The sequence below is a fragment of the Arvicola amphibius genome, chromosome X, assembly GCF_903992535.2.
Source record: "Arvicola amphibius chromosome X, mArvAmp1.2, whole genome shotgun sequence".
Lineage (NCBI taxonomy): Eukaryota > Metazoa > Chordata > Mammalia > Rodentia > Cricetidae > Arvicola > Arvicola amphibius.
In genome coordinates this window covers 104,889,116-104,961,204 of record NC_052065.1, presented here as the reverse complement: position 1 = coordinate 104,961,204, position 72,089 = coordinate 104,889,116, and positions in this window count along the sequence as shown.

Here is a 72,089-nt window from a genome sequence, read left to right as displayed (position 1 = left end):
TAAATACAGAGAGACATTTCATTATATGGGCTGCCAGGCTAGACCAGAATGGACATCTTAATGGTATGACTTCAGAATTTGGATCTAAGAACATGATGCTTTGGAAAAGAGTTTCTTCTTTTGTTTTCACAGAGGACGAGACTCTGTCGATTGCTTCTATCCCAATGTGGTGTGATAGACCACGCCCTCCTGAAGGGTTGCTGTGAACATCTTTAAAAGATTACTTCACTCAACTGTCAACTGAGACGAACCTAGCACACAGGTTACACCATGAAAGACCTAAATAACAGCGCCCCCATTCAGCAGGAAGCAGTTTGGAGAGAAATAACTGTGCCCATATTCCCAAATATTGTTGATAAATGTTCTTTTGCATGTAAAGGGGGATATGATATAGATATGAATAATTTGCATTGGTATGGATTTTAAGGTCAATTTGTTATATGTATATGTATTTCTGCTTTTGATAACGTATTATGATTGTGTAGTTCATTTAAGAATGTAATGTATAATTAGGAAATATAGGTTGTTAATGGATAATCATTGATAATAGTTAAGCTTGTAGTCATGTTATTAGATTTTCTAGATATGTAGAGATATATTTCAGTTAGATAGACATTCTTCATATCTTTCAAAGACTACAGAACATGGCATTTAATGTTTTAATAACTTAGGGTTTTTCATGATAATGAGACACGTCTGCTCCTGGCAGCACCAATCTACTTCGAGAGGAAGATGGGCATCGAAGAGGCTACTTATGGAGTTTGTTAGCCATTTGGGCAAGAAACTGCTCTTGCCTGGACTGTTGCATAAACTGGACACAAGGAACCCACAGAAAGAGGACTGATAAACTTGCCTAAAGGTGAGATGGTCTTTTGGGGTTCCTGATTCATTAAAGAGTCTGCGAGACGTTCTGCAGGACACAGCAGAAAGTGACTGAACTGTCTTTGGAATTTCCTGCTTCATGGAAATGTCTGCTGGATACTTATGGGCCTGTAGGCTGAAGATGGATGCCCCAACGGTTACAGAGGAACTTTGGGTGACTGTCCAGGCAGCAAGTTGTCTCTGTCATTTCTAGAGTTTGAAAGTTGCATATGATTTGTTTACTTAGGTAGCATTATATCCTTCTGGAGTCTTTAATGGAGTTGAAGAATAAATAGGTAGTTATAGTTTTCCTTAGTTATGATAAAAGATAAAATAGATATAAATTTTGTAACTGTAATTCTTCCTTGATAACTCTTGTTACATGTAATTTTACTATGTTACAGTTAAAGCCTTTCTTTTTTGTTTAAACAGAAAAAGGGGGAAATGATGGAGGAGAGTTATCTATGTTACTTTCATTGGTTAATTAATAAGGAAAACTGCCTTGGCCCTTTAAGAGACAGAAAATTAGGTAGGTGGAGTAGACAGAACAGAATTCTGGGAAAGAGAGGGGAGATGCTTCAGGCAGTCACCATGATTCTCCTCTCTGAGATGGACACAGGTTAAGATTTCTCCTGGTAAGCCACACCTCGTGGTGCTACACGGATTACTAAATATGGGTTAAAGAAAGATTGTGAAAATTAACCAATAAGAGGCTACAGATAATGGGCCAGGCAGTGTTTAAAAGAATACAGTTTCCGTGTAATTATTTCGGGTGTAAAGCTAGCCGGTGGCCGGGTGGCGGGACGCAGCCCTCCATTCCTTCTACATATCTCTAAAATTCTCAGTACTACTCCTTTAAGCATATCAGTCAGAAAAAATGATTAAAAGTCATCAGTTACATATATTATTGGTTATTTCCTCATAGTGGCTTCAGCAGCAAGAACAATGATTGGCTGACTGCTGAAATATATTGCTGGCTGACTAGAGATCATAGTCTATGATAACCTTGGAGGTTTCTCTAAGCTAGGCAGTAGGGAAACTCCCTTCCTCCCCAGCAAAACTTCTTGCTCTCTGCTTAGCCTTATCTGGAGGATTCCCTGGGCCTGAAAGTTTGACCTTATCTGAACCCTGTTTTCTAAACAAGTTTCATCTTTAGAATTGACCCTTGGCATAGATTCCTGTTAAGAAGACTTGTTCTAGGAGCTCTGCTATAAGAACTTACTGCCACTTACAAATCACATAAGACAATGCTACTTAATGTAAATTAGGGTTCCCAACCCTATATATTCCTTATACTCTGGAATAAAGTTGAGCTTATTCAACAAAGTTTATCTCCCAGAGGTCTTCTTCCATTTGTGCTTATGTGCTGAATACATAAGCATTTCTTTCATTCCCTTGGCCTCTTTTCCCTCTTGGACTGATGGCCAACAGACTGAGAGAGAAAAAGGACCCCAACAACTGATGAGTATTTTCATGGGAGACTATCACTGACATGTATATCAATACACATGTATATCAATATATACAAGTGCACAATATGTACACTTGTCAGTCAGTCAGGAAGAAGGCAAAAATAATTTGGCATAGTGACTCAGTAACCACGGGTCTCTATCTTTCTCCCTCTTTCTCTTTCCCTTGCTCTCATTAGCACTCTCATGCTTTTATGGGTCTCAAAGTCCAACTGTCCTCCAACTTATTATATAAAAGATGATAACCTTAAACTTCTGATCATACTGCCTCTATTCTCACATAAAAATGTCAGAATTACATTCATGTTACCACAATTTTTATGCATTGTTGGAGACAAAAAATCAGAATTTTCTGAAGTTTTCAGAAGTACTCTACAAACTCAGTCACTCATGTAGTTCATCCTTATTTTAAGAATATTTATCCAGTCTCTATATACAATTATTATTCTACCCTCTCATATGCAAATATTTTTGATATTTTTAAATAATGCACTGAAAATATTAATTCCCATCCTGGACAAGTCAGTCCCACTAAAAGGTCTCTTTTTAATTTTCCTTTACTTAACGTAAAAATGTTCTAATCTTATAAGCATTCCAGGTAATAAATCATTAAAATAAAGTTATATAAAGATCAGGTCAGCTAGTAGCAGATAGAAAGAAATTACTTCTAAAGTTTTAACATTTAGCCACAAGTAATATTAATGTTTTTCTATTTTGAACTTGTACTTCATGAAATAAAAATTAATTCTTAAAATTACATGGAAATTGTTTGACAACTTAAAAATATAAACTAAAGAACCCTTAGAAGTAGAAGTGAACTATTGACCTGAAGTGAAGACATGAGAATTGTGACTCTATCATACTATGATCATAATTAATAGTTACTTAAATAATATTTCCCATCCAAATAAATTAAATCTTTTAGAGTGCTTCTCTCATTAAACTAATCTTTTGTTAAAAATAAAGTACTAAGTTTATCACAGCTCGCACTGATTAAAGTTGGTTACATTTGTTTCTCTTTTCAATGTGTCAGTGAAGATTTCAAATATGATTTGAAATAATTGGAAATGATAACACTTTCCCTACATTTCTTATAAAATCCTCGTTTAAAAAGTTACACACATTTGTGCCTATCATGACTATTGAATAGCCAAGATTGTCCCACTTTTATATATTCTTACTAATTCATCCCATGTGAATTTTATACTTACATGCAAAGATGGCAGTACCTCAGAAACTGAGATTTTACTATAAACTTGAGCTCCAACTTTAGAGCTTTATCTAAGATATGTTTTATCTATTTCAATTTCCATAATCAACATCAAACTATTTTTAAAAATATTTTTAACCTAAACTAATTTACTAATTCAAAAACTGAGGTTTCTTTAAATTTTTCTAGAAAACTCAGAGGAAAACTAGTTACCATCATAAAGGATTATATTTTGAGAAATATTGAACTAGACAATGTACTGATCAAGAGCAGTAAGCATGATTTATTGTTCTATGCTATTTCTCCAGCATCTACATTACTATTATTTTTTTTAAATAAAGGGTGAATCAATTAATAAACAGGTAGATGAGGAGGAGTATGTATAGATAGCTAAGTAGATGAATGAATATATAATTAACAAATAATAACTTTAGATCAACAGTTGAAATTTTTTACAAGCTTCTCTTGATGAGATCAAATTGCTCTGCCCCAAGAGAAATTTCTTTCTGTACTCCATTAAATGGCCTTTTTTAAGATTTGAACTTGACATTATCATCAAATCAGTAGACACATTTCAAGAAATAATGCATGATTTTGACCTTTTTATTGTAGGCACCAACCATCAGTCTCCTTGATTAACTTGTCAGCTTTTCCTCTTCAGACAGTGAGCCATGCACTATGCATCACAAGCTTTGAAAATGGATAAAGAATCCATGAGAAGGTCAGGATATAATCATAGGAAAAGCAAATCAGGATCCTTTATTTTATTTTTTTATCAGAGAAAATGTCTGAAAATTGATTAGCACCTGTCTCTTGACACTGCTCTAAAATTATAAAATCTTGGTTATTTCTTACTTTAATGTAATGACATTTGACCTTTATCTAGCAAAAATGATAGCAGAAAACATAAACAATATTCACTTTTCCAGAGTATGATATAAGATTATTTAATATCACATGACCATTTTAAGTTTTCAAAGAAGATAATCATTAGCAGGTAAAATGAATATTATATATTATAACATTTTATCATTTATTTAATTTAGTCATAATTATACATCCCCTCTCCTCAACCCAATGCTACCCATGTCCATTACATGTTTATGGCCTCTTCTCATTTTATATTTTACATATGATTATGTAATTATTCACACAAAATATATTAATGCCATTTGTTGAGTCTGTTTAGTATTTCTTATATATATTTGCTTTTTAGGGTTGACCTTTGAATAATCCTATGAACTGTGTTAGAGGGCCTGATCCTAAAGAAGAAAAGCTCCTTCTGTCTCAGACATGATTAGATTTCTATAACTCATCAGTGATGACATTACCATAATTTTTCTCCATCATCATTGTTATTATTGCCTGATATCTTCAATTTTCAAGTATTGTTTAGGAAGCCATAATGTTGAGATATCCATGTATAGTTTTCCTGTCACATCTAGCATGTGCATTCTCCCAGGAGTCTCAATACAACTGAAGCTCTTACATAACTAACCACCTAAGTGACATTCTGTGAACTTCCAGTGTAGTGGTTGTGTTGTAGATATATCAAATGGGAATGGGCACCACATAGTCAATTGTGTGTTTTAATGATATTTTATTTGTATTTTAATAAATTAAGCTGCCTGAAGATAAGCTGCAAAGCTAAACCACTAGAGGCCAGGGAGTGGTGGCACACACCTTTATTCCCAGGACTCAGGAGACAGAGGCAGACAGATCTCTGTGAATTCAAAGCTACATTGGACTATGCAAGGTTGATCCAGAAACAGATCCAGGTGTTGGTGGTTAATTCCTTTAGTTACCCAGTGTTTGGGAGTTATGCACCTTTAATCCCAGCACTAGGGAGGTGGAAACCAGGAGCCATTTGACTGGGTCGAAAGAGAAATATAAGGGGAAGAGACAGGAACTCACTGGTTTGTGGAATCTGAAATGTGGAGATCACAGTGCAGTCTAGGCAGTCTGAGGATTGCACTTTAGTCTGAGTACTTGTTGAGGTAAAAGGTCTCTCTATTGGCTTACTGCTCTGCTTCTCTAATCTTCAGCTTTTTTTTGAGACAAGGTTTCTTTGTAGCTTTGGTGCCTATCCTGGAACTAGCTCTTGTAGACCAGGCTGGTCTCAAACTCATAGAGATCCACATGCCTCTGCCTCCCGAGTGCTGGGATTAGAGGCATGTGCCACCACCACCCAGCCTGATGTTCAGCTTTAACCCATATATCTGTCTCTGGGTTTTTATTATCCATGCTACAGTTTGCATTTTATAAGTTGCTATATAAAGTTAAGGGCTACCAGGCCACAAGGAGCCAACAAGAAATATGCTTGGCACTGTCAGAGGTCCTGATCCTGCCTAGCCAATGAGGGATAACCAAGCAATGTTTCTTGAGCTCCAAGCAAACAGGCACTGTCAGAGGTCATGACTGTGCCTAGCCAATGAACAGTGACCATGCAATTGTCAACTATCAATGGATCAGAACACCTGGGTGCTTAAGATTATATAAGTTTTTCCCCATTGTTAAATAAACGACTCTGCTATATGCCTTCTGTCTGACTCCCAGTGTCTGAGACTTGACACTGCACCTTCTCACCTCCTCCCCTGAGGAAGATGTTAGGGCCCAGCAACAGTTCTGGACTTCTTCAATATGCTGCAAGGGGAAGCATTTTTGGTGAAATAATAAGAACTATACTTAATTGCAGGCATAAGCATTAGCTTTATAATGCAGCTGAAGATTATACTGGTTTAGGGAAGTAACTATTTCATTCTCCTTTAAGTGTTATGACCTCACAATTCAAAGGTGGTTGGCTGAGTTTCCAGTACCAGACATGTTCCTTACTGTTAAAGTGTCCAATAAGGATATCTATTGGGTATCCCCAAATATGAGCCTTCCTATTGTATGTTAGGGATATCATGTCATGATGGTCATTGCTGTGGTTCAGGCATCTAGGATTGGTAGGATTATTGGTTTTTTCCCTCTTTTGGAAACTTTGAATATAACCTACTGGCACAATGAAAGATAGACTCAAGTAGGACGCTTTCAGGTAAATCAAGCATCAGTGTGTTCATAAATAGGGATTTAAATCTGTTATACAGGAAGAACTGAAAACAACAGTAATCTCATGTAGTTTGGAGGTAATCTCAGACTCCCTTGACCAACCACTCAAAGGAATGTTTCACATAGCTGGTGTTGAAGGTTTTGTTAGTCAGTCAACATTGCCATCCTAAGTGGTTATAACTTTGTTTTTAAAATGTTGGTTGTAAGTTTAATTGATTATAAAATGATTTAAAATAATTTCATTCCTGCAGCTATTATAAGCATCATTAATGAATTTATACCCCTACCTCCCTCTCTATATTGATCCCTCCCACTAAAACCTACTGACAAGTTATTTTCTTTCCCCCGTCATATCAATCATTTTCTGCTGTTTCCCTTATAGTTATACCCCATTGACCTATTTACTTGTAAACTATAATTGTTTAACAGATGGAATATATTTGCCAAACACACACACACACATATATATACATATATACTATATATACATATATATATGTATATATGTATATATATATATGTTCCAAAGCTATATTTTGAATAAAAGAGCAATGGCTTTGCTGAACCAATGTCTGAGCAATTGCGGAATAAGAATCAAATTCCTTTAAGCATATACCAAGGAAAGGTTATATCTGGGTGTCTTGGGAACTTTCTTTAGCCAATATCCTTTAGATATTGGCCCATTTGGGGCATTTTCTCAGGTACTAAAAGTGCAGATGAAAAGCCTGTGTTGCCCTCACCGCATATAGAGGAGAATCCCAAATCATCTGGCTTATATAGGAATTTGCAGAGTGTCTATACCAGTTTGGATTTCCACCAACAGTCAATGAGAACTCCTTTCCCCCCACATACTCACCAGAACTTGTGGCCATGTTGATCTAGGACATATCAAATAGTGTAGGACGAAATGTCACCATGCTTTAATTTGCATTTCCCTAATAGATAAGGATGTTAAATATTCTCAGAGGAATTTCTTAGTCACTTTAATTTTTACTTTTGTATTCAAAACACTCTGTTCATATCTGTAGTTCAATTCTTACTGGTTAGTTTGTTTTCTTGGCCCTTTGGTTTTAGAGTTATTTTTATATTCTGGATATTAATACTTTGCCAGACCTACAGTTGGAAAAGATTCTTTCCCACTTTTTTAGTTTCTTTTTCATCTAGTTATTTCCTTAGCTATATTGAAGATTTTTGGTTTTACAGGGATCCCATTATCAATAATTCATTTGTGTTAATGCCTGGTCAAATGGAGATATAGTCAGAAAGTCCATTCCTATACATATATTTTGTAGGTTACTGAAACAATTTCTTCAAGAAATTTTAGCATTTCAGGTTTAATTGAGATAACTGATCATCTTGAAGTTAATTTTATGTAGGCTTATGGATATGACACTATTATTCTGAAGGGGCGTGGTCGATTGGCAGTTATGATTAACCAGACTAGCTTTAATATATTTTAATAAAGGAAAGAAAAGGGAACTTACAAAAGCCAGGAGCACAAGAAAACAAAGAGATGGCGGGCGGCACACCCGCCAGATTTTATAAGTAAATTTAGCCTAAGGGGGACACACCTTACAAAAGGTGATTGGCTGGGCTTCCCCTTCATCTCCCACTTTTGTCTAAATAAGACAGAACAAATCAAATACAAACTATATACAATAGGAACAAATAATAAATATAAAATTACAAACAAAAAACAATATTAAGCAAGAAACATATGACAAAAGTTTTAATAAAGTCTATTTCAAGGAGTCTAAATAATGTAGAGGGTAACTACAATTATCTAATTTTCACTGCCATCAAAGATCTGAGAAGGGAAATAGTATTACTTAAGCAACCAGGAAGTACAAATGAGAAACTTCCAAAATGTGCAACAAATGACAGAGACAACTGACTACCTGGGCAATCACCAAAGTTTCGTTTTGCAATGTTGAGGCAACCAACTTTGGCTAAGGCCTAACACAACTGACATGACATTTTTCAAAAGCAAGGAACTTTTTAAAGAACTATCCTACCCTGTCTTGGCAAGATAAGACAATCCTGTTTTATCCACTTATGGATATTCTGTATCTTTGTCAGTAGTCGAGGTATGGGCTTTTCTTTTTCCAAAGGCCAGTTCTGCCAAGAAGAAGACAAAGCTCCCAGTGGAGTGTCTTTGGTGCTCAATGTTTCTCTCTGGAGTAGAGCGGTGTTGCCAGGAGTAGATTGTGTCTCATAAGTATAAAACTCTAGGTTAGACTAAAGGCCATTTTTCTATAGCTCTTCAAAGAGGTTGAAGATTATACTATCTATACTAAATATAATCTCTATGTATCTAAAATACTGAATATCCTAAATATAAATATGATAAACATATATGACTATTGATATATAATTCTCAATACCTATCTAACTTGGAGACTAAGAGAATAAACAACTGTGCAATAAATGAGGACAATGATCTCCAAATGTAAACAATGTCATTACATAAATAATATCAGAAGTAGAAATGTACATTGCAATATGGTAAATATCTCAATATAACAATTGTTTTAAACAGAGGTAGAAGCATACTCTCATACCATAAATAGAGGTAGGAGCATACTTACATACAATGTTCAGTATACAAGAATCAACACCAATGCAATTTTCTAAAAACAATAATTCACAAATACCAATCACCCCATCAAACCAGTTAATCCCCCCTTTTTATTCAATAAAAACCCCTGAGTCCATATAAACCCCATCCCTTCAATCCTATACCAACTACTAATGATGTCCCTAAACCTGAGGGCAAACTCTGTTGGGAGAGGGGGCGTCATCCTCTAAGATTGCTTCCAGCTGACATGGGGGCGATGTTCTTCTCAGGTGGTCCTGTGAAAGCAAATATGGTAAATTCCCTGATTAACATTTGGTCAAGAAAATTGTAACTAGCTTCTGAGTGTTTTGAGGAGGTCAGGCCAGAGTGTTGTCAAAATTATGCACCATTCGAAACTGTCTTGTGCAGTTGGTACCAAAAAAAGGTCTAAAATTTAGCACTATTAAAAACATGACATCATAGTAACCAGGTGAAGTTGATGTTGTGGGTCCCCATCTTCATCCTGGAAACTTAAAAGATTACTGAAGGAAAATTTGTTGTTTGTTACAAAAAATGTAAACATTATCTACAAAGACATATATAGGTATATATATATATATATATTCAATGAAAGGTGTAATAAAGACAGACACAGATACGAGGAAAGGCAAATAAAGTTTATCAAGTATCATCATCATCATCATCATTATTATTATTATTATTATTATTATTATTATTATTAATATTAATATTCTGTCTCATATCATGGCTCCTGACCTGAGACAGAAACTCTGAGATATCTCTTATCAACAGGCTTGGGAATGAAGAGGGACTGAGCCATAGTCTAACTCCAAAGCCAGCTCTACATACATATAAATAAAACAGTAATGTATATATATATATATAATGTTTTATACTTACTAAACCTATTCGGGTTCCGTGTTGATTTATATTGGGTTGTAACTAGTGTCCATCCATCACTATTTAAATATCCAGGGTTCCTTAAATTCTTTAAAGATGAGTGGTTTCCTGTGGAGATAAGAAAAGAACCCTGCCCCCAACCTATATGTTTTTCTTACCATCAGTATGATTGCCATCCTGTGAATGAATTATTTTTCTTTTCCAAGAAGCTTCTCCTCTTCAAACCGAACCTTTATTAATTTTGACAGTATCCACAATTTTTCCTCTCCTGTGGAGATAAGAGCAAAACCCCTTCCCCAACGCAGCACATCTCCTGGCTTCCATTGCGAGGTCAGCACATCCTTGAAATAAACTGGTTGATTTAAATCAGCAGACTTTTCCATTATCCAATGTCTTTCTGCCGCTGTTGTTTCCTTCTCATTAGCATTGAGAAAATTCAAGGTTAATAAAGCATTATGGTACCTATTCTAGAGGTATTTTCCACCCCTTTCTGTTGTTTACATATCCTTTATAGTTCAATTTGCTCTTTCTATGAATGCTTGACATGTAGGATTGTATGGTATACGTGTAACATGCTTAATATTGTAATAAACAAAAAACCATTTCATTTTCCTAGAGACATAAGCTGGACCATTATTCATCTTTATTTGTGTAGGTATACCCATGATGGCCATAACTTCTAATAAATGAGGATTCCTGAATCAGCTTTTTCTGAACTTAAAGCAGTTGCCCATTGAAAAACCTGAATAAGTGTCAATGGTGTGGTGTACATATTTTAATTTGCCAATTCTGCCAAAGTATAACACATCCATGTGCCAGATTTTCCTTTGAGTGCCCTTTGGATTAGCCCCTGCAAGAAGTGGTATTTGGTTATAGAAAGAGCAAGTACGGCTTTTCTTTACACTCTCCTTAGCTTGTTGCCATGTAATAGAAAACTCTTTCTTCAAGCCTTTGCTATTGACATGATGTGTTTGTTTTTATGAAATTCAGAGGCCTGCAGCACACTACCAATCAACAATTGATCAATTTCTGCATTACCTTGTGCTAGGGGACCTGGCAGACCCGTACGGGATTGGATGTGTGTTATATACATAGGGCAAAGACTGTTTCCTGATCATGTCTTGTACCTGGATAAACAATGAGGTGAGTTCTGTATCATCAGGTATAAATTCAGCAGTTTCAATATGTAAGATAACTCTTTCTGCATATTGTGAGTCAGTAACTATATTAAGAGGTTCTTTAAAATCCCTTACCACCATAAGAATGGCATATACTTCTGCCTTCTAGACAGAATCATAAGGAGTTTGTTCCACCTTACTCAAATCTTCTGATTTGTAACCTGCCTTTCCTGATTTATTAGCATCAGTATAAAATGTACAGGCTCCAGTTATCAGAGCATCACGGATGATTCGGAGGAAGAATCCAAGAAGTTCTCTTATAAAGTTAAGCCTCTTGCTTTTTGGATAATTGTTATTGATTTCTCCCAAAAAATTAGCATAAGCACTTTGACATCATTCATTATCTTCCCACAACTTTTTTAGTTCATCAGCAGTGAAAGGCACTATAATTTCTGCTGGGTCTATGCCTGCAAGTTGACTAAGTCTCAATTTGCCTTTTATAATTAATTCAGAGACGTTTTCATACAAGTTTTTATTTTCTTACTTGGTTTATATGGTAAAAAAAGATCCATTCTAAGATAATATCATCTGCATCAAAATTCCTGTAGGAGAAATTTTGGAAGGCAATATGAGGAGAATACAACTGAGCTCTGGATTCACCCTATCTACATGTGCCTCCTGTAATTTTTGTTAAACCATTGTCAGTTCTTTTTCTGCTTCAGCTGTTAATTCTCTGGGACTGTTTAAGTCTTTTTCATCGTCCAAGTTTTTATTTGAATGAATTATCATATCAGGTGTTATCCCAACAGCTGGTCGAAGGCTGGAAATGTCTCCTAACAACCTTAGAAAGTAATTAAGATTCGGTAGCTGATCTCTCCTAATTTGTGCCTTTTGTGTCTTAATTTTTTGCAAACCTATTTTATAACCTAGATAATCAACAGAATCTCCTTTCTGAATTTTTTCAGGAGCAATCTGCCATCCCCATTTAGGTAAAACTATTTTTACTTCTTCAAACAGTTTTTTCTAAGGTATCCATGTTTGAATCAGACAACAGAATGTCATCCATGTAATGATAAAATCGTAGACTGGGAAATTGCTTGCATATTATTTTCAATGGTTGATTTACAGAGTATTGGCACAGGGAGGGACTGTTCAATATGCCCTGCTGGGAGGATGTCCACTGGTATCTCCTTGTAGGTTTAGAGTTATTATAAGTAGACACTGTGAAGGCAAACTTTTTCTGTCTTTTTCTCGTAAATATATAGTGAAGAAAATTCCTTTTTAAATCAATAACTATGAGAGGCCATCCTTTTGGTAATAAGAGGGCAGAGGAATTCCAGATTGCAGAGAGCCCATAGGTTGAATAATCTTGTTGATAGCCCTGAGATCTGTCACCATTCTCCATTTACCAGATTTTTTCTTAACTACAAATACAGGAGAATTCCAAGGGCTGGTAGATGATGGGAGATTTTCATTGTTTAGGTTAATAAAGAAACTGCTTGGCCCAATAGGTCAGAACATAGGTGGGTGGAGTAGACAGAACAGGATGCTGGGAGTGAGGCAGATGCTTCAAGCAGTCACCATAAGCAGGCACCATGTTTCTCCTCTCCAAGACAGAAACAGGTTAAGATCCCTCCTGGTAAGCAACCACCTCATGGTACTATACAGATTACTATATACGGGTTAAAGGAAGATGTGAGAATTAACCAATAAGAGGCTGAAACTAATGGGCCAACCAGTATTTTTAAAAATACAGTTTCCGTGTAATTATTTCAGATGTAAAGCTAGCCAGGTGGTGGGACTCAGCCTCACCACTCCATCTACAGGTAGATTCTTCTATATGTCGAGCATCTAATTGCTCTGTACAGCTGTTCTAAAGCCTGCAAACTTTTCCTCAGCTAAAGGCCATTGCTTTGTCCATATTGGTTTTTCAGTCAACCATTTTAGAGGCAGGGCTGTTGGTATCTCTGAAGGGTCATCAATTGCTTTGCGTTCTTGTACAGCCCGAGCAGCCAGTTTCTGCTCTGTGATATCTTTTAATATTTTCCTCAGCAATATAGGCCTCTAGAAGCAGCAGGAATGTTAATTTGGGTATTCCATTACTGTAATAGGTCACAGCCCCATAAATTCACTGCAAATATTGGCTAACATATGGCCTTAATTTTCCCTATTTGCCCTTCTGTCCCTATGCATTCAAACCCATCTCATGCTCTGCCTTACTCGAGATAGGGTTCCAATTTCCAGGAACTGAACATTTACATCCTGAAGAGGCCAATACGGATGCCAAGATTCTGGAAGTAATGATACACATCTGCACCTGTGTCCAGCAGGCCAGAATGAAAACACCATTTACACACACTCTTAACTTTGGTCTTTGTTCATTTATAGAAGTCTGCCAAAATACACATAGCTCATCTTTTAGGCCTTTCATCTTTTTGCTTTTAACAGCAGGCATGGGGCTTTTCTAATTTTCCTGACGAGGCCATGTTCTCTGCAGTAACGGACAACATTCACCATGGGGGCCTGCGAGAGGCCCCCACTGCATTTCCCCAATGGCAACGGGGTGCCTTATCTATCTCTTGTTGACCTACACTCATTCGTCCAGTGTCTGCCTTTTCCACATCTCCTACATAAACCTGAAGCCTGCGTTCTCCTACGTCTGTTATTTCTTAGAAGAGGCATTATTATTATTTTTTTTCTAGAAATTCATTGTCTGTAATTCCTTTTCTTATGACCCATTTTGCCACAATTAAACATTTGGTAACTTGATGCATCCTTTTTGCATTAGAAATTGCTTCTTCTACCCATGCTTCAGTGCCATAGTCAAATGTATCAACATTCATTGTATGCAAGACCCATTCATCCAAGGGCACTGATCTGATATTTAAAGGCCCCAAAATCCTTTTTGCACACTCCACATTGGCATTCTCATAAGCCAAAAAACTCCAATTAATATACATCTTGCTTCTGGGTCAGATATCCCTATTTGTACAACTTTAGTTAGTCTTTGTAAAAAAAATCACTAAAGGGTTCTCTCTGACCCCTGTTTAACTCTGATATATTGATTCCATTATATGTCCTGTGTCTTGTAATCCTGTCCCAAGCCTTTAAGGTTGCTGTAGTACATATGGATAAGGTGTGTTAGCTTGTTCTAGAGAATCGGAGAACAGTCCTTCAACTAGAATTTGATCTAGGGAAATCTCAATTTCCTTCGCTCTTTCCTGCTGTTCTAAAGTCTAGCCTCTTGTCTGAACATGCATTTCCAATTTAATTGCGATCTGCTCTCTAGAACAGCTGATACTAATTGTACCCAATCATGGGGCCCTTTCTTATTGTTTATAGACAAAGTTTTGAGCATCTCTTTAACAAAGGAACGAATGTAGCCCCAAATTCATAACGGCTTGTTTAATTTCTTTGAGATTATTCATATAGAGGGTTCCCATGTATATTCCTTGATGACCATAAGGCCTTTTTTTCTCATTTTTTTATTAAAAAATTCCATCTCCTCCCCCTCCTCCCCCTACCCTCCCCTCCCTTCCACCCCATACCCCCACGCTGCCCCTCTCCAAGCCAAAGAGCCATCAGGGTTCCCTTCACTATGTTAAGTCCAAGGTCCTCCCAGCTCCCCCTAAGTCCAGTAAGGTGAGCAACCAAACTGACAAGGCTCACAGTGAGCCCGTCCATGCCTGTAGAGTTCATGCTCATCACTGTTGTCCTTGGTTCTTTGGGCAGCTGAGGAGAGGGTGCCAGAAATGTTCAGATCCTATTGCCATACTCATGAATATCTTGCATATCACCATAGAACCTTCACCTGGCATTGGATGGAGGAAAATGACAGAGCCCCACATAGAAGCACTGGATTGAGATACCAAGGTCCTGATGAGAAGCAAAAGGAGGGAGATCATGAGCAAGGAAGTCAAGACCCGTGAGGAGTGTGTTTACTCATTGAGACGGTGGGACAGATCTAACGGGAGACCACCAAGTCCAGTTGGAATGGGACTGATGGAACAGGGGAACCAAACCGGACTCTCTGAATGTGGCTGACGGTGGAGGAGGACTGAGAGACCATAGGGTTTTTGGAACCAGTCCACCTTTTCTCATGTTATTATTGGAAAGGCAGGTAGAAACTTTATGGAAATTATCCTGGAGAGTTTTACTCGTTGATGGAGTTAAATTTTGCCTTTCTACCATTTGTTCCTGTTCATCAGAGTCTATAATTTCCTCAATCTTTTCAAATCTGCTACCATTGCCTTCTGTAAGGCCTGGATCTCCTGTCCAAAATTATGCTCTAAGGACTTCATGGAGGATTCTAAAGTATGAAGTTTATCCAGTAGAGTTAATATCTCATCCTTGGATAGAATTTTCCATGGCATGAATTGTGCCTTTTGTATTGACAATCTGTCAGCCAATCTGTCCATATCCTTTAGACAAAATCTGATTGTCACATTCAGCAGTTTTAATTCTCTCAGATAATTGTTTCAGTTTCCCACAGACAGGGACTGAAAGCTATGATCCAAACAGCCGTTCCCTCCTCCACAGCAATGATCTCTCCTTATTATCAGACTGTACCTTTTCTAAATTTTGCTCAATTGACAGAGTCATATCAGACAAAGACCTATTCCCTTCCTTGAGAACTTCAAATTCTGTCTTGAGGAGGGTTGGTTTCAGTCTGAATTGTTTTTACAATACCTCAACCAACTTAAAGTTGTCACTCAAAACACGTTGTGCCCTTTCTTAAGCATTCACCCTCTGCTCTTAGGCATTCACCCTCTTCCCTAAGAATCCTGGATTCATTCTGTAAGGACTTTATCATTTCTCTATATCAAACCATGTAAGGAAGAAACCAAAAATGAGAAAAACTTGCAAGCCCTATAAATATCCAAGTTCTGGAAATATCATATGTATCCTTTCATATCTCAGCCATGGTATAATTAAATAAGCTGCAGAAGCCTTCAACGGTGATATGGTCAGACATTTTTTTTTAATCAAAAGAAATTTTACCTGTACTGACCATTGCCTGCCAGTAGGTGGTGGGGTGCACCTGGATCGACGTGTTTGAAAAAGTCAGACCTGGAACGGAAATTCTAAAAAACAGAAGCTCACAGACCATGCACTGTGTGGTTATAGCTGGGTGGGGAGGGTGCCGCCTGAGGGGACAGAGTGGCAGCGGGAGCACTAGGTTGAGACCCGTGCCCCTGAGGTCCGTTTGTTGGCTGGCTCCCTGGCTTGGTTGCTCATGACTTACTCAGCAATCATGGCACACGGGCAGTACACCGCTCGGCAGGAGTGCCAAACTGAGTCCCCAGTAATGGTGGAGGAAGCTGGAAGCTGGTCAGGCGTGTGCTGTAAAGGCAGCGGGGTCGCGCTCCTTCAGCGGCAGCTGCACCAGCTCCAACACCGGGAAGCAGGGCAGTAACTGCTTATCTCCAGCAGGTCAGGGCCGAGGCCGAACTCAGCCGGTAACTGTGCCACCCTGAGGGGTTAGCGCACTCAGGCTGAAGTCAGGTGCACACGGCCTGTGCTCTGTACAAGCAGGGCTGGGGCGGGCTAGTCTGGGAAACTGCGCTGAGATCGAGTGCAGGAGTGTGCAGGCGGCTTCGGGGGCAAAATTGGGTGCAGGGCAACCCGCTGAATCAATCAAAAGCCCAAACGCAGAATCCCTGCCACGCTGTGCAGGAACCAGAGCTAAAGGCTCCCAAATGCCCTGAGTTGGACACCAAAATGAAGGAGCGTGGTCGATCGGCAGTTATGATTAACCAGACTAACTTTAATATATAATATTCAGCTTTAATGAAGGAAAGAAAAAGGAACTTACAAAAGCCAAGGCTCCAGCGAGGAGTGCAGGAAAACAAAGAGAGGGTGGGCCGCACAGCTGCAAGATTTTATAAGTAAATTTAAGCCTAAGGGGGACACGCCTTACAAACAAGGTGATTGGCTGGGCTTCCCCTTCATTATTCTTCTATTTGTGGACATTCAGTTTTCCCAGGACCATTTGCTGAAGATGATATTTTCACTCCAGTGTATGTTACTGACATTTATCAAATATTGGATGGCTGAAGGTATGTATACTCATATCGATGTCTCTCTTCAGTTTCATTGGCCTACGTAGGCAGAGGGCCCATTTGGTTTGTCCCAGCTACCCCGGCTAGCTTAGCCCAGAATATACCACACAGAAACTGCATTAATTAATTAAATCACTGCTTGGTCCATTAGCTCTAGCTTCTTACTAGCTAACTCTATATCTATTAATCTGTGTATTGCCATATGGATATATATGTATATGTACATATATATATATGTATATATATATTTCATGTTGTATTTCAAAATATATTTTAGATTATCCAGATAAAGATAAACTCAGAAAATGATGGAAACCTAAATTATCAAGAAAATTTTCCTCAAATTATGAAAGAAGTAGCTATAATCAGAAATAATTACAAATAATACATGATGAATAATTCTGAAAAATGGGAATAAATCAAAAATCATGTTTTAAGTCAATATTTTTGTTAAATTGCCACGGATATACTTTTTTAAACTTTAAGCTGTATTTGGTATTATAAAATAATACGTGTGATTATGAACATAGTCATCTATCCATTTAATAACATTTGTGAGAAAACAACTCTGGAAAACTATTTATTTATTTATTTACTTGGATTACAGAACAATACATTTAGTTTTCCACATATTATATACTTTGCATTCGAGTTACATTTTAATGTTTCATAAATACAGCACTAATATTTTAAGAAATCCACTGTGTTAAAAAAAAATTGTATGGATTCCCAAACTCTAATTTTCCTCTTAAGATAACATTTGTAAAGTTTACTCATGTGATGATGTTCAGTGGCAATTCACTTAATTTGATGTTAGCACCCACTGAGTGTATACACCATTTTTTTTATTTATTCTTTTATGGTTCATAGACATTTAGCTTTCTAGCAATGGAGCATTATAAACATAGTCCTATAGATATTTGTATCTATGTGCTTTGACATATATCTTTTTGCCTTTTTAATGACAGGAAAAGTAGTTGAAATGTCATCAGTACTGAACAGTTTTACTCTTACTTATTTTGCCTTGACTCATATACTCCTGATTTTGCTTTACAATAAAATATGGTAATGCTAATATTATGAGTATAGGAAAAGCACTGCTATCTAGCTTCAGAATAAATTACTTTTCAGTAGCCTCATATTTGGTGCATCAAGTGAAATTTGTTTATAAGTTAAGGTAAACTTAATTTTATGCCTTTGTGGCCAGATCGCTTTTGAACCATATTTACTTATGCATAACCTCTATCATTCACTTTATAGCTGAGGTTATATACATACAGTTTAAGGCTTCTATTTATGTGCTGTAATTATATCTCTGCCAATCCTTCAATTTATATGTCTTCTTTGTGAAATGAGAATAATATAATCCAACATATAGTGTTGGCATGGGTATTGATAAATATGTTAATTTGAAGACACCTGCTACATAATTTTACGTGAATTTCATTGACCCCTATCATTGTTACGCCATGATGGACATATCATATATCTCTATTTCTGATAAAACTATATCTTTACATTTATATGTCTGCATTTACATAAAAATTCTTCACCCTTTGAAAGGGAGATTGCTCAGGTATGAAGTGTGTGTCTTCTTAAAATTCTTAGGTTAAAATCCTAATTCCTTGGGGCCTACAACATGGCTCCTTGCATAAAGATGCTTGTTTGGAAAGGTTAGGGTCCTGTTTTTTATCATCAGAACCTACAGTTGAAAAAGAAAACTAAATCCTAGAAGTGTTTCTTCAGTCCTCCATACATGTGTAGTGTCGCACTTATCGACACACACACTTGTACACTAATATAATAATAATAATAATAATAATAATAATAATAATAATAATAACAACAATAATAATAATACATTGCAGTAAAGTGAAAAAGAAACCCAACTCCCAAATTATAGCATTAAGAGGGAGTAGAATTCAGTGGTGATTATTTCATGAGTATTATGCATTGGGTGAACGTGATTAGTGCCAGTATATAATCGAGTCAAAATACTCTTTTCATCTTTCTATTCTACTATGAAATGTCAAAAATATACTATCTCTTGGAGAATTTGTAAAAGATGCCCATTAGCCTGAAATTCACTGTAACATTCATTTGGGATTTCTCAGTTGCTAGGTGTGAAAAAATAAATTCCGTGTTGTTAAGTTTCCTCAGTTTACAACATTTTGTTATAGTAGCCAAATGAACAAAGATGTAGAATATGATGTGCTTGTTAAGAATGTAGACTATAGATGCTAAATCATTTCACATTACATTTGTTCTATACCTACCCATAATTTGATGTTTGACCAGTATCAATTATTTTTTCTATAGTGTCTTGCTTTGGAAATAGATATAATAGGGTAGCACCTATGTCATTTGATTGTGTAAGTATTGAATGATATATGCAAAGAAATTGAAAGAACACCTGATTGCATTTGAGAAACATGACAAAATTGGATGCTTTATCTCACATTATGAACAAGATCATTGAAAAATGGATTATATTGCATAAATATAAAATAGAACTAAAACTTTATAACAAAACAAGACAAGAATATCCTGTCATTGATCTTCACAATGCTTGCTGTCAGTAAACTAAAAGTGTAGGGAGGGAAACCCATCAGCACTGAACTAATAGAATTATATTAAACTAAAAATTCCTCAGCACAGGACATTAAACTATGAGTTGTGAAAAGTTTGCCCTACGAATGAAGCCCAACTTGATCCTGGTGAATATTCTTTCTGATGTGCTTTGGGATTTCAGTTTGCAAGTATTTTTTTGAGTGTTTTTGCATTTAAATTCATAGGGGGATTGGTCAGTAATTCTCTGTGTGGTTTATGTGGTTTGAGTGTCAGGGCAACTATAACCTAATAAAACAGTGTTTCTTCTGTTTCTAGTTTGGGATTGATTTAGGGGAGTTGTCTTTAAATATTCTTTGAAAGTCTTGTAGAATTATGCTCTAAAATTATCTGTTCCTGGTTGTCTTTTGGTCCTTTTTAATTAATTAAAAGTCCTTAAAAAAAAAAGAATTCCAAATAAGTTATGTGATGAAGAATTTATATCTAAAGTATAGATAGACAACAACAACTGAATGGATTTTAGTTACAGACTATGAAAGAATACATATGAAATAATTGTGCTTTTATGAAAAGATGCTCAACATCATTAATCATCAGGTAAACAGAAATTAAATTATTTAGAGGATGGGTATTATTTGAAAACAACCATAACTGTAAGAATTTAAAGAAGTTGGTGACATCGTAAATTGTTGTAGAAATGTGCATTGGTGTAGCTACTATGAAAAAGATTATTGAGATTCTTAAAAAATTAAAAATAAACTACAATCTGAATGATAAATATATTAGTAATATATTTGATATAAGTAAAATGTAATATAATTCTTTTTTATTTAAAAAATTTTTAAAACAAAACAAACTATCTTTTCTCATTATACATACCAATCCATGTTTTCTACACCCTTCCTCCTTCCATTTCCTCCACATAACCTGCATCCCACCCCTATCCGCTTCCTCTCAGAGTGGAAAAGGCGCATTGTTTGGAGAAGGTCCAAGGCCCTTCCTACAATATCCAGGCTGAGCAAGGTATCCCTCCAAAGATTAATAGGTTCCCAAAAAGCCAGTACAAGCAGTAGGGATAATCCTCAGTTTGCCCCAGTCCATGAAACTGTCAACCACATTCAGAGGGACTAGTTAGGTCCTGTGGCTTGTTCCTACTCAGTCCAGCTGGTGTTGGTGAGCTCCCCATTAGATCACCTAGACTATTTCAGATGAGTGTACCCATCATGGTCTTGACCTCTTGCTCATATTCTCATTCCTCCCACTCTTAATCTGGACTTTGGGTGCTCAGTCCAGTGCTCCGATGCAGGTCTCTGCCTCTGTTTCCATGAGCTAATGGATGAAGGTTCAGTGGTGATATTTAAGATATTCTTCAGTCTCACTACAGGGCAAGGCTAGTTCAGGCACCCTCTCCTCTATTGCTTACATTTTTATCTGGCTCATCCTTATAGATTCTTGGGAATTCTCTAGAGCCAAGTTTCTTGCTCATCCCATAATGGCTCCATCAATCAAGATACCTCTTTCCTTGCTCTCATCTCTGTCCTTCCTCCATCTAGGCCATCCCATTCCCTTATGTTGGTCTTTGCCCTGCCCCTTTTCTCATCCTCTTCTCCTTCCACTCTTCCTTCTCCCACCACTCCTACATTCCCAATTTATCAGTGGTCCTGTCTATTTTGACATTCCAGGTGGATCTATGTATGTTTTTCTTAGGAATCACCCTGTTTACTTAGCTTTTTGTAGGACTCATGAACTATATAGCTCACTATCATTTGTTTGTGGCTAGTATCCACTTATGAGTGAGTACATACCATATTCCTCATTTTTGTCTGGGTTACTTTACTCAGAGTAGTGTTTTCTAGTTCCATTCTATTTGAATGCAAAATTGCAAAATGTCACTGATTTTTACCACTGAGTAGTACTCTAATATGTAAATGTACCCACATTTTCTTTATCCACTCTTCTGTTTAAGAGCATCTAGGTTGTTTCCAAATTCTAGCTATTACAAATAATGCTGCTATGGACATAATTGAACAAATGTCTTTATAGTATGATTGGGCATGTTTTGGGAATATGCCCAAGAGTGGTATGGCTAGCTCCTGAGATAGGTTGATTCCAAATTTTCTGAGAAACTGCCATACTGATTTACACAGTAGTTGTACAAGTTTGCATTCCCTCCAACGATGGAGGGAGTATTCCCCTTACTCCACATCCTCTCCAGCATAAGCTATCATTGGTGTTTTTTGATCTTAGCCATTCTGACAGGTGTAAGATGGTGTTTTGGGAGTTGTTTTGATTTGCATTTCCCTGATGGCTAAGGATGTTGAGCATTTCCTTAAGTGCCTTTTGGCCATTTGAGATTCTTCTGTTGAGAATTATCTGCTTAGTTCTGTACCCCATTTTAATTGGGTTATTTAGAATTTTAATGTCTAATTTCTTGGGCTTTTTTATATTTTGGAGATCAGTGCTTTATCTACTGTGAGGTTGGTGAAGATCTTTTCCCATTCAGTAGGCTACTTTTTGACTTATTTACTATGTCTTTTGCTTTACAGAAGCTTCTCAATTTCAAGAGGTCCAATTTATTTATTGTTGCTTTTAGTGTTTGTGCTTCTGGATTATATTTAGGAAGTGGTCTCCTGTATCCATGCATTGAACACTACTTTCCACTGTCTCTTCTATTAGGTTCAGTGTGGTCATATTTATATTGTAGTCTTTAATCCATTTGAACTTGAGTTTTGTGCATGGCGATAGATACGGATCTATTTTCATTCTTCTACATGTTGACATCCAGTTATGCCAGCACCATTTATTGAAGAAAGTTTCCTTTTTCAATTGTATAATTTTAGCTTCGTGTGTAAAAAATCAGGTTTTCATAGGTGTGTGGATGACTATCTGGTTCTTTGATTTGATTCCATTGGTCAAGCTCTCTGTTTTATGCAATGCCAAGATTTTAATGTTTTCTTTGACAAATAAATATATTTCTTCTATAGTAGCTTCAATACCTAAGATTGTTTCTTCTATGTCTTATATTCTGTTGGTTAAACTTGCCTCTGTAGGTTCCTGTTTGTTTACCCAGATTTTCCATATCCAAATTTCCTCAGTTTATGTTTTCTTTATTGCATCTTTTTCAGTCTTCAAGTCTTGACCTGTTTGCTTCACCTGTTTGTTTTTTCTTGGGTTTTCGTTGAGAGATTTAATAATTTATTCCAATTTTTGATTGTACTTTTCCTCCATTTCTTTAAGGGAGTTTTCATTTCCTCTTTAAAGGTCCTCCATCTTTTTTATACAGTTCTGTTTAAAGCTTTTTTTTTATTCTGTTTCTATGTGTTAGGATAATCAAATTTCCTGTTGCTGGTGATCACTGGATTCTGGGTTACCATGTTTCTTTTTTTTCTTTTTTTTTTTTTTTGGTTTTTTTTTTTTTTTTGGTTTTCAAGACAGGGTTTTCTCTGCAGCTTTTTGAGAGCCTGTCCTGTACCTAGCTCTTGTAGACCAGGCTGGCCTCGAACTCACAGAGATCCGCCTGCCTCTGCCTCCCGAGTGCTGGGATTAAAGGCGTGCGCCACCACTGCCCGGCACCATGTTTCTTTTTAGGGTGTTGGATGAATTATTGCATTGGCACCTACCCATCTCTTCCTTCATGTGAGATGGGCAGTGTCTTTGTGTCTCATTCCAATCCTTGAAGTAGCTGTCTAAGTCTTTGGGAATTGTTCTTTGTCTGCTCTGTACAGTCAATGTTCGTGTCTCAGGGAGCCACTGAGATCTCTCTAAGCTTTCTGTCTTGTTGTTTTCCTCCTGATTCACTCTCTTGATCCTCTCTCCTTGTCCGCTCAATGTTGTAGCAAGCTCTTGGTACCCTCAGCATTGTAGCAAGCTGTGTTTCAGAGTTCCACTGAGGTTGCAAGTAGATAGGTAAGTTTGGGGGCTGGATGGGGTTAGAAGCTTGTGGTGTCTGATGGAGAGGTGGGTATTGGGGCTGTCTACCTGGAGGAAACTCTCTTGTTGGCTGGCTAGAGTAGTATAGGATGCTGGGGGAGGGGCCTGGGGTTTTGTCCCACTATGGAGGTCCTAAAGTGTGGGGTGTCCAACAACAGGTTCTGGTTCACTCACTTCTTGTTCGTCTCAGTAGTATAGTAAGCTGTTTCAAAATTCCATTGATTTTGCAGGAGGATAGGCAAGTTTGGGGGGTAGGAAAGGTGTAATATGATTGTTAAAGATATGGCTATACTCATATGTTATATGAATCATTATTTGTAATAGCAAAGCATACCAAAACAAGCAATTTACCCTACTAAAAAAGAATGGATGAGTGAAACGTTGGTATGTGTTATATACAGAAAAATACTATGTATATATAACATGAAAATACTGGCATATAAGACAACAGGGGTGATTGTAGAGGTCATAATGCTCTAAGTGACCAGGAACTGAGACTAGTTAGTCTGGCGACCTATGATAAACCAAAGACTTCTTTTCTTTAAAAAAAAAAAGTAGTGATAAAATGGCTCCAAATAACATTCTGCTATCTCTTAAATCAGTGCCTTGTTCAACCTCATTAGAGAAACTTTCTCCTGACACCCCCAAAAGATTAAACAAATATAGAAATCCACAGCAAACATTTTTACAGCAAGTGACAGAAATCAAATACTCAGCCCTCAGTGGAATGTCTTCATCAATCCTTCCTCTCAGAGCTCAGGGAACCCTTTTTAAAGAGAAAGAAGAAATAGTGAAAGATGGCTCAGAGGTTAAGAATGCTGACTGCTCTCCAGAGGTCCTGAGTTCAGTTTCCCAGCAACCACATGAGGGCTCACAACCATCTTACAATGATATCTGGCACCCTCTTCTGGCCTGCAGGCATACATGGAGGCAGAACACTGTGTACATAATAAGTAAAATCTTTTTTTTTTTAAAAAAAGAGTGTAATATCCTAAGGGGATGGAAGATTCCAAGAAAAACACGGCACTTAAATTAGCATGAGTAAAGCTCATATGAACTCCCAAAGATTAAGACAGCTTGTACAGGGATGTACATCTCTGCATCAGGTCCTCTTCATAACATATCTGTCTTTCAGTTTACTGTTTTTATGGGATTCCTGAGTATGTGAACCAATGGATCTATGATTCTAAGGCATTTACTTGGGCTCTTGCTTTCTGTTGCCTTGTCCAACTACAATGTGATAGTTTTTGTTTTATCTTATCATTTTTAATTTGTTATATTTTACTGAAAAGTAAAAATAATTCTCAAAAAAAATAATTAAACTCTACATATACATGGAAATTTTAAGTAAACAAAACATTTTGATTCCATAAATCTAAATTTATGAATTTATTGACCTACTTTTAAATTAATTTCAAATATAAACCAGGAAATTGTAACAGTTAAACAAGGAAGGTTTAATACTTCCCATGTTTCAAATCATTTTATGAGTTAGAGGACCTGTACTTTTAAAATTTATTATGTATTCAGTATTCTGCTTGCATATATGCTTTCAGGAGGCACCAGATCTCACTAGGATGCTTGTAAATAACCATGTGGGTACTGGGAATGAAATCAGGACCTCTGGAAGAGTAGTTAGTGATCTTAACTTCTGAGCCATTTCTGCAAGCCCTCAAAAGCTTTATTCAATAGAATAAAATGTATTGTTCTATAATGTATATTGCTTGGATGAGAGGAACTACATTTGCAAAACAATTCAACCAACTTTACAGAAAGAAACTGTAATTTCAAAGAGTTCATACCTTTTCAGTTTTTATAGCAACCATAGGTAGTAATATATATATAATTGCTAAGTATAGTGATTATTAACAGAAGTTAAATATTTAATAATACATTTGCCATTGAAATTAAAGATGATAATTTATGTTCTTAATGAGTAGCATAGTAAGATTTTCTCACTTAAAAACTGAGTCTATGTCCTGAAGTACATTTGAGCATCCTTTGGATATATACCAAAAAAGTGGTATTTCTGGGTCTTGAGGAAGGTTGTTTTCTAATTTTCTGAGAATCACCATAGAGATATCCAAGTAAGCTGTACCAGTTTTCACTCCCACCAGCAATGCAGGAGTGTTTCCTTAACCTACATCCTTTCCAGCATAAATTGTCATCAGTGTTTTTGATCTTGGCCATTCTTCTAGGTGTGAGATAGAATCCCAGAGTTTGTTTTGATTTGCATTTCTTCTCTGATGGCTAAGGATGATAAACATTTCCTTAAGTGTCTTTCAGTCATTTTAGATTCCTCTGTTGAGGTTCTTTGTTTAGGTATGTACTCCCCTTTTTACTGGATTATTTGTTCTTTGATGACCATTTTCTTGAGTTCTTTGTATATTATGGAGATTAGCTCTCTGTTTCAATTTGTTGTTTTTCATAGCCAGAACCTGAAAACAACCTAAATTACCCATTGAATGAAGAATGGATAAAGAAAATGTGGTACATTTACACAATGGAGTACTACACAGTAGAAAAAAATAATGACATCTTGAGATTACAGGCAAATGGATGGATCTAGAAAACATCATATTGAGTGAGGGTAACTCAGATACAGAAAGACAATAACATATGTACTCACTCATAAGTGGCTTTCAGACATAAAGCAAAAGGAAAACCAGCCTACAATCACAATCCCAGAGAAACCTAGGCAGCAGTGAGACCCTAAGAGAGACATATATAGATCTAATATACATGGAAAGTAGAAAAAGGCAAGATCTCCTGAGTAAATTGGGACCAGGCAGACCATAGAAAAAGGTAGAAGGGGAGGAGAGAGGAAGGGAGTGGAGCAGAGAAAAATGTATAGCTCAATAAAATCAATGAAAGGAATTTTTTTTAAAAAAGCCTATTAAAAATATATTTTTTCTCCAGCAAACTGAAAGCTTTGTAGTCTGCCTGTAGTGTAAATGCTAATTTCATGATGATGATGATAACAATAATAATTGAATAATGAATTTTATACTGTTTGAAATCTAAAAAACATTCAAGTAATTTTTTATCTAAATAATCACAGTGGTTTCTTTTACACTGAATGAATAGTTTATAATCTCATAGAAAATTAATTTTATGGTCAATTAAAAACATTTGGCTATATAAAACTTAAGAAAAATCTAGAAATATTCATACTATGAATTGTATAAAGAGTGGTGATATTTTCCTCTTATGTTATATAATCAAAAAGTGTTTTAGGAGTATTATGTTGCTTTTTACAACCACATTAAGTTATAAATGTGTATCATGAGTGTCATACTCATATAAACCTTAAAAAATTAGGTAGTTCAGATTTCAGTTTCTTTTCTCTTTTCTCAAGTATTAAGAAGGAAGGGTGTGTAGTATATAATTTTCCATATAGTAGAAAAATATTATTTTCCAATTAGTTTAATTCTCTTGTTCTCTGCACCTTGCCATACTGATCCTCTATGTTAATCACCATTTATGGCAAATGGCAAATAGACAGTTTCTCTAATAAGCACATATAACATATTCAAGCAATATAAGACCACATCTAATAGGGCTGAAACTTGCAAGTAGTATCAGTTTTGTTTCTCCCAGTCCTGTGATTCAATTATGTGCTACTTAGTGATATAATATACTATCCAGTTCTGGGGGGAAATCAAGAACATTGACACTAGTTTATAATGTTCAGAGTAAGGCAATGGACCTCAATGGCCAAAAAATCCAAAAGAAGTAAACCTATTGATGATATTGGGTTTTTTCATATATTAGCCATTCGTGTTTAATGGTGGTAGTTGCTGGCACAAATAGATTGAATTCATTTAAAAACTTTTTTTATACTTGTGAAATAGGTAATTTAGGGATGCTTCTATAATAGCAGAATAAAGTAATGAATAGTAATTAAAATCTTTTTAAAGAAGTCTTAAGTGTTATCCATTCCACTTAATTTTCCTTCATATATCCTGTCCTCCTATTCCCAACCAATTTAACTCTTCCTTTCAATAATTAACAATTGTAAATATTATACCAGGATATTCTACCCTCCCCTCCTTTGAAATCACCTCCAAAGCTCACTCAGTAATTTTCTGAACACTATGGGTATTCCAAGGAATACCGGATTATCAGGAGTATCAAAGCTAATAGACACAAGCAAAAAGAAATCATGTGACATTTGTCTTCCTGGTCCTGGGTTAATTCACTCAAATGATTGTTTCCATTTATACCTGTTACCTGCAGATTTCATTTTTCTTTACTAGGGGAGTAATATTGCATTGTGTAAATATACCATATATTCATTATCCATTTATCAATTGAGGCTCATCAAGATATTATCAACATCCTGTTTTTTTGTGAACATAAATGAGCAAATACTAATATCTCTGTTGCAGAATATAGAAGCTTTGGGTGTATGCTTAAAGAATGAATATATTGCTGGGCAGTGGTGGCGCATGCCTTTAATCCCAGCACTCGGGAGGCAGAGGCAGGTGGATCTCTGAGTTCGAGGGCCAGCCTGGTCTACAAGAGCTAGTTCCCAGGACATGCTCTAGAAACTACAGGGAAACCCTGTCTCAAAAAACAAAACAAAAAAAAAAACCAAAACAACAAAAAAAAGAATGAATATAGCTGATCCTGTGGTAGATGAATTTTTCGTTTTTTGAAGAAGTTCCACAGTAACTTCCATAATATATGTGCCAATGTCACAACACCAGCAGTGAATAAATGTTCCCCCTTGCTCTGCATTCACACCAACATTTTTCTTCATTTGTTCTTGTTTGATCTTAGCCATTCTAACTGTAGGAAATATAAAATTTCAAAACAGTTTTAATGTGCATTTTCCCTGATGACTAAAGATGTCCTGTTAAGTTTAATTCAATTTTCTTTTGTTAAAATGGATACGTAGTTTGGCAAACTGAAAGATTAAGAGGAGATAAATTAATAAGTCTAGATTTCACAAGACATTAGCAGTACAATAAGTATGTCTCTTTCCAAGTACTCCTGCACATATGAAACTATGCATTGACTAAATATTGCATTTTCCCTTTGACTACAAACAAAAATAGTTGAATACATATCCATATTTATTAGAATGTACCCACATAGTAGATAGTAATTAATCATTCTTAAATATTTTTCTAGGCTTCTATAATTATGTAAATATATACATTGTAATTTGATTGGCATATACCCATGCACACACACAAACATATATATATATATATATATTATATATATATAATATGCTTCACCTTCAACTTTTCCCATTACCTGAATCATGTCTCAGTTAAAGCTACATGTCCTCTTATTTATTTGTTTGATTATTTAACAGTTCATTTTTTGAAGTACTCTATTTACAACCATTTATCCTTTGTCTTTGACCCTTGACCTCTTCCCTTGGCTCCCATTCCTTTTCAAACTCATGGACTATTATTTCTTTGTTACTAGTGCTGTACACACTTACACACCCCCCAACACATGTGCATAAACACACACAATTTTTAGGAGTTTATTTATTATTGCTCATATCTATACATTAGTATTAGTTGTTTGGGACTGCATAGCCTATTAAGATAGCTGATCACTAAATAAAATAGATCATCCCCTCTCTCAAAAGTCATTATATGCTTGTCCCATTTCATCTAGGAATGGGAGCTCGCATACCACTTCATGCTATCATTTTCCAGTCTTGTTCAAGCATCCACATTTATGAGATTTACTGGATTCACTTTTCTGTCATATGAAGAAGACAGTCTTGGAGCAGATTTCTCTGGTCAGTCATTTAGAATTTACAGTGTTTCTGTTTCCCTTTTCAAGATGTTCCATGAGTTTTTGTATAGGCGATTGTGCTGTTAAATGTATCATCTGAGCCTGAGTGCTCCACGGTTTCTTTTTTCCTTGACGGATGTGTCTTTCTGTAATGGTTGTCAGTATGCTCTTAAAAGAAGTGTAGTTAGTGGGTATTTTTTTCCTTTTGGGGCCCACAACCAAGCTCCCAAATAAATACATGGAGACTTATTCTTACTTATAATGCCTGGCTTTCGCTTGACTTGTTCTAGCCAGCTTTTCTTAACTTAAATTATCCCATGTCCTCTCCTTTTAAAAAGATATTTCTTTTTTTAAAAAGTATATTTTCTCATTTTACATATCAAACCCCAGTTCCTAGTCCCTCTCCTCCTCCTCTTCCCTCCACTGGCAGTACCAACTTCTGTTAAACAGTTCCAATCAACTGACTGATTCTGCCACAGTGACACACCATTTCTCTTTCACTACATTTTGCCTCTGGGCATTTCACCTTTTTATATTCTATATATATTTCCTTCCTTCTTACTTCTTGGATGGTGGGTGTGGCTCTGCGGTTGGGGCCTGGCATCCTCTTCTCCTCATTTTCACACTTAACTGTCCTTGTTCTTCTTCTGAGCCTATATTTTGCCTATATATTCTCTCTGCATGCCAGCCTGGTGTGGGACAGCCATATGTCTATGTGTTGCTTTTATTGGTTAATGAATAAAGATGTTTCAGGCCAGTGGTTTAGCAGAATAGGGCTAGGTGGGAGTTCCAAGCAGATAGGAAGGAGACAGGTAGGCAGAGTCAATGAGAAGCGTTGCTATCAGAGCAGACAGATGCTGGAATTTTGCCCAGATAAACCACAGACACGTGGCAATACACAGATTAATAGAAATGTGTTATTTAAGATAAAAGAGCTAGCTAGGCATACACTTAAGCAATAGGACAGCAGTGATTGTAACAATAAAGTTTTCTGAGTGATTGTTTCAGGTCTGGGCAGCTGGAAAATGAAACATGCAGACACCGACAACACCAACTCCACCTATTTCTCTCTTCTGCCTAGCTATTAACTGTTAAGCTCTTTATTAGACCCATCAGGTGTTTTAGGCAGGCAAAGTAGCCACAGCTTTAAAGAGTTAAAATGCAACATGGGGAATACAACATAGTTTTTGTGTGTATTAAACCAGTATCCCGCATCATAAAAAATGTAGTACTTCTTAAATTAATATCCACAAAAGAAGTTTCTTTCATGCAGAGTGGAACTAACTAACCTGTAGCCCTAGGATAAATATTTAGATGAAGTTAGATATTAAACTGGTTTTGGGAATGGAAGGAGTTGATTATCTTTGTCTCCTCACTCATGGTCATTGCATAGGTTTAATTGTTTACTATGAATTTTATCCTACTTAGTAGCCCTTAAGTTAAATTTTACAGATGTTTTTTACCACAGGAGTATTGTGCCACTATTGTACCTTATATCTTGCCATTCTGGTCATTGATAATTGCTTATCTATTAATAGGTTGAGTAGAACTATTGGTTTTGCCCATAACAAATAAAACAAATCAATCAATGAAGTAAGTAGCTCCCAAAGTAGTAGAGAATTTTACCAGCTATACATTTATAGAGTATAGTGAAATATTATTTGAACTAGGCAAAAGGTGTTACATTTATTTATGCGGCAGTTGTTAAATATGCAAAGAGTGTTACAAATGTACATTTATATTGCATTTGTTTAGTAATGTAAAGATGTGTTACATTTGTTTATACTGCATTTGTCTAAGGATGTTGAAGTGTGTTGCCTGCCTGAGGTGTCTAGTTTGTCTAATAAAAAGCTGAATGGCCAATAGCTAGGCAGGAGATTGGGGCTGGTAAGCAGAGAGAATAAGTAGGGGAAGGAACCTAGACTCAGGAGAGAGGAGAGAATGAGGGAAAAAGAGAGGCAGACACCTGGTGCTAGCCAGCCAGGCAGTCACCAGTCAGTGAGATAAATAAGATGAGGGAAAAATTGGACATACAGAATGAAAGAAAGGTAAAACCCCTAAGGCAAAATGTAGATGAGGTTAAACATGTTAAATTAAATAAAAGCTAATGGGACAAGTATAAGATAAGGCTGGGCATTCATAACTAATAATAAATCTCTGCATCATCATTTGTGAGTTGATTCACAGCCCACGCAAAAGCCTGTCTGCTACAATAGAAGATTGCTACCCAGAATTCATAAGCAGAGTCAAGAAATCAAGTGACCCTATTACAAATGGTCTATGAATTTTAAGTGTTCTCAAAGAAGAACACAGTGGCAAAGAATATTTTTAAAAGTTTTCTACATCTTTACTAGTCAGAGAAATGCAAAAATTAAACAGATTTAAAAATTTCATCTCACCCTAGTCAGAATAGCTAATGTACAAAAAAGCAAATGAAAAACAAAAACTCGCCGGGTGGTGGTGGCGCACACCTTTAATCCCAGCACTCGGGAGGCAGAGGGCAGGCGGATCTCTGTGAGTTCGAGACCAGCCTGGTCTAACTAGAGCTAGTTCCAGGACAGGCTCCAAGCCACAGAGAAACCCTGTCTCGAAAAACCAAAAAAAAAAAAAAAAAAAAAAAAAAGCTTATGTAGATATGGTAGATATGAAGAAAGGGATCATATTTACTGTTGGTGGTGATGTAAACTGGTGCAAACCACCCTAGGAAATTGGTGTGGAGGAACATTCACAAACTGAAACATGTAGCTATATGATCCATTTATACCACTCTTCCCTATATGAACAAGGGACTTGAATTTTACTTGACAGATATTTAAGCAGTCATGCTCATTGATGCTCTATTCTTTTTAAAAATAACTCAATGAATCCAGTTCATGATGTTCATAAGGGACATGTGGATATGCCATCTACTGGAGGATGAACTACCTATGACAGGCCCACACATCTCCCTTGTAGAAACCACTAAACTGCCAATAGCTGTGAGTTGGATATGGTAACTTGTGAGTACCAATCCCATATATGATAGGATGTTGAGTGGATTATCCTTTTCATGTCTTTTGAAGGGCAAAACACAACCATGAGTTTTATAAATGCAGTAGCCTTGTTAACTTCAGAAGAACATAATTTGGAAATAGTCCTCACCTATCTTTGGCTTTTAAATCTTTCTTCCACTTTTCACAATTTTCCCAGAGCCTTTGAGAGATGTGATGGTTTAATTTGATGTTAATCAATTTAGTAAAATAAACAGTATTAGGCTATGGCATATAACTTCCTTAACCATTGATTATTTGTTAGATTTGTAATACCAGTTGATGTGAGAGAGTCTTCTGTTTGTGTTGATTTCATTCGTTAATAAAGAACTGCCTTGGCCCATTTTAAATAGGCCAGCCCTTAGGTGGGTGGAGTAGACAGAACAGGAAGAAGGAAGTGAGGTAGATGTCTCAGACAGATGCCGTGCTCTCCTCAGGGGAGACCGATGCCATGAAGCCAGCCACCAGGTCAGACATGCTTGAATCTTTCCCATAAGACACCACTCGTGGTGTTACATAGATTATTAGATATAGGTTAAAGCAAGAGATGTGAGAATTAGCTAATAAGAAGAGGAACTAACGGGCCAGGCAGTGTTTAAATGAATACACTTTGTGTGTTGTTATTTTGGGTGTAATCCTAAGCCATGTGGGAATCCGGGTGGATGAAAAGCAGGCCTGCTCACCTCCACACTACAGAAACCAGTATGATTTCCCTCCAGTGGAGTGATCTTAAATTTAATAAGAATCTATGGGTAATGCACTGTAACATGAATACTATTATTTAATCATCAGTCAGTACTGTATTTTGCCAGAACTTGTGAGATAAGAAAGACTATTGATGAATTTCATCACTGCCAGAAGCCTATATCTCACGTGGTGTAAGCTAGATATCAAGAGAGCAGCTTCAGTTCAGTACTAGCTTGGTTTTTTGGTGTTCAGTGACCAAATTCTGTAGCATCTTTAGCAATTAACATTGATAACCAAATACTGATGGTTACTGATGGTGAATTACTTTGCATTTATTTAGGTGATCATACCACCATTGGGAAACTCGAATTTTTTATTTGATAACATATAACATCAAGAAGAAACATTATCTTTCAATGAAGGAAAAAGGTCCAATTGCACTTCTAAAAAATATAATTTTTCAGAAGCATATTAAATAGTAGGTTTGCTATGGCTTTTTCAAGCATAGTTGATGTTAATATTTCATCTCTTCCCCCTCCCTGAACCATACCCTTAAATTGCTCTCACAATTTGTACCTCTATCTATCCCAATTATTCTTTTTTTAGTTTTGAGTGACAGAATGCAGATATTGGTGGACTTGTATAATTAATGCTTAATTAATTAGGACAAGTGTGTTGCTGGTTCCCCACTCTAATTTAATCACTAATCATCATTTACTATTTTGAGGGAGATGAAAGATATAGTTTTCCACATAATTCCTGATGAAATCAGTTAAAGGTTCCTGAATATTATGCTGACAGTAATATAGAATAATCTGAAAAATATAGTAGAATCATGACTGATTAGGACCTGAAAACCTAATGAAAGTTTTTGTTCAGCCTTGTATGTGGTGCACAGACAAAACAAAGTAGGCAACGTAATCATGCATATAAGGTAAAAGCACTTGAAAGCCTTTACTTTTTTCTTCTTATTCATCTTAGGAGTTTGAAGTTTCCTGACTTATTTAAGTATGTTTCTAAAAGAAATTGGTTCATCAGTTACCTTAATGAAATGGGCATTTTCCTAAGCTTAATATATTTGCAATGATTTTCTTTCTCATTGTGTAAATTTTTTTTAACTATCTTCTACTTGCCTCGGCTGACTGTCTTCTATAGCATTGACTTACTGATCATGGTTTTTCTTAGTTTTTGCTTATTTTTTTTTTTTTTGGTTTTTTGAGACAGGGTTTCTGTGTGGCTTTGGAGCCTGTCCTGGAACTAGCTCTTGTAGACCAGGCTGGTCTCGAACTCACAGAGATACTCCGCCTGCCTCTGCCTCCGAGGTGCTGGGATTAAAGGCGTGCGCCACCACCGGCCTGGCTTTTGCTTATTTTTGAGTGTATAAAATTCCCCATATTTTTTATTGGCATAATTGCTGAATATACTGATCATGATTGTACCAATTTACTCTAGGACTTGGAATATATCTCTCCATATTTTGTTTGTATTTAGTTTTTGTTTGTTGTTTGTTGCTTAGAAGAGTTACGTATTTCTCATGAGTTTGCTTTGTGAGTTAACACTTTCTATTGGAGACTTTAATATTCCTTCTTTGTTCTGTAGTCTTAAGAATTAAGGCACAATAGTATTGGAAGGCTTCATGAGGGTTTTAGAATCATATTAATTTGGAATTCTAACTGCCTTCTTATCATGGCTGTGGTTATCTTTATCTAGATGTTGGAAGATTTCTGCTATATTTTTTTTTTAATATTTATCATTTTTAATCTTGTTTTTTTTTCTCTTTTGTCTCATGGTGTCTTATGATCAAAAGTCTTCATCAGGTTCCATAACTTTGTAAGCTATCATTATGCTCACGTTTGTTTTAATTATTGTTGAATATAGTTGTTCAGTTTCTCATTATTTTTCTTTTGTATGATCCTGGCTACTTGTCTTGTTTTTTATTGTTCGATTTAGTTTATTGAACTTTAATTTCAATATTTTTTTTTTAACATTTGATGAATTTCCCAATCAAGGTTGCTTACTTTCTTACCCAGGTCTTTTAAAAAATTCCTTATTTTCTTCTCTAAGTTTGAGAAATCTTTAGGGTTCTAAATATTTTTAACTAAACCTTTGAATCAGTTATTTAACACTTCACTAATTCCTTATCTTCAGTTTTGATTATTGAAGAATTATGAACTTTTAGTATTTATATCTACCTATATTCTAGTTTGGCATGTTAATATAACTTCTGCTCTTCTTGTGTTTTTCTAAGGAGTCTTCCTAGTGTAAAACCATCTGTTTTAGGTTAATATCATTATTAATAATTGTCAAACAGAATGTAATGACACCAATAATATTCAAAAGAAATAGTGTATTTATGTGTACTAAAATGGAAACATCAAACTATAATACAAATGTTTAGAAAAAAATAAGGATGAATACATGGGAAAATAACCTAATAGCTTAAAAGGTGAAAAGTAAAGATATTAATAGCAAAACAGTATCATGAAGGAGCATGAGAAATGTCAAAAGTCAATAAAAACAAACTAGGAAACACAGAAAATTATATTGGATTAAACCATAAAAATTATAGTCCAGAAGAGTTAATTCAAACAAAATTAACCATAAAAAAAAACAATCAAACAAAAGAAAACAGTAATTTTCTTCCTTGTTTAGAAGGTCGATTTCTTTTCCCCACAGTTTTCTTTACATTTTAGTTTGTGTGTGAGACAGCTGTTTTATTTTTCTCTCTGAGTCCAAGCAGGTTAGAACAGAAAGAGCTATTTTCAGGTTGAACTCCTTCCAAGCAGTGAGCTTCTATTATTCTCTCTGGCCATCTGGCAGTATACAAAGCTGTTAAAGCAAACAGTCTCCACTGGCTAGGCATGAGGCTATGATTGGTACCATGTTCCCTGAACTCACAGATGTCGTTCCTATCACTCCTATTCATATTCACACACGTCTCATCTCTCTGTCTTTACCAGAGTTGAAACTGAGACACATTTGTTGTTGGCTTCTCTGTGTGACTGGATTCTGGCCTATACTTTTAGAGCTTGCAGGTCTGTGTTTATTTTTCTTCAGCATTGCATGGCTTGGGTTGTGGGTTGCTAGCATGTCTGTAAACATGAGTTCAAATAATAAGCAATTTCATGTTTCCTATATCTTCCCTAATTCTCAGTGTGACCATGTCATCAAACAAAAAGATAAAGACATTTATTAACTAGAAATATAAAAATATGGTGTTTTGCTATTGTTATGTCAATTCCATAACTCTAATTCATCTCCTAACATAGTTAATTTCTACAAAATCATTGGGTAAAACTATGAATTGGTGAGGATTACTTCTTTAATAATTACTTCTCATGCTGCATGAGATGATGTTCTACAGTCTTAATTAGTATATTTGCATAATGCTGGTTGATGTAACTGAAGATAATTCTGCCCCCTTCCCTTTTGGCTTGAATCACATAGACTCTGTTTATTTTTCTTCTCTACGTAATTATTTACTTTTAATTTTTCTTCAGAATTTTCTACATGTTTTAATATTTACCCTGCCTATCCCAAATTTTCTCATATCCATTTGCCCTTTCCTGCCCAGCAGTTTTTCCTGTCCTTTTATTAAATACATCATGACAATTTTATGCAGCCCAAGTACTCTTGCTTGTGTGGTTCTCCATTGGGAGCATGGGCTACTTACCAAGCAATATATTCTTAGAGAATACTGACTCTCTTTCTACCAGCAGATGTTAATTGCCAATAATTCCTCAATTACAGTTGGAAGTTTTTCCCTAACTACATTTTCAGTCCTGAGTTTGTTTTGGAGTTGAACAGCTTTTGTGTATGCTGTTGATATCATTGTATCATGTGTGGAGCTGCCTGCTACATCCAGAAGACACTGTTCTATATAGTCATTCATCACCTTAATTTCTCATACTCTTTCTTCCCCTCCTTTTACACAATGCTAACTGAGAATTGGGAAAAGTGGTTGTGGTATTTATGTTACAATTAGGGCTGAACATTCTATAGTATCTTAATCTCCAAACCTTGGTCAATTGTGCATCTTTGTGTAATTTACCATCTACTACAAATAAAAATTCCCATCTGATGACTGAAAGATGTATTAATCTATGTCTATAATAAGAAGTCATTAGGGGTTGCTTTAATAGCATGTCCACTTAGCAGAATATTAGTAGTAGGTTTTTCCCATGGGCCTATGATATATCTAGAAACATGTTCTTGATCAGAGTAATAGTGTTAGATATGGGTTTCTTCTTGTGAAGAGATTATATAAGTTCAATATGAAAGTGGGAGGACAATTTCCCTCGTGTTCCTGCTGCTATTTCTCCAGTGGGCATGTCTTGCCAGGTTACTCACTATAATACTTTGCAGGATATACAGACAGGATGACTAATGACTACTTTTTTTTTCTAGTAGTGTACATAGTACATTCCAGCACTATAAAATATAGCCAGTATGGAATGAAGTTTCCATGTCTATATTAGCTTGATTTCTCATTGATATATAGTTTAAATATGTAGTATCTTCAACAATAGGATCTTACTGATATACACATATACACACATACATACAAATATATTATGTACATACATACATATATATATATATATATATATATGTGTGTGTGTGTGTGTGTGTGTGTATGTATGTATATATAATTGAATTACCGGAAAACTTGGCAAAAAATATCTTAGTGGACACCAGAGGCTAATTAATGTAAAACCCAATGCCAGGAATAGGTTACTTCTTTTGAATTTGTTTATTAGTAATGCCATATAAACCCCCCAAACTCTACACACTCTTGCCATTGTTCGTGATTACTCTCCAGGACTTCGTAGTAAGATCCCTTAATAAACTTTCATATCTCCTTATAATATTGCAATACACACAACACACATACACACATGTATGCATGAGGGCACACACACACACATTTAGTGTTGCTTGAATTTGCCTGTTTTTAAAGTTGACCACTTGGAATTGAATAACCCATGGTAAGACATTTCCTTGTATATGACTCATTTCCCTCCCCTCTCAGAAGCCATTAATTGCCTGTTAGCTTTCTAATTATGGGTAAAATCTCCTGAAATTTTCTCCATATACTTTGGTATGTCAACTGCTATTGCTATATGCAGGTTTTTTGTTTAGGTGAGAGATTTTTGAGATTTCAGGGAGCACAGCTTTTCTATAATATATAGAAGATACTATTTTCTAGCACATGTCCTGTCCTCTCTTTCTTACAGCCTTTCTGCTTCCTCACATATGATTTTTCCCCAGAGTATAGGGGGTGGTGCTTCTAATCTATAAATTGGCAATGATAAGTCTGTGATCAGTCTTTATCTACCCTTTGATCAGTTATATATTTCCATAATGGCTCTCTGCCTGATCCCAAAAGAAGCTTCTCTGAGGAGAGATGAGAAACTATGCTTATATCTACGGGCATAGCAGTGAGTGAGTAATAACAGTTAGAAATTATATGAGTTAAGAAAAATAATGGAAACTATGCTTCTTCTCTAGGACCTATGACCTCTCTAGCCTCCTGTTTTTAGCTAGTTTATAGTACAAAACATGAGCTCTCTTGTTGCAAGGAGGAGCTTGTTTGTCCTGGCCACCCAGAACAAAAATAATCAGACAGAAATTGTATTAATTAAAGCACTCTTTGGCCCATTAGCTCTAACTTTTTATTGGCTAACTCTTAAATCTTAATTTAACCCATTTTTATTAATCTGTATATTGCCATGTGGCATTGGCTTACTGGCAAAGATTTGGCCTGCCTGACACTGGCAGCTGCCCCATGGTGTCTCCCTGACTCTGGCTTCTTCTTCCCAGAATTCAGTTCTGCTTTCCCTGCCTACCTAAATTCTGTCCTATCAACAGGCGAAGGCAGTTTCTTTATTCATTTATGTTAATCACAGCACAAAGAGGGGACACCTACATCACTCTCTATCATTTTTTGAGCCCTTAAGTCCATTTAGATAGCTGTTAGTTACTCTAAATAAAAAACGGTGCCACTAATGCACCACTAGAAATATATTTCCAGGAGGGTTATTCATTGCCCTAGTTCATAGAAATAACAAATGGTGGGATTACTGATTACTTTTCTACCTTGACAACTTCCATAGAGCATTCTGATTCTATGAGAGCTAGTCCTCAGGGAGGAGGCTTCTGGGTCAGCTCCAGCTTAATTTTTCAAAGTTTTGTGTTCAAACTGTGTGGTGAATTCATCAATAAAGCCTCACTTTCAAGTTCTTGGAAACATCCAAGAGCATTGAAAATAGCCCAGGCTGTTTTGTGAATCTTTTGAATCTTCTTGACCATCAACTAGAAGAGAGGTTTTCCATGTCTGGCACTCTGGTTCTGCAGTTTCTGTTTTTGCTCTTGGGGAAGGATATTATCACCCTGTATGCTATAATTCTATTTAAACATGCACATGATATGTGCACAATAATGCATATTATACTGACAGTTTTAAGTATCCCTATAAAAATCTTAGTTTTTCTGTGACTTTTTCAAAAATTCTTAGTATTATTTCTCTCACTTTTCTCTTTCTCTTTGTCTTCCCTCACATCTTCTCACATAAATCCATCCCAGTTTTTCTGCTTCACCTCTTCATTCATTTACACTTAAATGATATAATTTCACCTTTCATATCTGTTTAAAACTTCATTGTACATCTATACTACATACCTTTTATTCATTTATATGCTGATGAGTACCAATTCTGGCTTCATAATATGACATTTGTTAATATTGTCACAGTAAATACAGAAATGCAGATATCTTTCTTGTATGCTACCTTCATTTATTTAGGGTATATATCCAGATGTGGTAAGCTGAAAAACATGGAAGTTCTACTTTGAATATTTTGAGGCAACTGCATGCTTATTACATAACAGATTAGTGATTTGGGGATCTATATAATGACATTTCTTATAAATTGTATTGGAAACAAAAAAAGTTCAACTCCATGAATTTTAGTCAAAGATACTTAACTCTATGAATTAAATGAGTTAATTGGGGTTTATGGCATATATCTCCATAATGATCTTTAAAAAACAATGTAGTAGCCGGAAATTAAATGTTAATATCAAATGCATGGAAACAACCTTCAAATTACAAAAGCATAATTGTTTGTTAATTATTTTTCAAAGTGTTAGTAAACTTAAACTGATAAGAGGTCATTCGATATCTGCTAGTCTTCTTATAATCTTTGTCTTTGATTTCAATATTTTGTTTGATGACTTTTAAAAGAAAAAAAACCCTCAAATGAAATAGATGAAGTAAAGTGAACTGGAATGGATGATAGCAAATTACTTTTGATAAAAGTGTCAATAAGCAATGGTACAGTTTGGAAGCAGCTCTCTCACCTGTTTACCTGCTGCTGAGGATTAGGGAGCCTTTATGGGAATGGCCTAAGGCCCTCTGCAAGTGGGTGACAGTAGTGTAGCTTGATCTGTTTGTGGGGATCCTATCAGTGTCCCTGACCCTTGAGCGGGGTTTTGGGAAACTATTCCCCATACTGGGATACCTCACCCAACCTCCATATAGGGCGGGATCTTGGTCCTGATTCATCTTGATATGCTATAGTTTGTTGACTCCCATGGGAGGCCAGCCCCATTCTGAATGAAGACTGAGTAGATGGGGAGAGGGTTAGATGTGAAGCAGGGGTAGGAAATAGGTAGAGAAGAGGAAGGACAAACTGTGATTGGTATATAAAATGAATGAAATTATTATAAAAATATCAACAAGCTTTAAATGATGGCCCATTATTAACCTCAATAACATTTTCTTATGTGAAGGAAATAATGCCTATGCCTTTGCTTTAAGAAAAAGTACTGACTGAATTTGTACATTATGCAGAATTACTAAATAATATTATTCTAAAATGCTAAGAAATTTTTATTATAAGGACAGTGTCACATATGAAATATAGTTATGAGGGTCACAGTATTTTATGAGTCTAGTATTCCAAACAGCTAGAAGAAAAATTAGCATCAGAGTATTATTATATGATCAAATCATATCCTTTTATATCACATTCAACTCTAGCCACCAAAGTCTGAAAGTAAAATGACAAATTGGAACCTTTCTAGATTGGGTGATAAAAATAGTAAACTGTCCCAAGATGTTATAAAAGAATTTACTGAGAGAGCTGAGAATTCTGCACAGGGTAGAAAATATATGGAAGTGAAGTGTTTTCTATATGTTGACAGACTGGCCTGTTGATAGAAAATTATTTCTTCTGCTTTCATAGTGAAAATCAGAGCCAACAATTTAGTGTGACTCAGTAAAAGTTAAGTAATCTGTCCAAAAGCACTCTTAAAATGGTTGGTATGTGGCATAACAAATCCCATTGAAGTGGATATTTAAAATAGATATTATAAACCTACCTTTCCAGACTCGTATTAGTAGTTTTCTACACAGGAAAAGAGTTGTTTTAAATGAAGAAAAATATTGGTAGTTGAGCTTCAGGACAGACATAATGGTGGTTTTTACTTTATTATTAATGTAAATAAATCTAAAACAACTAGTTTATAAGTGCTGGTGAGTAAATTGAGACATTTTCCAATAAGCCTGTATTTGATCCTAAAACCTATGTGGTGGGAAAGCAGAAACTATTCAGGAAAAGTGTCCTCTGACCTCCATGCATGTATTATGGAACACAAATGTCATGGCCCTCCATATTAAGTAAATATAAAAATAACAAACCAAACCAAATAGTTCATATTCTCATTTTTGGAAATATAATCTAATGAATTAATAATAAACTATTACACACTGGTCTTTGAATCTTTTGCACTGATAAGAAATTGACTAATATGAGGAAACTAAAACATGTCAATAAAATTTTCTATTGTCAAAAATATTTTAAAGTACTCATATAATAATATTTATTTTAACTATTAAAAATAGTATAATGGAAGGAGATTAAGTTTTTATTAAAAGTCATTTAAGAATATAGAAAACTATGTAGAGAATATTTAATTGATAATAATTGCCATTAGGGGTAAAAGCATTCTTAATTGGTGACACTAACTAAAAGAAACAATATTGTTTAATGTCCTGAAAGTCCTCAATTTATTTTAATTTCTAACATATCCTAGAGGGGTGCCTTTTAATAAGGGCCTTTGGCATAAAAGTCATTTTTTGAATTATTATAGAGCAAATATCTACTGGCAGCTAAATTATTAAAGAAAAATTAAATATTACCACAGAATTTAAAAAGACCATTTATTGTTTCTTTGTCTAAATTTGCAAGAGATCAACTAAGCAACTGGAAGTGAAACATGAATACTAATGCATTACTTATTCTCTTGCTGTTTTGGAAAGCTGCTTTATATTTGTCTGCATGTACTTGCTCACCATCATTAGAGCTCAAATCAAGGGAAAAATAATTTGTCCCAGTTTATGCAGAAAATTATTTGATAAACATCTAGGCAAAGAAATAATGGAAAATGAAGTTTTGTCTTCCTGTGCATGTAATCATTTGGGTACTTAGCAACACCACTTTTGCCTGCAAGTTCCTCTTTTTACTAGACATGAATAAAAAGCATTAAAAAAAATTCCTTTCTGGTACTTCTTACCCAATACTTCTGTATCTACCACCCCCCCCCCCTCTCTCTCTCTCTCTCTCTCTCTCTCTCTCTCTCTCTCTCTCTCTCTCCTTCTCCCTCTCCCCCTCTCTCTTTCAAGCACACAAATATAAGTCAACAAGAGAATGTTATGTTATTAACAATAATATTTATTAATTACTTATGGTGTCACCAACCCCTGAAAAATGATGAATTACAGAATTTTTGAATGTCATAAGTTAATAGAAAAAATAATCTGGAGTAAAGAGATGTTGTATATATTCAAAACATACAGTGTATCAGGCTAATTTCATTGGTTAGTTTACTATTTTGATTCATAAATCATTTGAATGAATAACCTAGCTTGCATATGTGTCCTTCCCTGTCTGTAGTCCATACTTTGAGATATGCATTCAGTGAGAGTATTTCCATCACAAATTGTCTCAAACCCTAAATACTTACTACGTATGATTCCTTTGCTTATTTTACTCAATGAAAAATGTCTTCTTCAAGTTTAATTTGTTCAGAATTTAAGACTTGTATACAGATGGTCTTGAACATATCAAATACATGCATGTCATGTTTTTTTGAAAGCCAGACTTTCAATAAAAATTTTAATTGAATTTTGTCTTAGGAGATGCATTTTTTTTAAAAAAAAGAGTGTGAAAGAGAATAATGAGAGCCAAGACCATGACTGTATGATTTTTCATCAAATTGGTTTTGGGCAACTGTATTAATGCAGCAACTGAAGCCAGACACTTTTTTCCATAGTCATCAACAGTTCAAAAGTGATGAATCTATTCCCAAAGTGAAGCAACTGAACAGTCAGGAGAAAATTCCTACCCAAGAGAATAAAATAGAATGTGTCTCTTTTTTTGAGATGATCTTTTATAGGGTGATCAAGAGGCTTTCATTTAGTGAATACATTTGCTCACTCAGTTTTGGAGAGTCGCCCTTCATTTATTCTTTCCCTTTGGAAGTACTTTCGAGTGCAAATTACTGCTATCAGAAGCCTTGAACTGAGAGGCTATTATTCTCCTTGCTCAGATTAAATTAATTTTGAACAGTTTAATGCAGCATGTCCAAGCTGCAAGTCCAAGTGGTGTCAAATCTATTTCTCTGCTTTTTTTAAGCTGCACCTTCAAGGGCAGTATGATTCATGGTGAATGTGTTCTTCTAATGTCTTGCTAAGCATTATTATTTTCTTTCATTTGCAAGTCATGAGGCTACAAATGTTAACTATTCTCCTCTGAACATTGTATAAAGAATGCATGATTTAAGCCAGCCTGATTTTCCAAAAGGGTGCTTATTACATTTACTTGCTTTACAAATGAAATAAAGTCAAAATACTCTGGATAAAAGCAAGAAGTTCTGAAAGCTAATGAAACAGTAGAAAGAGAACTTCTTTGGGAAGCACTGCTACATCACTGTTGTGTTAAAGGAATTATCTAGATATAGGCATATGTAATAAAATAAAGGGATTTTAATGTTTGGCTATATAATGTTCTTTGTGTTTTTGCAGAGTTGCAAGATGAAAAATGGGCATAAATCTACTTATCTTCTCTCTTCTACTTCAGGCAAAATATTCTCTCTCCAGTATTCACTCTATCTAATGTGTCATGGAAATGTAGTAACGAAGTTGCCTCTGTGTCATTGTACAACAAACAGCCCAAAGAATACCAGTCGATTAATGGCAGAGAAGAAGATGTGCTTTAAGCAGTTAGAAGTTTCAAAAACCTATCAACCTTGTGTCTCTATAAAGTAGCTAAACTTTACAGCTTAGGGAAGTCTTTTCTACAGCTCTAATCACCAGTCCTATGGATTAAGCAAATTAATGTTTTCAAAGGTCTTTTATGAAGATTGATGAAAATCCTATATTGCATTCTTCCTTTAGAGCAGGGTAAAAGCCAAGATTAAGGATACTGTCTTCTAAAAGGCTGCATAAGCACTTTCTTCTTGATATATTACTGTTTTAGTAGATGAAAGAGATGTGCAAAAAACTTCTTGACAATACAAATAACTATGTACAACTCCAGGGCTAGACATAACGAAGATATAACTTTATGATGATAATATTGAGAGTACTTTTTCTTTAATATCCATAACACTTAAAAACTTCCATAGAAACTAGGATACTACATTTGAAGAAAGACAATACATTGATGAAAACAACATATATGAAGCACAAAAAATTGCAAGTGACTGAGTATGTCTTGACCATTAGAATGACTTTTGTAAGAGTATAGAAGCCAGCATAAAATCAAATACATATGTAAACTGAGAGAGTAACAACTGAGAATGAATATATTTATTTACTAAATGCAAAGATATCAAGGATAAGTGGACCCCCTATTATATTAAAAGACAATAGCAGCTATATGTTAGAAATTATGTGTGATTTTTATTTTTTCATTTCTTGTTTTTATTTTTTGGAAAGTATTTAAATAGTCATTATACTCATTTTCTCATTTAAGAATTGGATTAATCACTATAAAACATAGCTTATAGATTTTTGGAGAATATATGTATATATATATATATATATATATATATGTATATGAGCAGGCATATATAGTGCTGGGAAACAAGTCAAGCATAACGGTACTCATCATCTACATGCTGTCTTTTTTTTTAAAGGTAGACTAAGAATGGAGTTGATTTCCCCTACAAAATGATAGAAAACAAAAATATTCCCTAATCAGATTATAGAAAGAAAGCATTACAATTGATTATGAAATCAAAAAAGTTTTTGTAACATACATGAATCTGGATATTAATATCAATGACAACTCATTTTTCTGTGGCAGTATGTGGCTAGGTTTTCTAGAATTTTATATAACTTGATGGAAGTTTTGCAAGGTATAATTAAGTTACAGAAGGAAGTGATACATTGCATTTCCTCAAAGGGATTGCTCATGGGGTATTGTGTAATTTGAATCACATGAATATGTGAATGCCTTTGTAAATGATTATATACTTGACATATATTAGGTGTTATTCCCATCTATCAGACCATATAAAAACAGTTATTTTGACAGTGATCTATTATCTATATATTTACCTTACTTGTCTTAGCACTTGGCAATTCTAACTTTACTAACTTGTATAATTTTTTCTGTTTTTTTGAGATAATATTTCTCTGCATAGCTTTGGAACCTATTCTGGAGCTCATTCTGTAGACTACACTGGCCTCAAACTCAGAGACCCACCAGCCTCTGCCTCCCAAATGGTGGGATTTAAGGTGTCCACCACCATCCTTTGGCCTGACTTGTATTTTACCCAAGTCAGCATTCTTGGAGACAGAACAAACAGGATATGAAAATAGGTGAAAAATATCATTATAAGAAATTAGCTCAAGTGGTTATGGAAACTGGAAAGTCCAAATTCTACTAGACAAGCAAGCTGTTGCTGCAGATCCAAACTACAATCTTTGTGCAACAGAACTAGGATATGTTAGAAAATAATATCTGAAGGTAATGTACTGCAGAATTTTCTTTTGCTTCATTTAGGGAGGCTATTTCTTGTATTCTATTCAATATATAAATCAATGGAAAGAAGGCTTCCTACCTTATGGAGATCTCTATCCCCTAAGAAAGCACACCAAATAGAAATCCTACTCTGAATATATTGAGGCAAAAGTAAATCGAGTGATTTTCAATATGATTAATTGTATTGTTGTATTGGTTTGAATAGAACCTCATTACTTAAAAACATTAAAAAGAATCCTTTAGGAAGAGACTACACTGCTGCAATGTGTGTGTGTGTGTGTGTGTGTGTGTGTGTGTGTGTGTGTGTGTGTGTGTGTGTGTGTGTGTGTGTTTGTAATCAGTTCTTTGAAAATTTTATAAAACATATTTTTATTCTGGTCATTCTCCCTCCCTCAACTTTCCCCAAATCCATCCTCTTCCACTCCCATTGAACATTGTTTCCTTTGTTGCAGCATCAAGGCTGATATGTACTCTCCAACTTTTCTTGGATGTGTGACTTTGCTCTTGAGTTTGGCCTACTTATGAAAGGCTATACTTTTAGAGAAAACTGACTCTTCCTTCCATAGCAGCTAAGAATTACCAATATCTTCTTAGCTAGGGATGAAATTACTAGCCCTTCTCCTGAGCTCCCAAATGTTAGGATTTGAGCTGGCTTAGGTTTGCCCAAGTCTCATCCTTGATACCACTGCTGCTGAGTTCATATGTTCATCTTCCCTGCTGTGTTAAGAAGACACCGTCTTCTTGTAATCATCCACTATTACTGAGTCTTGCACTCTTATTACTCCCTTTTATGCAATGTTTTCTGAGGCTTAGGAAGATGAATGTGTTATAAATGTTCCACCCAGGGCTAGTGTTCTGTAGTCTTGTGTTATATGTATGGTGTGCAATTATGGATCTCCTTACTGATCATCCTTCACTGTGGACAGAAACTTCTCTAATGAGGGTGGAGAGATTCCTTAATCTATAGGGGTAATGGAAAGTCATTAGGAATTGCTTTAATAATGTGTCCATTTAGCCAACTACCAGTATTAGGTTCTATTTTGGAATCTGTGATCTGTCCAGCCACGGTGTCTTATATAATAATGGTGCCATGTATATGTATCATCTTGTGCAGTGAACTTTAAATCTAATCAGGAAGTGGTTGGTTAATCATATATAATACTGTGACCAATGTTGTTTTCAGAAATAAGGCCATACTGTCAAGATCTAGAGAAAGTAGAAAACATACTTCTCCCTGACACAGATAAGAACTTTCTGGATAGGAATCTCATAGCACAGAGACTAAGATGAACAAATAATAAGTATGATTTTGTGAAGCTATAAACTTTTGGGACAGAAAACAATATCATGACTTAAATTATGAAGAAGCCAGCAGAATGGTAAAAGATCATTAATGCATATACATTGGAGATGTATTTAGTATCTAGAATATATAAATAAAAAATTATATGGATAAATAGAAGGAAAAAGAAAAGGAAGGAAGGAAGAGAAAGAGAGAGAGAGAGAGAGAGAGAGAACTAAGAAAATAAACAGGCCAGCTAAAAGTATGACACATGAACTTAAAGAAAGTTCTCAAAATATGAAATACAAATATTTAAGAAATATTTTTAAAATGTTCAGCATTCTTAGCAATCAGGGAAAAAATCAAATTAAAATTAATTGAGATTTAATATTACACCAATCAGAATGGCTAAAATAAAACAAAGTCAAAATAAAACAGCAAAAACAGAGACAAATAATCATCAATGTTGGCATGAACGTGGAGAAGGGGAAACTATTATTCATTTCTGTTGGGAGTGCAAACTGGTACAGCTATGGTAGAAAAAGTGTAGCAGTTCCTCAAGAGGCAGACACCATATAGGAGAATCGCTGATCATGGCTAGAACTCCCATGAAAGTTTGATATGTATTTGCAAGTCTTTGTAGTTTTGGAAAGTGCTGTATAAGCTTCCAGAAGAAGAAAATGAGAGGAAAAGCATTCTACAGATTCAATGCAATGCCCATCAAAATCCCAACAAAATTCTTCACAGACCTCAAATGAACAGTACTCAACTTCATAAGGAAAGGCAAAAAACCCAGGATAGCCCAAGAAATCCTGTACAATAAAAGAACTTCTGGAAGGCATCACAATCTCTGACTTCAAACTCTACTATGGAGCTACAGTACTCTAAACAGCCGGGTATTGGTATTAAAACAGAGATATACATAGATCTAATCTACATGTTAAGTTAAAAAAAAGGCAACATCTCCTGAGAAAGTTGGAAGCATGGGGACCTTGAGAGAGAGTTGAAGGGGAGGGGAGAGGCAGGGAGAGGAGTAGAGAAAATATAGAGCTCAACAAAAAAATCAATAAAAAAGAAGAGAAACAGAAGAAGACAATCATACAGAGATAAGAACCCTGAGAACTACAATAATGACTGTTATGGGATAACATGCCCACTGATACAGTAGTGGCATAGACATGTTGGCACTATCTTCTTTCTTCTTTCTACTTTAGGCTTGTTCTATGAGGTATAAAATGTGCCTGTAACCATTACGAGGCTTGGAAACTATGATTAGACAGATCATGAGCCCTAGTGGAGAACATACTAATATTATGCTGCTAAGTGGACATATAGCATTAAATGGAATCCTATTAATTTATTGCTATGGCAGTAGGTCTATATTTTTCTCAAACCCTTACCCAAGAAACTTCTGTTTGTAGAAGATGGCATTTCAAACTGGCCCATAGCTGATCAAGTTGTAGAAAAAAAAATGAAAGTATAGAATGTTTTATCCAAAGGAAATATATGCCACAAGTCACTCGTAAGGCTCAGGAATCAATGCAGAAGAGGGAAAAGAGTGTAACATTAGGGGTGGTAAATAACTGTAAGAAAACAGTGACACAACACGGTAGTAATACACATAGGCTCACAAAGTTTGGGACAGCATATACAAATCCCATGGCAACATAAGGCAGATCAAATCCCAACATTTAATTTTTTAATTTAATTTTTTATTAAATTATATAAATTAAAAATTTTCACCTCCTCCCATTTCCCTTCCCCTCTCCCCATCCTTTCTCCCCACTCCAGTCCAAGGAGCAGTCAGGGTTCCCTGCCCTATGGGAAATCCAAGTTCCTCCCCCATCCACCCAGGTCTAGGAAAGTGAGGATCCAAACAGACTAGGTTCCCACAAAGCCAGTACATACAGTAGAATCAAAACCCAGTGCCATTGTCCTCGTCTTCTCAGGCAGCCCTCCTCATCAGCCATGTACAGAGAGTCTGGTTTGATCACATGCTCCATCTGTCCCAGTCCAGTTGGCCTTGGTGAGCTCCCATTAGATCAGTCCCATTGTCTCGGTGAATGGAGGCACCCTTCGTGGTCCTGACTTCCTTGCTCATGTTCTCCCTCCTTCTGTTCCTCATATGGACCTTGGGAGCTCAGTCTAGTGCTCCAACGTGGGTCTCTGTCTCTATCTCCATCCAACGTCAGATGAAGGTTCTATGGTGATATGCAAGATAATCATCAGTGTGGCTATAGTAAAGGGCAAGTTCAGGCCCCCTCTCATCAGCTGCTCAAGGAGCAAGCTGGGGACATCTCCTTGGACACCTGGGAACCCCTATAGAATCCAGTCTCTTGCCTACCTTCAAATGGCTCCCTTAATTAAGATATATACTTCCCTGATTCCATATCTACTCTTCCTCCATCCCAAGTATCCCATTCCTCCAAGCTCTCCCCATCTTCCCCTTCGTGCTTCTCTCTCCACATCTCCCCTTACCCCCATCCTGCCCCCACCCCCAAGCTCTCATTTTTTGCCTGTAGTTATCCTCCAAGATTGCCAGGCAAATCCCAACATTTAGATCCTACACACACCTCTTAATCAATTGCTAATTGTTAACTACAGGAAAGGTAGGTTCAGTTTTCTCTAAGAGTACAACTCTTGAGAAGTTGACCACTCCAGTGGAAGACAACACATCTAATATATGGACAGCACAAAGTTTTATTGAATGAGTTTTTTTTAAAAAATAAGATAAAAAGTTGGGTAGTTAGGGAGGGGGTATACCTGGGAAGAATTAGGGGAAGGTGATGGAATATGACCAAAATATATTGTATGAAGCCACAAAGAACTAATTTTACAAAGGGTAAAAATAAATCTACTGCATATCTAGCTATACAACTATTGAGTAGTTGTATAGCCTCTGTATACAAAGACCTCTGTATACCACTATAGCAACAATTGCTCTTCCATGTTCACTGATGCTCACAGTAGCCAAGAGATGTAAACAGATGAGATAAATGGATAGTAGAACTGTCATTTACAACAGAATACTGACCATTCTTTTTTTAAAAGTGAAATTTAGAAATTCCCATGTGAGTGGGGACAGCTGTAAATATTCATTTTAAGTGAGGTAACCCAGTCTGTGAAATATATGCTTTGGGTTTTCTTTCATTTTTGGATATTTTCTTTGAATCTTTAAAAAATATGGCATTTCAAATACTCACAAATGTTAGGAAATTAGTAAGCCCCAATAGGAAGGTGCTTTCAATGGAGAAGAGGTAGAACACACTGCTATACAGAGTTAAATAAAAATTATAGATTGTAAATAGATAAATTGGGCTTGGAGAGATAAAGACAAGGTAAAAGAAAGAATCTGAGAGGGTTAAATAACACTAAAACTTCAAAAAAAAGTCATATGGAAATGGAAACTAACTATTGTAAAAATCTTTCTAAAATATATCTTTACATATATACAAGATGGATTAAGATAATGTTATCCAACAATATGGCAACATAGTCCGACTAGACAAGAGCAAAAGCCATATATCTTGAGCTGATAATGGGTTATTTATTTTGAAATTGGTAGCCAAAGATACCCTAAAGACCTTGAAACATTACTCTATGGGTTATTACTAATCAAATATTAGTTTTAAATTAGTGTGTATCATTTTGCTATGCCATCATACTCCCTCACATACTATAATATTTGTGATGTTTTCTGATAGCATATGATATAATTTATAATTTTATAGTAGAAACCATTGATAAGATCAATATATCCTCTTCAAATTGACAAACTGATAAAGATTTCTATATACAATTTATACCATTTCGAATTAATATCCTGCTTTTTTATTTTCATAACCTAATGAGTACAATTTGCATTACCCATATGCATACATTTGTAGGGCCATTCACTTGGAGCATGATCAATCTACCAGGGTCCATACTCATAAAACAAACTGAGATAACCCCTTCTATCATCAGCCATCACTATTAATGGATATTTACATAGAGATGGGAGACTGTGTGTCTTTCCATGTCTTCTTCCTAATATGTAGTTTCGACCACTGAATCTTTAGATTTCTGTGTTTCACTTAGAGTACCTATAGAAGCCAGGAATATAGAAAGTGGCCATTGATGGAGGGGGTAGTTGATAAGTCTTTAACTGAGGGAGATATGGTAGAACACAGGATATTAAACAGTAGTAATGGGAATAATAAGTGGAGTTTTAAGTTGGGTGAGGAGATGAAGGTAGGACAAAGAAAAGGGCTGATGATGAATAAATAAAACTAAGGATGTTTGAAAGTATAATATTGAAATCTATTATTTTATAAAGCTTCCCAGCAGTAAAAAACAATGATATCTTGAATTTCGCATGCAAATGGATGGAACTAAAAAACACCATCCTGAGTGAGGTAACCCATACCCCCAAAGATGAATATAGTATGTAATCACTCATAAGTGGATACTAGCTATAAACAAAGGACATTGATCCTATAGTTCATGATCCTAAAGAAGCTAAGTAACAAGGTGAACCCTAAGGAAAACATATATAGATCCACCTGGAAAATCAAAAAAGACAAGATCACCTGACAAAATTGGGAACAAAATTGAAAAGGGAGGGTGGAATGGGAAGAAGAGGGAGAAGGGGAGGGGCAAGGAGAACTTAGGGGAGAGGTTAGGAGAACCTGAGGCAATGGTATAGTTGAGATGGAGGAAGGAGAGAGATGAGAGCAAGGAAAGAGATATTTTGATTGACAGAGCCATTATGGGGTTAGCAAGAAACCTGACTCTAGAGAAATTTCCAAGAATCCACAAGGATAACTCTAGCTAAGACACTAAGCAATAGAGGAGAGGGTGCCCTAACTGGCCTTGCCCTTTAGTCAGATTGATGAATATCTTAAATATCACCATAGAACCTTCATCCAGCAACTGATGGAAACAGAGGCAGAGAGCCGTATAAGAGCACTGCACTGAGCTCCCAAAGACCAGATGAAAAGTGGGAGGAATGAGAATATGAGCAAACAGGTCAAGACCATGATGGGTACACCCACTGAAACAGTCTACCTGAGCTAATGGGAGCTCATCAAAACCAGCTGGACTGGGAAAGAACAAGCATAGGACCAAACTAGTAACTCTGAATGTGGTTGACAGTTGCATGGCTGGGACAAAATAAGGCCCACTGGCAGTGGCATGAGGATTTATTCCTACTGCTTGTACTGATTTTTTAGAAATCTATTCACTTTGAATGGATACCTTGCTCAGCCTAGATATATAGTAAGGAGGGCCTCGAACCTTCCCTAAACAATGTGCCTTACCTTCTCTGAGGAGTGGATGGGGGTGGGATGGGAGCTATGTAGAGGGAATGGGAGAAGGGGGGAGTGAGAACCTGGATTGGTATGTATAATGAAAAAAGATAGTTTGTTTACTTTAAAAAATAAAAAAATTCTAAAATTATTTTTTCTTCCTGTAACATTTGTGTTATTATTGCACCAGTATATTTTGCAGGTGACATATTGTAAGTGACAGAGTTTGGAGGTGGGTTATATTAATGGCTGCCATTCTTTTCTCTCTCTCTCTCTCTCTCTCTCTCTTTATATATATATATATATATATATATATATATATATATCTCACTAATAAAAAACTCACATTTGATTAGTAAATGACTCAGTTACAAAGCTAACTGTCACCAAACATGACCTAAATTTGGTCCCATCTTTACATGTTCTTCATGGAACACACATATATGCATGCATTCTCAAAAATACTTAGATAGATAATATATAAGTAAATAAATGTCAAACTTAATATATCTTTACACACTTATGTGAGATATTACTAGTAACTTCTAATGTTGCAAAAACAGTAATTTAGTGAATGTTAAAGAACTCTTTGCTTTCTTTTCTTCATGTTTCTAGGATTTTTATACCAATTCATATCTTGCCTTTGTCATTTTTATATTTGATTCCTTATATCATAGGATATCTGTTGTGACATGTCTATTTTATTTTGCATAATTTCATTAATATTCATTCATGTTACAACATACATCAAATTTTTCTTTCCATTAAATATTAGTCTTCCTATATGTATACACCATATTTATTTATAGAACCAACTACTCATTGATATTTGAATTGTTTGTTCTTTTCAGCTCTATGTTTATTTATGCAGTAAACATGTGAGAACAAATATCTCTTTGAGACATTGATTTTAGTTTTCTAGAATTTATGCACAGAATTGAATTTCTTGGATTGCATGATATCTTAGGAAAGTAAATGATTTTGCATGACACAAACTTAAGTGTATCTGATAATATTATTAAGGAAATGTGCTAGTAAATGTAAAGCTTCAAAATTGTTCTTGGTGGAAGGAAATGGGGTATTATATAAAATTAAAACTGAAAACTAGAAGCATACATGTATCGCATATACCTACAAATATAGTAATATGTTACAGAAGTTTCTTTGAACATTTTCCTTCTTTAAGGTAACTGTATTTATGTTGTATGTGTTGTAGAAGCCATTATATTGGTTTTATTTTCACTCCTACTTTCCTTTCCAACAATGATTGATTGACCCTTTATTGTCATTATTTATTTCAAGACATGTCATAATACACCTATAGGTTCTTTGGGGTTTTTTTGCTGTTTTTAGGCTCTCTATTATTTTTAGAATTTTTATGTGACATTACTACAATTATGTCACCCTGTGACATGTTATTTCTTGGATATTACTAAGGAATATCCCAGGACACCTAAGAAGTCTAGAAATGGCAGAGTCTGGACTCATTATGTATGCTTGTTTACTCTGTTTTATAATCAATGGGAATATAAGAACTTCTGTAATTCAAGAATGGGAAAATTGAATTATTTTCAGGGGAATGGTTATCCTGGACCTTGTTCGGTGAAACTTTGAAAATGTTGTCTTCTTAAATCTTACCTCTAAGTGTTGAATAATGACATTTCTGTAATCAAGGAAGGAGTGGTAACATGTGAACTCACAAGAAACTATGGCCAAATACCTTAACCTTATGAAATAGCCCAACCTATTCTCCATCACACTAAATTGTCCATATTGATCTCAAATACCTCAAATATATATTCCAGGTTGGCCTTGGACATTTATTAATGATGGATAAGCTTCCTATATTATGACTAAAGGTATGTACCATGATTCCTATGCCAGATAACATTTTAGAAGATTTGATATACTCAAAGATTATTTGAAGTCTGAAAATATTTTAAGTTTACTTTAGAGAAGATAAAGAAGAATCATAACTTAATTCATGAGAGAACTGTTTTCAAGAAGTTACCAATAGGAACATAGACTCTTTTGACAATCACATTTGATGATTTTCTGCTTACAATCTGACTAAGAATATACTTATAATTTGACAATGGTCTGAAAATTCATATGGGACTAAATTAAAAATTAATTGATTATGTATTTTGTGCAGAACATTTGAAGACATCATAGTTCAAGATATATTGTGGTTACTGTTAGGCTTTTAAAACTAGATTTACAGCAAGAAGCAGGATCAACTGACGTAACAGAAAAAAACAATTTGAAAAGTGCAGTTTAAGAGTACAGATACTCTTAATGTTGTAGACTAACTGAATGTGTTTTTATTTTATGTTACATGCATTTGTTTATTTACAAATATTATTTGCATGCATATATCATGATGCTCTTATGGTGGCCTGATGACAATTTATGAGATTTGGGGACTGAACTTAGGTCATCAGGTTTGGTGGCAAGTTACTTTTCCTGCTGAACTATCTTGGTCAGATCCAGAACACCTGTGTTTATATCTGCAGACAAAGAAATTGCAGTGACATTGAAAATTATTGTTAAAGAGATCAGCACCATTAGACACTAGCCATGTACTTTTCACTGGAAAAGAACAGTGCCATGAGGCTCTGTTTCACAAGGCTTTATGTTTGAAAAATAAACCTTTAATTTTAAGATAATTAAAATTTGAGAACTCTTCAGGTTTCATTAAGTTTCATTTTGTGTTGTGATATGATCATAAGCCTTTGAGAGACAAGGGTAAATGCTATAAATCAACTGGAAATATCTATCAGAGGCTTATGTTTTCAGTACTTGATTTGCAGTCATGGAGCTTATTTTTCTCTTTTCATTTTTAATTCTCTCTCTGTGTCTAGCTGTGTCTGTTTCTGTGTCTGTCTCTGTCTCTCTCTGTCTCTCTCTCTCTGTCTCTGTCTCTGTCTCTCTCTCTCTCTCTCTCTCTCTCTCTCTCTCTCTCTCCTCTCTGTTGTTAAATATTGGCTTTACTATGTATCTCAGGCTGGCCTAGAGCATGCAATCCAATTTCCTCAGGCCACTAAATACTAGAATTTCATACATTTATCATCTTGTTGATTTTCTATTGTGCTATATTTAAGGTTGTGGGGCTTTTAGGAATTTGGACCCTAGATGGCAGGGCTAAATAAGCAGTACTGTGCTTTAGAAGCAACCATTCCTGGTTCTTGTTTGGTTTCTGCATCATCTTAGTATGCTCTTATATAAACAATTTCTAGCTGATATCACCACTACTATGATCTCCATTGTATCTTACTATGCCAATTGGTTTTATGTCAACTTGACAAAAGCTAAAGTCATTTGAGAAGAACAGAGCTCAAATGAGAAAATATCAACAATAGATGTGCCTTTCAAATAGTCTATGTAACATTTTCTTGATTAATGATTGATGTGGGAATAGCAGCCCACTGTGGGTGGTGACCTCCACAGGCAGGGCATCTTAAATGATAGAATAACACATACCGATCAAGCAAAGAGGAGCAAACCAGTAAGGAAAACTCCTCTATATCATTTCTTCAGTTCCTGCCTGGAAGATCCTTCCTGTGCTTCCCTCCATGGGCTCTGACACGAAACATGTAACCCAAATAAGTTATTTTTTTTCAAGTTGCTTTTGGTCATGGTATTTTATTAGAACAATAGAAAACTAAGTCATAACTTTCATGATGAACAGAAATTCTTTTGAACTCAGAGGTAAAAATCAACCTTTCTCACTACCAAATCACATTTTGTTTATTCAATATTTTTCACTGCCTTTCAAAACCTAATATCATAAGTTAAAGTGTATTTGCTTTTGTAATGTGATTTCTAAAGATATGACTACCATCAGTCATATTTTGATTTTTTTTACTTTGAGAATTTAATATAACCAAATATCTTTTAAGATATCTTCAGGAAAGCAAAAATATATGAACTCTCAACATTTCTCAAGAACATATAATAATGTTAGACCAATGTTTTATGTACTTCAAATGAATCACTGTGTTGATGATAAAATAATTGAAACCTAAATTTAATATTGACTTTCAATAGGGAAAATACTTGTTTTCTGAAAAAAAAAAACAAGAAGGCATCCTCCCCAATTATGAAACACAGACATTTTATTATCACATGGAATAATATAAAGAGGTCTCTCAATGTGTACCTAAGGTTATGAAATTAAAATGAGATTTTCTGTATGAGACATGTAACTGATATAAATCTTAATTAATATACTGCTTCTGAGGGGAAAATTAGTAGCAAATGTTACATTGCAAGATTAAATCTGACAGTCAGAACTAAGAAGTATAAAAATATTATTAATACAAAATTGATATGTGGTAACCTAGGAATCTTCTCTAAACTTTGCTCTCTCATGAAGAATCTCAGGTATCTATGCCATAACTACTGATATGCCTGTACTAAGAGCCTGCTGTGAAGGGGATTAGAACATCCCAAAGCTGATAATACAATAGCTTCCAGAGAGGTGTTCATTTTATCTCGTCACTGGTTCTGCAGTAAAAACAAGCTGGAGAGAGATTGGTCAGACTGTGAGGACATAATCAAAGACTAGGTACAACACACCGGGCAAAGATATAGCAAGAATAGCATAGGCTGTGCAGAAAGCAGCCAAAGGGTTGTGTAGAAATCTGAAGATAAAATTCTTCAGCAGAGTCCAGTGTTATATCCCTTCCCATTGTCATCATTTGCATTGTCAAAACAACACCTAGAATTACCTAGGAGACATTTTTTTAGTTATGTCTCTAAAGGAGTTTCTATATTGACTTAATCATGGCAGGAGATCTTTCCTAAAAGCGAGCAGCAATATTACTTGGCAGTGGTCCTAAAATGAAAAATAAAGTACAAAATAATGGACTTCCTCTGGCTTCAGCTACCATGATTTCCCCACTACAATGGAGAGGGCCCTTAAACTATGCACAAACATAAATTCCTCCTTTTCCAAATTGACTTTGTCTGATATTTTATACCAGCAACCGTAAAAATAGTAAAACTAATGAATACACCCAACCATGATTAATCACAAGGGAATGAATGCACAGGAGAATTGGGCTGAATAATGTCATCTGATCATTACTATGACTTTTGACTGGAAACACATTATCCAGCAACTAAAGAGAACCCATGTGATTAAACCTCCCTTAAGCTCCCAGATTTGCAGTCAAGGAAAGCCTTGTTAGAGAGTTCAATCTTCCATACACAAGAGACAGAATTGTAACTGTTACATAAGGGATTCATAAAAGAGAATGATGAACAAAAATGAAGCCCAAGCACAAATGTCTATCAGAAACAAGGAAATGTGTGAATATAGAGAAAAATAACCATCCCTTCAATTGCAGAGACAAAAGAATACTCTTCAAAACTATAGTCCATTAAGTCAGAAATCTAAAAGACATAGACAACTTTGTTGATTCATGCAAACTACCAAGGAAAAACCAAGGTGAGATCAACAACTTAAACAGATTCATAGTAAATAAGGATATATAAACAGTAATAAAAAATAGTTTAACTAAAACAAATGGAAGGTCAGATGTATTCACAATAGAATTCTACCACTTTAAATGTTCTACAGAAAATACTTAAATTATTCAAAAATTAGAAACAGAAGGAAAACTTTTAAACTCTGTCTACAAAGCAAGCATTGTTGCATTGTGGGGGCTTCTTGTTCTTCTCAGCTGCCTGACTGCTTAGCACCAAAATAATCACACAGAAATTTTATTCATTAAATCACTGCTTGGCCCATTAGCTCAATCTTCTTATTGGTTAATGCTTACATATTAATTTAACCTATTTCTATTAATCTGTACTTTATCACGAGGTCATGGCCTACCAACAAATTTTCAGCATGTCTACCTCTGGTGGCATTGGAAGCTCCATGGCATCTCTCTGACTCTACCTTCTTCCTCCCAGCATTCAGTTCCATCTTCCCTGATTACCTAAGTTCTGCCCTATCAACAGGCCAAGACAGTTTCTTTATTCATTAATATTTATCACAACATACACAGGAAAATCCCACATCAAAGAAACACTCTAATGTTCAAACCATGTAAAGACATAACACAAAAGGAAATAACAGATGAACATAGATGGAATATTGTAGTGATGGGAAGAGCAGGACTGCTTTTCGTCCAGCCCTGCTCCCACATGGCTAGCTTTACACCCGAAATAACAACACACAAATTGTATTCATTAAACACTGCCTGGCTCGTTAGCTTTAGCCTCTTACTGGCTAACTCTCACATCTTGATTAACCCATTTCTATTAATGTGTGTAGCACCACGAGGTGGTGGCTTACTGAGAAGATTCTAACCTACGTCCATCTTGGGCTGGAGCTTCATGGCGACTGCCTGACTGCCTTCTACCCAGCATCCTGTTCTGTTTACTCTGCTTACCTAATTTTCTGTCCTATTAAAGGGCCAGGGCAGTCTCTTTATTAACCAATGAAAGTAACACATAGACAGATGACTCTCCTACATCAGAATGTATATATCTTAAAGAAATGTGTGGCATTAGGGCTAATAATGCTCCCCACAAGTGCCACAGACAAAAATCACAGTACCACCAATGAGAAACCTACATTCAAGTTGTTATTCAGAGCAGCCCAATACTTGCAAAACAATATACGCTATTGTTGCTGCTTTTGTTTGTCTTCCAGAAGTTGAAGGTACATTTGTATTACTTCAGACTTCAGACACAGCTTTCTGAAAAGTTGAGCCATTGAAACTTGAAAGTCTCCCTCTCACAGTTTTTCTTTCATAGTACTGGTAAGTAATAATCAAGGTGTCAATACAAGTTAGCAGTCAATAGTACTATCCAACTCTGACTGTTGTGAATCACAACAGAATGACCAGTGTGCTAAAGGTTATATCTAAAAGTGCAATAGTAGCACTCATATCTTCCTGTTATCAAAAAGCTGTACTTAAAGTCTACTCAATAGAAGAGAAATCATGAGTAGTACTAGAAACCTAGACAACTACCTGTACCTAGTGAGGTCATGGATCTTAGAAAAGAGTTTATTACTGCCAGTTTCTTAGACTAGCATAATTGAGTGTGTGTGTGTGTGTGTGTGTGTGTGTGTGTGTTTATGTGTGTTGCACAGTGCATACCTGTGCCTGTGTGTATAAGTATATGTTGTATAATATATATGTAAATATATATCAGTCCTTATCAAGAAGATTTTCTTTACATCAAACACATACCATTACAGCAAACCACCATTGTTCATGATGATCAACCAATCCTGGGAAGCTTAACATTATTGGATACATCTATAACAAAACTTGTGCACCTAAGGCTTGTCAGGGAACATTATGGAAGAAGTGACAGGCAGAGCTAGGGTATCAGATTGCATCTCCTGAAATGATAGGAAAGCTGTACCTGTGATACCTCAACAATATGGCTGTCTAATCAAGACCTGAGCAATGATATAAATAAACATGCTAACTTGAAAGAGGAAATCTCACATGGTTCCTCTCCCAGATGAAGAACCAAGCAAGTAATTATGACAGAGAGAATTAGCCTTTTTCAGGAATTGGCTTCCTTAATTTGTTAATAAATACAAAGTGGTCAGCCCTGAGATCAAATAAATAGGAGGAACACTAAACATACTTAGCATGTTGGATTTTATATTTATATGTTTACATATATATGTAACAATAATAATAAAAATGAGTCCAGGATTTTGAGAGTAAGTAGAGTTAGTGGAGGAGCTGGAAGGAGGAAAGGGAAGAGTTATGGTTATGCAATTATATTTTCATTTAAACATAATTTAAATTAAAAATTAGCACCAAAGCAAACATAAACACAATTAAAAAAGAGAATTCACTATGTTCAAGCTATTTTTTCCAGAGATTCAGTGACAGTTCAACATATGTAAATCAATAAATATAAAATAGTGCAAATTAAAAGAAAACAGTCACAATAAAAAGCCTTTGACAAAATCTGACATTCCTTCATGCTAAAAGTCCTAGAGAGAGTAGGATGAGAGGAAACATCTGTCAATATAATAAATACTATATATAGCAAACCTGTGGTATATATCATCCTAAACGTGAAGCGATCCCATTACAATCAGAAATGATACATGAATGTTCAGTATTCCCATTTCTTTTTGATATTGTGCTAGAAGAACCAGCTGGAGAAATAAGACAAGAAAAGAAATTTAATAGTATATAAGTAGGAAAAAAGAAGTCAAATTATCCTTCTTTTCAGATGATATGATATACTCAGGAGATGTCAGGAGTTCTACAACTAGAAATGATCAATACTTTGAGCAAAGTCACAGGAGAAAAACCACTTTACAAAAAGCAGTAGCCTTTTTGTACACAATTAATAAGCATGTTGAGAAAGATATCATGGAAACAGTATCATCTACAATAACCTAAGAAATAATAAAAGAGCAAGGCATAAGTGAAGGAATAGAAACCTAAAGAGAAACACATAAAATCAATCAAAAAGAATAATAACAGTAACTACAAACCTTTATCCACTTAAACTTAAAAAGAAATCACTGAAGATTTAAATGGGTGAAATTAGAGGCTAAACAGGAGAAACAGATTCCAAATCCATAATAATTGGGGAATATTTTTGAAATTTTACTTACCAAAAAATCTGAAAAAAACTTGAAAATAGGAAGCTTCATTTGCATATATCACATACCAGAATTAAACCATAAATGCATAAACTATCTTCAAATGGATTGTATCAAACAATGACAAAGAAGGAATAAATAAAAGCATGTGACCAGACAGTTGTTATTAAATTTTATGAAACCTTTAAGGAAAGGGTTAAGATAATCAATACACATACCTTTTAGATTGTATTCTTTTATTATTATAGGTATAAAAAGTCTGAACATTATAGTTGCATATCAGGTTTTATAAAAGCCAGAGGTTGATGAAGAGTGCTGCGAAGTAGTATCTGGACATCACAGGACCGAAGCACTCATAGTCACTGGAGCTATGGTTACCTGCACAAGCCCTGTATAAAATTAGGCTCTGAACATTCTATCATGGAAAGACAGGGATTCATGTGGCCTCAAACCTCCCAGAGCACATATTGAGAGGTAATCGTGGCTGTAAGAAGGCTGTCACTGCAAACAGTGATGAATCTAGTGACAACTTGCTGGCAAGTAGACCCTTGTCCATGCTCAAGCAGGCAGTATATTTAAACTCAGTGGGCCACAAATGAAAAAAAAACAGTGAAAAAAGAAGTTGCAAATACAGGTTTAAGTGGGAGGAAAGGGGATGAGATAGATTTATAAAGGAGTCGAAAAAGACTAAAATTTATTATATGCATGCATAAAACGTCAAATAATGGAAAATAAATTAACTTTTAAAAAGTAGCTATGCATGAGTATCAAAATGTATCCTTATTATTAAACTGTGTGATAAAATGTTCTATATTTAAAGATGGCCACCAGCCCGCATATTATAGTTCTGTGTCCACAGATGCTAATAAATGTATTTGAACTTTTTTCTTGACTCTGAGAAAAAAATCCAGAAATGAAGTGACAACTATTCTTTAAAGATTGAAAAGGAACTTTGATAGGCAGTCCTTAGTAATTATGGACATAATGAATGTCAATAGCCTCAACTACTCAGCAGCTTGCTCATATTGCTAAAATGCAAGGCAAAATGGAAAGGGCTTAAAGACAATTAATTTGAAAGAAGTAAAGTGAAGGATTCTTTACATCAGATATGGTTGACCTGTGCAATTCTCTGGCACAGGACGCTATTGGGAAGACTCATTTGTAGCTGGATCAAGCATGAATTGTGAAAGTTAGGTTATCGGAACTGAGGAAATAGCCTGAAGAAAATTAAGCTTTTAAAGGAAATGTGCCAGAACATAAATTCCATATGAAACAAATAGCTAATAGAACATGATACTAAACTATTGCATTGGAAAAGCATTTAATTTTTTATCTCCAAAACCAATATATTTTGTGAACTATCCCCCGACCCTTTTACCTGTAGAATACAAAAAGAGACACAGTAACACCTGTGCCAGAAAATTGCAGGAAATGTTAACACACTTGTATGTATATGTATAGCTGATTAGATTATCAATCGTTAAATATTTTTAATAAGAGATACAGGTATTTCCTTATGACAGTTGCTCTTGGGTATGGCAAATGAGGTAAAGAATATATTTTCCAATTCTCATCTTAAATAAGCACGACGATTCTTGGCAAATAATATGGAGAGAATATGTTCTCTTGCCAGATCCTTGAATATGATATTGGAAATTTTAGTTCAGGCAATTAAGTAGGAGTAGCAAATACTATTATTAAAATTGGAAATAAAAGTGTTTTAGTCTGTTGTTTCAGCTATAAAAGAATCCTGGATATTTGTCAAGTTATAAAGGGAGATATTTCATTTTCTCATTCTTATGAATGCCAATGTGTCAAGATGATAGCATGTAAAACTTTGATGTCTGGACAAAGGGTGTTTCTCATAAGAGAATCTATTTAGGTATCATCATTTGTCTGAAAGGATAAAGGATAAATAAAGAAGCACTGATGGCATATTTTTACTGTAGAACAGAATAGTGTGATTCCCTACCTCAGTTCCCTTGAACCTTTGTTTTCATTTCTCTCCTTTCTCTGTCTCTGTCTCTCTCTCTTCATATTTCCTTCTTTCTTAAGTAGTGGAGATTGAATTAAGGCCCTCAGGATGCCAGGCAAGTGTCCTAACAATGCACTCAATTTTTATCCATGTGTGTGTCTGTGTGCAGGCGTGTGTGTTTGTGTGTGTGTGTGTAAGCATTCATGTGTATACGTGTATATATTTCCTTATAGTCAGATGCTATGATCATGTACAAGGTAAATATTTTCCCAAATAATTATTTTTTTTGCTTAATTTGTAACTGAAGAAACATTGTGAGCACAGGTAGAAAAACACAAAAGGAACTAAAAATCATTGGGGGAAGGGGTTAAATATGATCCAAAGGCATATTAAATTATCAAGGGAGTGGGAGGGAGGGTGTATGAGGGATTGGGAGGGAAGTGGGAGGAGGAGAGGAAGTGGGAATTTTGGTTGGTATTATTTATAAAGTAATAAAAATAACTTCATAAAGTTAAACTCCAGTAAAAATGCGGAGTATATACATGCACATACACATATGCATAAAAATAAACTTTTTCAAGAGTAAATTTAGTGCAAATAGGTGGATTTTTTATTAAAACCTATGAAACATTTTTTAGGTAATCTAAAAGAGGAATAAATAAATGGAAGTGCATCCCATGTTTATGTATCAGCAAAGGCAGTGTAATTATGACATAAATTCTTTTCACAAAACACATTTTTGTGACCTTGACTGAGTCAATGACATTTTAAAAATTTATATTTATGAATATTTTGCTGGCACATATGTGTGCTATGTGAACATTTTTCCCACAGAAGTAATAGAAAAGGTTCTGATTCTCTGGAACTGGAGCTATAGATGGTCTGTACGTGCTGGGAACCATATCTCATTCTTATAGGCCGAGTCATCTCTCCAACCTCTTTTTGACAACTTTTCAGCAATATTTTATTCCTTGATAATTTCAATACAATGCATTTTGAAACTATTCATCTGCCTCCCTAACTCCTCTCATAATCATTCTCAATACCCTAACTTTCCTACTCACCCAACTTTAGTTTCTTCTCCAGCTTTATTCTCATTGAGTTCATTCAATGTTGTCTAGCTAACTCTGGAAGTGAGGCTTGCTTTGCTATGAGGTTGACCTAGCATGAGTTGCAGAATTAAAGAAAACCAACTCTCCCTCTTCTATCACCTAGCAAAGGTCAATAACTGCTCAGCTAGTGATTAAATTTGAAATAGATTCTTTTCCTTACATTAATGTAATCTCCATTACAGGATTATGTCTGACTTAAAAATGCACATATCTTTTACATGCTGTCATAATTGCTATGAGTTCATATGTGCAACTGTTATTTTATAAAATGTGATTTTGTTCCCTTGATATTATTTACCATTAGTAGCTCCTATATTTTTTCTGTCCTCTTTTGCACTTAGAACCCTATGTCTTTGCACATTAACCAACTTAAGGTTTTTATGTCAATTATTATCTACAAAAAGGAAAAAATAATCTTCTCTAATATGGGTTGAGAGATGCTCTGATCTGTGGATGTATCAGTAATTCATTAGATATTGTTTTAATCCTCTATCTATTGAGCAAAGTACCATTGGATTCTTTCCTAAGGCCTGTGACTTATGTGGTTATAGGTTTGTGGCCCCTTTACTACTTCAAGATATAGAGTACATTTCACAGAACAATACTAACATATATTCATAAAATAATGGTTTAGTCTTATAATATCTATGCCCCTATTGCACCAATGGGCATATTTAGAAATACTACCCTAAAAAAGCTCAATTTCATCTGATCCTGGAAGTTAAGCAGGGCTGGGCTTGAATAATGGATAATAGTCAGTGGCTACTTTGATGTATCATTAAATACACAAATAACAAAAGAAAACAGACAACTTTAAGTAAATTCACCTGTAGTTTGAAGAATAACATCAAGTGCAACACACAGAACAAAGCACAAAATCTGATATTACATTCAGTTTTATTTTAATTTTCTGTTTCTGTAATAAAATACTGGCCAAAAGCAGCTTGGAGAGGAACAGACTCTTTTGGATTACAGGTCTGGATCCCAGTCCATCTTTGAGAGAAGTTAAGATATGAACTCAAGCAAGAGCAAAGGCAAGAACCATAGAAGAAAGCTGTTTACTAGTTGACTTTCCATACCTTGTTATGTTATTCTTCTTACACAGCCCAGGCATACATGCCTAAACATAATAATACTCACAGTAGGCTGGGCACTTTCATATCAATTATTATTCAAAAAGTTGCCCCATATACATTCACAAAGACCAGTCTGCTACAGCTACTTCCTCAATTGATATTCCATCTTCCAAGGTGACAGTAGCTTATGTCAAGTTGACAAAAATAATCAGAACATATATTTATAGGGAATATGTGCTAAATGTAAATACATGTCTTAAGGAAAATATATTTTTCATACAATATATTTTGATTATGGTCTCTGCAAACCCAATGCCTCCCAGATCCTCCCCACTTTCCCACCTATCCAAATCCACACCCAACCTTCTTTGCTCTCATTACATTATGAACAGCCATCTAAAAACATGAAAATAATAATAATTTGAAGATAAAATAAATGGAAACAAACCAGAATAATAAAAAGCAAACAAAAGAAAAATCACATGAAAAATAGGCGCAGAAACAGACATGTTTGTATGCAAAAAAAAATCAATAAAAGTAAATGTAATTTATAACTATACAATAACAAAATAATTCTTTTTAAAAATAAAAGAAACTGTATGGAGATTTATTTATTTAAATAGGATACACACAGAGAGAGGCAATAAATATGAAAATATGTTTAACATTAGTTATGACACAAACTATTTAAAACCATAATAAAGTGGTATATATCTGAATTTTTATAAATAATAAGAGAGAAAATAAAGCATGTCAATCATTATGAAAATCTAGGAACTTCATGGTTTGGTAGTCAGATTATCTAAGTTCTCCTACTCCAGGAAACAATATGCTATTTCCAAAAACAACAACAAATGGCAAGATAGTCTTTATTTCTCTAATTTGGTTGCAAAACATATTGTCAGGGAATTGGAAAGAGAAAATTGTATGCAGATATTTGTACCTTTCTAATATCAGCTCCAAAGAAGAAACTACACTGTTGTCCATTATGTTTAGGATGCAACAAAAATCGTCTATTCTATCACAAAATGTGCAGCTGCTAAAATATAGAAAACCTTGATAACATAAGAATAAATGGAAAAATCCAGTCAAATTCATATATTAATTTTACATGAAAATATAATTGATAAACAGACAGAGATAGAGAGAAAAAGAACAAATTACTAATTAAAAAGAGAGTCCTGGAACTGAGTGAAATTCTGTGTTTTTTTTAAATAAAGAAAAATTGTAAATTGAGATAATGATATGATAACAAAACAATAAACAAACTATTAACCAATTTTACACTTTAAAATGATGAGCATTGGCTGGGTCCTTGGTGGCATATGCCTTTAATCCCAGCACTCAGGAGGGAGAGGTAAATGGATCTCTGTGAGTCTGGGGCCAGTCTGGTCTATAGAGTGAGTTCCAGGCAGGCTCCAGATGCACAGAGAATCTCTGTATCTTAAAAGCAGAAAAAAGAAAACAAAAAACCAAACAAAAACAAAACAATATGAAAAACATTATTATATGACTTGTATATCAATAGAGCTTTTCTAAAAGAGAGAATTAAGTAACCAGTGATGTTTTCAACAAAGAATATACAAATTTAATGTTAATATCTGAAAAATTAATAATGTAGTTTTAAACTATGCCAACACATCAAGGAGAGAATAATTTTATGAATTACTGAGGTGGTTGTAAATTATGTAAAGAAGAGATTTGATTAGGTACAAGTTATACTCACTACATAATAAGCAGTATAAAATAGCAACATCTAATAGGAAAACAAATTGCAGTATTATTCACTATGAATGCATATATTTACATTCATACAGACACATTCAAGTGTACAATCATAAATCAACAGAATTTGTGATATACTCATTAGAACACTCAGAAAATAATTTGGGGATATTACACATACCATATGATTACTCAGAACCGCAACAAACTTTAATTAAATTACTAGTCATATCTTGAGGATATTTTAAAATTAAATAAGCACATATTTTCAAGATAATGAGGAAATACACAACGAATACCAAAAGTACATTTAAATAAATGTTATATAAAATAATGATGAAATAAATAGTTTCCAAGGAAGAGCTATGAGAAACATTAAAAACATTTTCAAAGTTGATGCAAGTTGAAAATATTTTGGGAGACAGTATTTCATATGTCAAGCAAGTAAAGTATTACCTTTAAGTGCTGATTTTAGTTTGATGCAGAAATTCATTTTTATTTTTTATCAAATTTAACTCATTATAAGCAATGTTTAAAATGTCCATGCTTGTTACCTGCACATTACTTACCCTTTTCTTTTTATTCAATACTTACTGTGCTTTATTTGCTTGCACTTAGATATATGATTTCCAAGAGACCTTAGTTGATTGTAGCAGATGGCCAAATATAGAAAACAATATCTAAGACTAAATTCTTATTGCTAGCGATGTCTGCATATTATTACATTTTCTATTCATGTTAGAAGTTAGTATAGTTATATATGCTTATGGGACATAAAGTAGCAATCTTACAAATTATGAATGCATTTTAGAAATTAGATCAAGTAATTAAGTAAACCACTTTTCAAGTGAATTTTTATTATAAGGAAAGTTGAACTTTATTCTCAGTTGATTCTGAAATGTGCACTATATTATCATTTACTATATTAATCATACTGCAGGTGTCATAAAGCTACCATTTTCCCTGTCTAAGAAGCATCGTGGACTTTGAATATCATCTGTCAATTTCCTGTATTAATTTACAATTCCATAACAATATAGTGATGTTCTCTTTGTTCCATGGCTTCAATCAAATGTTGTCTTTTGTTCTTTTGTAAAATTGACACTCTGACAAGTTTAAGGTAATACACCACCAGCAGTATTGAATTTTATGTCCCTGATGATTAGAGACATTGAGATTTTAATATACCATTTGAACAACTGTTGCTGAATAATGTCTACTTAGATCTTGTTTTTATTTTCAAAATCCACTTTGTTTCCTTTTTCTATAATTGTTTCAGTTCCCTATGTATTTTGCATATTAATACCTCATAAGATATATAAATTTATGCCATTGATTCTAGCTAGACCTTCAACAGAGCAGCTAGGAAATATATTAGCAAGAACAACAATAAAAATAAAAGTGATTCCTTTTATATGCTTAATTAAATTAAATATCAAATCAATTTTCTCAAGATTTTTATATATGCATGTCCATTCTCTTTGATTATTAATAAAAAGTGAACCATAAACTACATATTTAGTTTATTTGACAACATATATAAAGGGCTTCAGAATTGCAATGTCAATATTGCTGTGAAAAGTAAAATTACTATGAAGATGCTAAACTTTCTTTTCTTTTTTAGTGATCTTTTCCTACCAAAGACTGCTGTCTCAGTACTCTGTTCATATGTCACCTGAAAGAACCATTTTTCACTAGGTGGTGATTGCACATATCTTTAATTTCAGCATTTGTCAGGCAGAGGCAGGTGGGTCTCTGAGTTCAAGGCCAGCCTGGTCTACAGGGAGTTCCACAATGGTCAGAGCTACACAGAAAAACCCTGCTTGAAGAACAGAAAAAGAAAAAAAATCACTTTTCTTTATGTTTATTTTAACAGTTTAAGAGGAAATTAAATTTATTTGGCTTACTTTTACTTTTAGATTATATTGTTTTTACTTTTAAGTTAATTATATTTAAAACTGTATAAAACATATCAACTTAATCCTAAAAATAAGTGATTCTTGCCTGGAACTCAGATCAGTGGATCACTCAGCCTTCATTACAAAACTTTCTTGCAGTAGATGGAAATTAACACTGATATCCACAACTGGACAATGGGCAGAAAGTGAGACTTTCAGTCTTAGGTGAGATGCCTATCAAACACTTTCCTTCAAGACACAGGTATTTATGCAGAAGTGGATGCAGAAGGATTTTAAGAGCCAGAGGTGGTATATTAACTTCAAGGAAATAGCATCTTCCAAACACAACAAGGCTGGTACACATATAAACTCACAGAGACTATTAGCATCAAGCCCAGGGCCTGCATAGGTTCAAACTAGAGAAAAATCTCACTCTTAACCAAGAATGTAATTGCAATTGATAACTGCTGGAAAAGCAAAATCAGTTTTCTCCCATATAGTGTTGCTAGGTGTATCAACCATACTCTAGGGCAGATCTTATACACAAGAGTAAACATAAAACAGACACCATATATATCTGTTGTTTTGTTCTGTTATTTTGTCTTAGTTTTTGGTTTTTGCTTTTTTATTCTTCCTTTTTTACTTTTTTTAGATACTTTTGAGAAATAACATGATATAAAAGGTAGGAAGGATCTCTAGTGTTTTAGGAGGCCGCTATTTAGTTCCTGGATGCTCAGCCGTAAAATAATCACACAGACCATTATTTGCAATATTATTTGACCAGTTGTTTAAGCATATTTCTGGGTAACTCTTATATCCTAAACTACCCCATGTCCATTAACCTGTGTATCACCACGAGGCTGTGGTTTACCAAGTAAAGTTCTGGCATCTGTCTCCAGCGGGGCTATGTGGTTTCTCTCTGATTCTGCCTTCTTTCTCCTAACATTCAGTTTAGTTTTCCCCTCCTGAGTTCAGCCTTGCTATAGACCAAAGCAGTTTCTTTATTCATTAACTAATAAAAGCCAACACATAGTCAAAAGGACTTCCCCCTTTTCTGTTTAAATAAAAAAGGAAGGCTTTAATTTTAACATAGTAAAGTTACATATAACAAGACAAGTATCAAGCAATAATTATTTACAATATTTATATCTACTTTATCTTTTATCATAACTAAGGAAAACTCTGCCCTCTCAGGTTTTATGTGGATTTATCTTGCACACATTGGAGCACCAATTTGTTGTAGGAGGTCACTAGTTAGTTCCTGGCTGCTCAGCCCCAAAATAATCACACAGAAACCATATTATTTGCAATACTGTTTGGTCAAGAACTTAAGCATATTTCTGGCTAACTCATATCTTAAATTAACCCATCTCCATTAATCTGTGTATCACCACGAGGCTGTGGCTTACTGGGTAAAGTTCTGGCATCTGTCTCCGGTGGTGAGGCAACATGGCTTCTCTCTGACTCTGCCTTCAATCTCCCAGCATTAAGTTTAGTTTTCCCTGCCTAGCTCTACTCTGCCTTATGGCACAGGCCAAGTTAGCTTCTTTATCCATTAACCAATAAAAGCAACACATATACAAAAGAACCTTCCACACCACGGCAGGAAGTTGGAGAGTGGAATATGAACAAAACTGTATAAAAGTTCTTTTATTGTTTTTATAGAACTAGAAGGGAGTGGATCAGAGAAAAACTGTGTAAAAATTTAATAGAAGGTAACAAAGAAAGATTTGATCAAAGTGATCTAAGTGGAGTAAATGGGTCAACAAATTTTCCTTCCATTATAATTTCATCATGAATTTTCAAATGGCTCTCATACTCACATGTAGTAGAAACTTTATGTGGTAAGGCTCCAGAGAGACTATGTTATGGTTGCTAACACTCTACAAAAGGAATAAAGATGTCCTGGAATCCCACTTACTTCTGCGAAAATGGGTTATTACAAATGGAATGAAGATAACTGTCTCATCCCATAATCTTTTCCTCTACATTTCCACCTCTGCTACATCATCTATCCTGAAACTCTCCCAAGATTTTAGAGATAGACACACTTGCTTTTGAATGTTAAGTTGCAGAAAGTTTGAGATAAATATGGTCCCTGTCTTTATTAAGTAACCAAATACCAGGGAAGAAAATGTAAAAGCAGAAACTACACTAATAGGATAGCTATATTATTTTTATCATTTAAGATATATTGTATGCTTCTTGCTCAACATTCTATTTCAGTCCTCAATACAAAGGAAGCTTTCTTTTATCCTCATGAGGAAGACAGGAGTTAAGTACTTGTTTTCCTGTTTTCTGTGTGTTGTGTGACATTATAAGTTCAAATAAACGTAAGTGTGATGGAACTAAGCCTGTCCACTTTTTTCATTGATCAGGAATCTTTTCTTGTATTACTTAATGTCCTGAATACATGAAATTACTGTGGGTCTATAGGGCCTTTCCTGGAGACCTGGGGATAAGCTGGACCTTGGAAGAGGCCTTCACTGCTACAGGAATCTCTAATGTAAAGGAAGACTCGTCTAAGGTACAAGCAACAGTGAAGGACTGGGTACATGTGTATCCCCCTCTGCCAGTCCCAAAAGTCACTGCTGTCGATGCTTTTATATTTCTGATCTGTGGAACTGGCAGAAGACAACAAGGGATGTGTCGCTCAGTAAAGAGATATTTTTTTTTCAATGAAACAACCATCTAATATTAAAGAGAATGCTTCAAAGGGACACTTAAACTTATTCTCTAAGAAAATAAACATTGTAAAGGTAAGTTCTTTTCTCTAACAATATTCTTTTTAACACAAGAAGCCACATAAAATTCAGAACCAAGGAAAGAGCTATCATTGTTAGGT